General features: G+C 43.0%; 2 protein-coding genes and 1 pseudogene across 2 annotated transcripts; 1 reads left to right on the forward strand and 2 right to left on the reverse strand.

The window, feature by feature from the left end:
• The first annotated feature begins 17,012 nt into the window (after positions 1 to 17,012).
• Positions 17,013 to 56,822, forward strand: SMYD1 (SET and MYND domain containing 1). Its single transcript, XM_075571905.1, has 10 exons — positions 17,013 to 17,285; positions 37,532 to 37,708; positions 39,056 to 39,269; positions 39,813 to 39,943; positions 43,109 to 43,147; positions 45,832 to 46,024; positions 46,969 to 47,061; positions 50,728 to 50,891; positions 52,446 to 52,614; positions 53,604 to 56,822. Exons 1-10 carry the CDS (start codon positions 17,164 to 17,166, stop codon positions 53,760 to 53,762), a joined length of 1,461 nt encoding a protein of 486 aa, XP_075428020.1. The 5' UTR covers positions 17,013 to 17,163; the 3' UTR covers positions 53,763 to 56,822.
• LOC142472688 (5S ribosomal RNA) lies at positions 33,748 to 33,866 on the reverse strand (annotated as a pseudogene).
• An 11,148-nt stretch (positions 56,823 to 67,970) lies between the features above and the next one.
• FABP1 (fatty acid binding protein 1) lies at positions 67,971 to 70,211 on the reverse strand. Its single transcript, XM_075571914.1, has 4 exons — positions 70,056 to 70,211; positions 69,129 to 69,301; positions 68,487 to 68,576; positions 67,971 to 68,091 (listed from the first exon to the last, which is right to left on the reverse strand). Exons 1-4 carry the CDS (start codon positions 70,120 to 70,122, stop codon positions 68,041 to 68,043), a joined length of 381 nt encoding a protein of 126 aa, XP_075428029.1. The 5' UTR covers positions 70,123 to 70,211; the 3' UTR covers positions 67,971 to 68,040.
• Positions 70,212 to 72,089: the final 1,878 nt, after the last annotated feature.

Below are 72,089 nucleotides of genomic sequence, written 5' to 3' on the forward strand. Positions count from 1 at the left end.
TAAAATATCAATTGTTAGTCCATACAGTATAAAAAAAAGGTAGCGTCTGATGCTGAAGTACTAATTTCTTCTGCACTATCCCAACTGGACTAACACGGCTATTTCTATTTAATTTCTCACAAAAACTTCAGCAGGTGAATGGTGGTACAGTGTTAGTTCATAGAACAAAAAAAACATTTCTTACAAATAATTAAATATATAGGATAAATGTTTAGGGCAGTGATTTTGAACCTTTTTGGTTAAGGAACCCTAGAATTAGAAATTCTGTGGAACCCCAACCCTCTGCCACCCACCTTCATCCATCTCTCTTTCTCTTCCCCCGTTTCTCTTCCCCTCTTACACTCCCTCGCCTCCTCTGTTCTCCCTTACACTCCCTCTCTCTTCCTCCCTTACACTCCTCTTTTTCCCCCTTACCCTCCCTCTCACTCTTCTCCCCTTACCCTCCCTCTTTCCCTCTGTTCCCCGCACACTCCCTCCCTCTCTCTGTCCCACCTCACACTTCCGCCCCCTCTATTCCACTCACCCCTTACAATCTAACCCCTCTCTCTCTTTCCCTCTCACACTCTCCCCCTCTCCCTTACTCCCTTACAGTCTCCCCCTGTGGCTTCCCGCTTTTCACTTCTCCTCCTACACACACATATGGAAGTTGGACGTGACTTCTGGTGCCGGCAGGTGGACGGAGAGAAAGGATCGAAGTGACCGGGCTGCTGCTGAGCTGGGGAGTCACCGGGTCACTGCTGTGGGAGGTGCTGCGGCGCCCCTGGGACAGTTGAGACACTTGTTCCAGCTCACCCATCCATTGGCAGCCACAGAACCCCTGAGGTTCCCCCCTGCAGCATTTTTTTTTATATACTGCCATTTTCTGGAAATTACTTTAAAAGTTATGCAACTTTACAGTAAGGCAAAAAGTAAACAGGGGTACTAAGAAAAGTAAATCCCTAGTTGGTCCCTTACCACAGACAGGACATGATGAATGATTTCAAACTTATAATTTTATTGAGCATACTATTAAAATAAGGCATTTAGTATGGTAATGCATAACACATGCTTAGAACTAAAAAAGAACATCAAAGTGTTCTGTGATGGTGTATATTGTCCAGATAATATAGCAGGACACTCCTGTGAGAACAAAAGAACTCCTTGTGACCCCGTTAGAAACAAATATACCGGTAGTATGTAGTTATGTCACAAAACGTTTATGTGTTCTTGTACACTGGAATTATGTGATAGTCTATTGAGGAGAATGGTGGAGATATCATACTGTTTAATGTCTCACTCCTGGCTGGTTGTGAGACATGTGCTCAGCCCCTCAAGGGCTGAGGCACTAATCAAATCCAGCCAGGCCTCATCATTACCCGCAGGCCAGTACCATCCAGAAGCCAGGGATCCACCCTATCCAATTGAAGCATACGCTGCAATATCACCAGCAGTGGCTGCTGAAATAAAGAACATCCTCATTTGTACTTCTGGCTCCGCTGCAGTCTGTATGGAGGGAGGTAAATGAGAGTAAGGACTGTCATTGATGGACCCGCTTCAGCCATGCTGAAGCCCCCTATGTCTGGAGGCGCTGACACAAGAAGAACTTAACCAGAGGGATCCCTAAAGGTCTGCCCTATACCCCCACACCATCGCGGGAAACTCATCTCTCCTGTACCACACAGGTAATCAGCACTAGACAGAGCAGTCACATAGACATAATCTCCCAGGGGGGGGGGGACGGGAAGGGACATGTGCTACATAGCCATAAGGGCGGGACCAGTACTGATGGTCCAGTGCCCCATCAAATTGCTAGAATGTTATTATTCAGTTCTCTTACATGAAGGCGGTGTACACAAACCCTTCATTGATGACATTCGAAGATAGAGTGTGCAGGGTGTAGATTCATCTTGCTTCTCTTTGTAGGAGAAGTTATCCCAATTCCCCTTGCGATTACTTTGGGGTATATGGTCAATGCCATGAAAGTAGATGCATTTAGGATCACTCCCATGTTTTTCCCTTACATGGCATGAGAGAGGGGTGTCTACACTGTTGCGTATAGAACCCAGGTTTTCTAAGATTCTTCTCCTGAACTCTCTGCAAGTTTTACCAACGTACGTTTGTCCGCAAATGCAGGGGGCAAGGTAAATAACCCCTACAGTTTTGCAGTTTATCAAGTGTTTTCGGTGGTGGGTTATTGTATTATTCCAGTTGGTGAAGGTTTTGCTTGGAAATACAAAATTGCAGGCTTTGCATGTATGGCATTTGTGGCACCCTGAAGTTTGTTTGCCTAGCTACGTGCTTATTGTGTTATTTCTAGAAAAATGGCTTCTTACCAGAAGATCTTTCAAGTTCTTAGATCTTCTCCAGACTATGCTTGGCCATGTTTTGAGAACTGTATGTAGATCATCATCATTTGTCAAAATGTGCCAGTGTTTGTTGACAATTGTATTAATATCTCCACCGGTTGTTAAACTGATGCAGCCACGAGTATCCGAACACTTGCCTGGGAAAATCTGGGGCAATACCCCAGTAATGCTGCAACATTTCTGTGACATTTCTGCAGACAGACTAATGACCCATGTACACTGGCGACACACTTTATTGAAGTGTGGCCAGTTCCGCAAGCCGGGAGATTTCCCGGCTTGCAAGTGGCATCCCCTCGGCGTGCCGCGCGTCACCGATGCGCGGTCACGCGTCATCGGGTGCCTGCGCCCCCTGCACGCGCGTCCAGGGCTCCCCGAGGGAGCCCTGGTGTCCCGCGATGTAGGGGACGGCGGCAGGGGGTTCCGGGGGACCCGGCGGACCCGGAGAGGAGAGGGGGAAGCCGCGATCGGCGGGCCTCTCCTCCGCTGCTTCGGCGCGCGCCCGGCACCCTCCGGCGCGCGCCAGGTAACTGCTGCGGCCGAGAACGGGCAAATGCTCGAATAAACTCGGCCGCAGCAGTATGTGGCTGTACACCTGATCTCCTTGTTACATTGTTCTGTCGTTTGTTTTCAAGTAGCATGGCACTTGGAGTTTTTAAAACTCTGTGGTAAGCTGTTTTAATGCTGGTGTTGCTATAGCCTCTCTCAGAGAAAATCTTCATTTTAGCAGCTTGTACCTTGAAATCCTCTGTGTTTGAGCAGTTCCTCCTAATAAGTAGAAACTGCCCAATGGGGATACCTTGTTTCAAGGATTTAGGGTGATCACTACTATCTTGTAGGTAGATATTGGTTGAATAGCCATAGGTTTTTTTGTATGCTGAGGTGGTTAGGTGTCCATCTGGTGGCTTGCTTATCATCAGGTCGAGGAGGTTGATACTGATATCACTGATTTCTGATGTTAGGCGTAGATTGTGGTAATTGGCATTAATGAGTGCCAAGAATTCAATCAGATCCTTGAGAGTACCTTTCCAGAGGAAGAGGATATCATCTATATAACGAAGCCATACATCGATATGTTGGTTGTATCGATTCATGGCTTTGGAAAAGATGCTCATCTCCTCCCACCAGGCCAGATATAAATTTGCTTACGTGGGTGCACATGTGGTGCCCATCGCTGTTCCTTGTGTTTGCAAATAACTACTTTCTTTTTGATAGAAAGTTTTATGTCTTAGTGTAAAGTCTAGGAGTTTGCATACAAATTGATTGTGTGTACTATAGTGCAAGCTTCTAGGTGATAAGAAATGCTTTACAGCTATTAGTCCCACATCGTGTATAAAGTGCTCTACATCAAAGCTGACCAGAAGAGTGTCTAGATCAATACAGATGTCACCAAGATGCGTAAGGACATCCTTAGTGTCTCTGACATAGGAAGGGAGAGAGGTCACAAAGTTTCTTAGAATTTTGTCGATAAAGAGACTGGTTTTCTCTGTATGGGACCCTATTCCAGATACTATGGGTTTCCCCTGGGGTCTTTCTGCGTTCTTATGTATCTTGGGAATACTATAGAAGGTTGCAATCGTCGGATTGCGAACCATCATATAGTCCTGTTCTTGTTTAAATATCACCTTATTCTCTAGACCCACTTTAGGATTGTAGTTCCTTCGAGAAAACATCTGTGGAATCTTTATCCAAAAGTCTATAGCAGCTGCGGTCACTAAGCAGTCTCAAGTTTTCTTTTTGGTATCATTCTGTTTTTTGGAGAATGATATTTCCACCTTTGTCAGCTGGTTTTATTGTGACCTGGTCCATAGCTATCAGTACTTTTAAGGCTATTCTTTCCTCTGGGCTCATATTGTTCTCTCTTCTGATGGTATGAAGAGATTCCAGGTCTTTTGTGACCAGATTGAGAAAAGTGGAAATATTTGCGCTTGAGTCTAGATAGGGTGTGAAATGACTCTGGGTTTTTAAGGATGTATGTGGTCCTTCACCTGGATTACGTTCACTCTCTGCTTGGAGAGCTACCAGGTTGTTGAGATCTTCCTGATCTCTAGCGTCCAGTTCTGCAATCCCTAGGTTTGTTGTTATAAATCTGTCCCTGCATGTAAAATATTTGTATAGCAGCATTTTCCGCGCAAAGAGATTGATGTCCTTTATAGTCTCGAAAAGATCGAAGTTTGCCACGGGAACGAAAGTCAGACCTTCGGTTAGAAAACGAGTGTGGTGTTTGTAGTAATCTGATAAAAATGTTGCACCAGAGAATATTGTTTGCAAATTTCCTAGCAATGTGAACGTGGAGTTCAGGAAACATGTGGAGAACCAAATGTGAAGACATTCACACAAGTTTACTGTTAACAAACCCTGTACCACAATGTGTGAAGGATTCAAGTTCTTCCAGCTTAATATCTCTAGCTGTATTCAGGGGTCCAAACACTAGAGATGCAAGTCACCAAGTATAGTTTCACTGCAGATTTCCACTGGGAAAAAATGAGTGCAGGGTTTATAAGTGGGAACTTTTCCTTTATAAATCTGATGCTGTATATGCCTTTGGACAACACTGATGTCAACTTTTGATATATGCTTACTCTATAATATTTTAGATTCCTTAGGATGGTGTAACTTACAAGTTTGTGACACTGCAGCTTTAAATCAGACACATTTTTATGCCCGGTCAAAACTAGAATATAAACAGAAGGTATTTGCTGTTGGTGAAATGTACTGTTTTACATTCTGCTAGCATTTCTTCCCAAGTTTATTTGGTAGCAGTGATGTTTAGTGATATAGAGATTAAACAGACAATGGAAGTGAAGGACAAAGAAACAGACTCCACTAATATATTTTATGTATAGCGTCAGATGTTTATATAACAGATTTTGTAAGATGGTGTCGATTTGTGCCTTTTTCTTTGCCAAATGAAAGTGTACAATTACAATGTGCAGTACTTCAAGGACCAGTAAATATACTGCAATAATGCACTCAGGTTATACCAGGGGTGCTTAACTTCAGTCCTCAAGACCCCCCAAGAGGTCAGGTTTTAAGGATATCCCTGCTTCTGCACAGGTGGCTCAGTCGAAGAGTCGAAGACTAAGCCACCTGTGATGAAGCATGGGCTGATTTAGCCACCTGTGTTGAAGCAGGGCTATCCTGAAACCCTGACCTGTTGGGGGGTCTTGAGGACTGGAGTAGAGCACCCCTGCGTTATACATCGGTGGTAGATAATACAATTTTTTGTTGTTGTAACTTGGCTGGTATTTTCCAAAAGAATATACACTCTTCACCATGGAGAGAATGAGGGTTTGTTTATTTAAGTGTAATACCCTTTCCCTCCTCCTCTGGGAGATATGTGTGTTATGGGTGTTATGGTGCTACCTGTTAGGGGTTACAAGAGGCCTAAGCCTCTGTGCTTGGGGAGCCTGGAGTGGCTGGTGCAGCGCCTGCACCCGTGAGGATTCCTGCTTTGGCTGGATAGCTCCTCACCTCTAACCGGTATACATATTTGGTATACCTCCAATAACCACAATCACAACAAAGTATGTACAACCTATCTACTATGGTCCTATAGTCTCAGCAATATAGTATACACACAATCACAGTAAACGTTCCCCAAAGTTACTCCCCCCCAAACCCTGAAATAAGGCTTTAACAGGGCTTGGACGGGTGTAACACCCCAATTAGGTAGCATCTACTAACACAGCATTATATACTGGCGCTGTTACCCTGTCCCTCAGCTTGAGCTAAAGGCCTATTTCCGCTACAACGTGGATCCAGTTATGACGCAGTCTCATTATGTGGACCCCGAGCACCGCGTTATAATGGGGTTCAGCTATATCTATATATATTTTTTTATTACAGGGTTGAAGCAGGGGTCTTTGGAGTTGAACTGTGTTAATTTCAGCTCTGGGGATCCCCTGCTTCACGAGATACTTACCTCCTTAGCGGTGCCGGAATCTATGCAGCGAGGAAAATATGTGCCTAACATAATGGCGGCTTTAAATGGCCCTTGTCATGCGGCCAGTAGGAAGCCATGACATCATCCATTTGGGCTTCCTATTGGCCAGCGTGACTGGGACATTTAAACTGCACAGAGATACCGGCACCGCTACTGAGGTAAGTATCTTTGGAAACAGGGGGTCCGCGGAGTTGAAATGAACACAATTCAGCTCCGGAGACCCCCTGCTTCAATCCTGTAATAAATAAAAAGAAGTAAAACGCAATGCAGCCGGTTCTGCGGCCATAACGTCACATGATTGGAAGAAAAAGCGACAATTTGCTACTATATTGTGTTTCTAAGCCTATGCTAACGAGATATCGTTCGGACAGGGTTTTTCCATATACTTATACTGAGGATACCATGTTAACTCAGATAACGCCCGTCCCTGTTTTAGGTAATGTGCCGTTATGAAAGAAGGAAAGCTGAGGATTGGTGGGACTGCGAAGCCATGAAAAAATGTCGGGACTCACCAGATATGACAAAAAATAAAAAAAAGTTTTATTAATTACATAGTAAAAAACAGAACAAAATACAAAAACAGACAAAAATCTCCTCCCACGCGTTTTGCACTTGGTTGGTGCTTTCTCAGGGAGTACTTCGAGGGAGAGACGGTGTTTCATAGGGAGCAGAAGCGGCTCCACACCAATCACTTCAAGAGACACTGGGGGGTCATACTTCCATTCCCGGCTATCACAGAGGTAATACTGTACATTTGCCTCTTTTGGACTACTCGGGTTGTGTATTACCCCTCTTGTGTTCTCCTCTCTCCCTTTGCTATTTCGGCTAGTTTTGTAGCAGTAGATTCATTCAGTGCTTACAGTATGCCATTGATTCGCCCTTCAATATTATAAGACTATATAGTAAGTACTTTTCCTGGAGCTTGTACTCGGCTTGTTTCATAGAACGTCCCGTTATGAGCCCTGATTTAAAGGAGCTTTGTGGATCTGGCTCAGAGAAGGATAATGGCAGATCAGACCGGCAGTTTATTTGATACAAATAAAGAAAAGCAAAGGAAACAATAATATACAGATATGCAAAACATATCTGATAATTCTTATGTGCGTAAAATAACCACGCAACACACTGCTTGTACAATCCACAAATCTGCTTGATAAGTAGCCAGATTGTGCTAAAACCAGACCATGTGGTTATACATTGGTTTCCAGGCCCACAGGACACATGCTACTGACTGCAGCCAGCGTAAGAAGCTGCACATCTTAACAAGATGTGGTTTTGTCATTCGGAGAAATCTAAAGTAGTTCTTAAGTGGTTTACATATACATTTATATTATCCCATTTAATGTCTGAGGTGTCGGCAATACTTGCATTGAAAGCGTTATTAATGCAGGATATACTGGTAAAGAATACAGGCCCATATTTAGTAAGCAGTGCTTTTCCATAAGACACCTTCTGCCAACAGAAGTCCCCTTTCAGCACAATCCCATAAACAGGCTGTTAAGGTGTTAAGATTTATGGAATTGCACCGTTTAATAAATCAGGCACCATAATATATGCTTTTTTATTATATCCCGGTATGTATGTACATTCATGTAAGTATATCTAAGTTTGTGGACAATCCAAGGGTTGATGCGACGGAGCACACAGCATGCAGAAAAAAGAGAGTGGGGGCTACGATGCCGAATAAGATTAAAATAATTTACAAAGCGCCTTTGCGCGAAACGTGTTAGAGTGGTATCCACCTGCACTATGCTCTGTGTACACTTCTTTAATAAATTATTTTAAGTCTTATTCGGCATCGTAGCCCCCAGTCTCTTTTTTCTGCATGCTGTGCTCCGTTGAATCAACCCTTGGATTTTCTACATGACGCATTCAGTGTGAAGCACTCACTGGAGCCGGAGTAGCATCTCAAGTGTGAGTTATTTTGATTTAATTCAAGTTGTTACATATCTGTACACAGGCTAGTGTACTATGCTCTAGGGTTAATAAATCTACGTAAGTACCAGCACTCACTGTCTAATAGCTAAATGATGAAAACAGTTGTAATGCAGAATAAACATTTAATAATAAAATGAACCAGAAATAAATCAAATGTGTTTGCAGAAACCAGTATCACAAATGGGCATGTCACAAAGTGAGGGGTGGGGGGGGGAAAGGAAAAGGGGAAAAAACATGAAACACAAGGAATATACACAAAAAACGGAGAACGGAAAGTATGCTAGGGGGGCGACGTTTCGAGGGACTACCTCTTCATCTGGCCCATTCCCCCTGGTCCAAAAGGACCGAGAGGTACTTCCCTAAGCCTCCCTTCCCCTATACCTGGTCAAATGAGACACCCCTGAAAATAGATAGCAAACATATAGTGCAGGCTAAATACAGCTAAACAGCTAATAGCAGGGCAGCAAGAATCCACTAATGGTACAGTAAAAGCTGAACACAGCTCGCAAGAAAGCAGCTTGCAAATGAGCACCAGGAGTCCACACAGTCAGTGAAAGGTTAATGAAAAAAGTAAATGAAGTGGTCAAACCCTCAGTGGCTCTGCTCCTTCAGCTGCTCGTGTGGAGTGCTGAATAGATAAAATCAATGTAATATAAAAATCTGAATAAACCTTAATTGATAAACCATAGGAAAAAATACTTTTTTATTTAGATTTTTATATTACATTTATACACAGTTAAAATGTGGAATTCATTACCCATGGAGACTGTGATGGCAGATACAATAGATTTGTTCAAAAAAAGGTTTTACATCTTTTTAGATGGGAAAGGTATACAGGGATATACCAAATAAGTATACATGGGAAGGATGTTGATCCAGGGATTAATCCGATTGCCAATTCTTGGAGTCAGGAAGGAATTAATTTTTCCCCTTAATGGTTTTTTTTGTTTGCCTGCTTCTGAATCAATAAGTAAGTATAGATATAGGATAAAGTATCTGTTGTCTAAATTTAGCATAGGTTGAACTTGATGGACCTATGTCTTTTTTCAACCTCATCTACTATGTAACTATATGTAACTATGTAACCTTGTGCATACACTGGCCTCTGGGGAGAGCTCCATTTTAACCTCCCGGAGAATATTTAAAATGCTTACACCTCCTGAACGCAGCAACAGACTTTAAAAATATAAAAACATTGGAAAGGACGAGAAGAGATCTTAAAGTAAGTTAAAAAAAAAAGTGAAAACAAAAATGGCCATTAGCACAGACTGCTGCTTTAAAGCTGCAGTTCAAGTAATATCCTACATGTGTGTTTTTTTTTAAAATAAATCAGTTCTGTACTAGGAGAAAATACTTGTAGCATTAAAAAAAAAATGTAACAAGCACTTTTGTTTCTATAGCAGCCATTTACAAAGCCACACCTCCTTCCTCTTCTGAAACTGTCTCTGGCTCTTGAGCCCTGCCCTCTCTCTATCAGTGCACCAATTGTACCTAGTGCCTGCCTGGTCACATGCTCTTCCACGCAGAACTTTCCAACCTGGGTACTCTTCTGCAACACTGACAGTGATTTAGTGAACCCCCGAGCCAAATCTTCAGCGATCGATTACAGAAGAACGCTACGACCGGCAGCTTAGTTTAGCTAATCACTTGCAAGTGGGCAGATTGTATTGATAAACATATTGAAGGGAATTTTTTTTTTTTAAACGGCAGCTTGAATTTCAGCTTTAATGTCATGCACTATTAACTTTGGCTTTGTTTATATAAACATATGTAGAGGTGTGGAAGGGGAGTTGAAATAAGCGCAAATGAATTATTGGACGTGCAATATTGAATCAATATAAGAATTAGATGTGATGCCGCTCCCAGAAGACAACGTTTTCGTTTGTCTTAAGAAATGAGAACACAAAAACTGAGGCGCAAGCACAAACTAGTAATAGTGAAAAAAAGGGGGGAGTGTCCAAAAACGTGAAGTGACTAAGGCCTCGGCCATGTTTACTGCTTGCTGGCGGAAGCATGCTGACGCACGCTCCCACTCAGCACTGAGCCCCTACAGCCGCAATTAGAGCGGCTTTAGTAGGGGCTCACCTGCGCTTCCGCGCGCTTGCGAAGCGCAGGTCTTAGGGGAATTTAAAATTCCCCCGCTTGCCGGCGCGACAGGCCGGCCACGTGAGCGGTTCGCCCAATGAGGGCGAACCAGCACCTTGACGTCACAGGCCCGCCCCCGGCCAGTGACGCGCCCGCCCCCGGCCCGCCCCCTGATGGCCTGCTGACGGCGCGTGCGGTAAGCAACCGCAAGGCCAGGGAAAGCACCCGCTTTCCCTGAGCCTCAGCGCGCCTCAGCGAGCAAGCAGGGAGCATGGACTCAGCCTTAGAAATATAAATGAAAGCTTACACGAGGTGGTAAGAGACAGGCTAAACTCGGGATATACTCCTAATCTGCAAAAACCTAAGAAAAACTTCCACTTAAGGAAGAGAAGGGTAAAAGAAAGAAACACAATAGTGTAATAGAGTCAAAAAACTCAAATGTATTGGTAGTGAAAAAATGCGAACTCACATACAAATAGTTTAAAAGAGTCTGTAACGCGTAGCTCACCACAAACGAAGTGCGACCATGGTGCTGAGGTAGGCAATTGAGTAACGCCAACCCACAGCCACGCGGGCGCGCCTAGGATGTAGAGTAGTCGTTCAAGCCAAGTCAGGATTGGAGATGTGAGAGAAGTGGGGTACTGGCCAGATTCAGGAGAGTAGCGGATCGTCGGGGTGCGTAGCCAGGTTCAGGATAGGAGATTATCGGATAGTCAGAGTATATAGCCAAGGTCAGGACTGGAGACTGGAGAATGGTCATGCAAGCCGGATCAGGAGGGGAGAGAAGCGGAGTCCAAGGTACTAGCAGGGTTCAGGCAACAAGAGGTTAACAGGCAGGCAAGGTCTCAGGAACTAGAATGCAGCAAGGCACAGCGTCACAAGACTATGCTCAGCAAAGACAGAATGCAAGTGATGGGTATAAATAGAAGGACCCTCCAATAGCAAGCGAGGGCGGAACCAGGAAGTAAGAATCCAATAGGCTGCTGATGTGTGCCCTATGATTCAGCCTGATCAGGTAGGAGGGTGAGACCGATCTCGCGTCACGGAGGTCAGAGGGCGGAGCTTAGAGCGCGTGTCACTCCAACGCCGGTTCCGTCCATCATTAGAGTGGGGGTGGAGCTTGGAACGCGCGTCACTCCCACGCTGGTTCTGTCGATCATTAGAGCGGGGGCGGAGCTTGAGCCACGCGTCAGCGGGGAGGCTGGGCGAACGCCCCCGTCGTGCGTCAGAGCCAGGGGTGGGGCCAGGGTCCGTGGATGCCAGAACAGACCGCGCAAGGTCCGCGCGCGTCACTGGACCAGACGAATGCGCATCTTGAGTGTCCGTCGCAGAAGGACCAGTAAGTTGAGGAGACTGTCCGAGGGCCGCCAGGATGGTGATTCCTCACAGAGCCTGAAGGTATGATAACCTAAGAAGGATCTCACGGTTATGTCCCTTCTAGTTCCAACTGTGGTCATCGGTAGGTCCCAAAATCAATTTTGGCTGTAGACCATAGCAGGGTTTTCAGCTGTGTCGCAGTATAGCCGGTCTCTCCTGCTTGTCGGTGCGGCGAGACCCTAGATGCTCTGCTACGATCTGGAGGCAGAGAGCAGCCGTAAACACCAGGGGATGCCGTGGAACAACACAATGTACAACCATCCAAACGCGCTTCACTCTGCAAAGAGCTTCCCCAGGCATTATGGAATAATAGGGGACTCTTGATCATTTATACTATGAATGATGTCATGATTGTATAACCTTAATATTCATATTCAATTATAATTAATGTACTTAATATATAAAGTATAAAAGACAAAAAAAATGATTTATTCAATTTATACAGATGAATTAAAAAACATAACATATATTAAAAAAAACTATATATAAAGCGAATATATTGAGAATATAATCACATGTGTAGTTTGGCAAAATACCACAATATGGTGATAGAGAGCAGGGATGCCATATAACATATATAGAGCATTAGATAGAACCATTATAAATAAAATGCATGTACAGTATGTATGTATGTGTGTGTGTATATAAAATGCCCAGTTTTGTATACACTTCCAAAAATTCATAAAGATCTAAATCTCCCACCAGGTCGGCCCATCATAGCAGCTATCAATTCATTGAATCAACCGCTCGCAATGTTTGTAGACACATATCTACAGCCCATAGCACAGAAAGCGAAGTCGTATGTGAAAGACAAATTTGACTTCTTGACTAAACTTAAAAGTAAACTACGTAATGGGATAGATCATACACTGGTTAGTTTAGATGTGTCTAGTCTTTACGCCATTATTCCCCATGAGGAAGGATTAGACATAGTAAGGTCTGCACGTATTGCCCTCTATAAATGTCCTTGAATGTCATGCTTCTCCTACATCTTATCCTTTATAAAAATTATTTTACATTTGAAAAGGATTTTTTCTTACAAGTAAAGGGGACAGCAATGGGCAGTAATAGGGCACCTGCCTATGCTAACATTTATATGACGCATTATGAGGAAGAATATATCTATAAATCTGACCATTTTAAACATGTGTTTAATCACCGCTATATATATGACCTGTTTTTTGTGTGGACGGGTACTGAGGATCAACTGATAACATTTCTTGACTATTTATATGGTCTTCCTTCACCATTGCGCCTCACTAATGTTTGGAACACTAGACAACTTTCGTTCTTAGATGTTCTGATTACGCAGGAACATGGTGAGTTACATACAGATCTCCTTAGAAAATCTACAGACAGAAATGCCACTCTTATGGCGGACAGTCATCACCCACCATCCCTAATAAATGCCTTACCATTCTCCCAAAAAGTCAAGGTCTCTAGGATTACTAGCAGAAAGGAAAAATTACACCCAGCTATTAATGATCTGCATAGATTTTTTAGCAAGGGGATATCATTCTGCTATTCTGCATAAATCCCTAACTAAGGAAGTGGACACCAGAAAGGTGAAGAAAAATGAGAATAGGATGATATTCACCACCACATACAATCAGGCCAGTGGTTTTGTAAGAGCAACCATTATGAAACACTGGCATTTATTACAAAATGACGATGTATTATCTGATGTATGCCGTGCACCACCTATCTTAGCCTTTAGGATAGGGAAAAATCTGGCTGACACACTTATCAATACTGATAATGTATGTAATTATAAAATCCCCATTTTTTGGAGGGTAGACGACCTGGTAATTTTAGATGTCTGAATTGGTCTGTTTGCAATAGCCTGTCATTGGGGACACACTCACTAAACCTCATAGTGGAAAAGGTATCAAAATTAAGAGTAGAATCACCTGGAGGTCTACATATGTGGTGTACATTATTAAATGCCCTTGTGGCTTATTGTATGTAGGGAAAACCACAAGAATGCTGAAAATAAGATTTATTGAGCATAAGAGTGTAATACGCAAAGGTACGGACCAGACTGTCCTTGTTCAACACTGTATGGAACATAGGCATAATGTCACATCCCTGAGAATTATGGAGGTAGAGTATGTGGCACCAAGACGAGGAACTCCTGACAGAGAGACATCCCTACTGAGGTGGGACGCATATTGGATCCCGTGACTGAACACAAGTAATGGTGGTGGCCTTAATGAGCAACAGAACTAAAGGTGCTTCCTTGACAGGAGATCATTTTTTTCTCCCAGTAGACTGATAGTGGCGTCTACCTGGATCTCATCCGGCACCTTCTGGATTCCATACCTCTCCGGTCCCTGGACTTCTCATTTGTACATATTACTATAATTTATTACCATGTTATTGGGATTCATGTATGCAAGCTCTTTGATTACATTTCCTCATTAGCCAGTTTGGAGTTTTGGAGTTCTCTCTATATGATTTGTTTATTCACCCAGGTGTTGGTGTTAGTGTGGTTTGCACTTGTAATATTGTCAATTTTTGCACCTTAGGTTAGAAGTGCATTAACTTTATTAGCATTTCTGTGAGTGTTATGCTTGTCTCGCTCTTTAGGATTTTGTAGAGGATCTCGCTCCTCCCCGCTCAGACTGTGGGGTTACTATGGCGACCGGCAAGCACAGTGTGTTTTGTCCGGTGATCCCATGTCTGCCTGGAGCCTGACCCTTCCAACATCTGACGTCAGCGTGATGCAACGCGTCGACGCGCCTACGTCATCAGGGAGCATCGACGTCATGGGGGGCGGATGGTTGGAGCGAGGTGGGGTGAGTACCAGGGTATATAAATGTTTTATATGTTTAGTTTTGTAGCCCTCACCTTGTTAAAGGCAGTATTGTACTGCCGAAACGTCGGAGCATATGGCACATTAAATATTCTTGATTAAGTCCGTGTGTCTGCCTCCTGTTTGCTTACTGGCTACTTCTGGGACCCTTTGATTTCCCTGGACACAGTGCACCGGCAGCTAAGTACCCCCCTCTAACACCTTCATTCTGAGTGCATGCATTACCCCTCCTCACGCTAAGATGTAAAGTACCTTCTGGCAGTCTCACTAACAACCTTTAGTAAATTTGGGCCTGCATTTTTTTCCCAACAAGAGGGTCTCTTTATTGCCCTTCGCCTTCCTGTTACATGTGTAGCCAGGTCCCCGGTTTCCCCCCTCTGCGTATTCCCTTGACCCCGGTTCCGCTTACCTCCGGCATCGCGATGGGACCTTGCTGGCAGGCAGGGGAAGTGTAGATGCGGGAGCTTGTGGCGCATCCGGGTAGCGGGTGCCGCCATTTTGGGTTGTGCGCGTCCGCTGGAGGTTGCTCGGTGGCCATTACAGGGCAGACCAGTGCGGCAGCCATTTTGAGGAACTTTGCGCATGCGCAGGGCGGCTGGATGACGCGGCACGGCTTAGCCAATAGGGCGGCTGCTATTGGGAGATAGGAGAAAGGCAGGTAGCGCGAGGGGGGGGGCTCGAGCTGGCAGTTGAGGGAGAGTTAAGGCAGTTGGTGACAGTTGGTGCTGAGAGAGAAAGGAAAGAGGAGGTGCGTAGTGCAGGGGGTCAGTGACCCACTGCATAGGCCAGGATATTTCCCCTAGGCTCCAGTACAGGCCCTGAGTCACCACCATCTTGTGGTACTGCAGGGAACAGCCCCAGATAGGGACTTTACTGATTTACTGATAGTCGCAGACAGGGACACAGCAGCTTCCTGAGCTACATGGTGATCTGTAGTTTGGGATCAGACTGCATTGCGGAGTCAAGACTCATGAGAGATCTCCCTGACAGTGAATAACTACTCGTGAGAGACGACGCGGGATCTGTGGATCCTTTTCGAAGATGTCAGCTCCGGGTGCTGGGGCGCCCAGCAGGTATTCTTATAAGTGCACCAACACTGGTACCTACAGGTGCTGATCCCGCCTTGGGGGTGGGTTGCTTGGGGACACTAGGGATTAAGTGACCAAGGACTTTGGTTCTTTACGGTGGACACGATGTGGGGATATACACGGTGGTGGAAGAGGGACACTTGTACCGTGTGTGTTGCATGACTTGCTGATATACTGTTATATTGCCGTATATGTGTATATGCTAATTATCGTTATATCCGCCATATATGCCTGTATGCTCTTCAAAATTAGATTCGTATATGTGTTGTTATGCATAATATATATCTATAGTAAAAGGTTACCTATATCTGTGGATTGTTATAGTTATTCTTGTCCAGGGAAATCTTACATATCGGGGATCCTGGGCAAGTGGAGGCGCTGCCAATTTACTTATTGTTGCCCCAGGCTCCCAGTGGCGGAGGCTCAGATCTTTGTGCGCCAACAGGTATATATAGCATTAGTAGATCCGTCTAGTGAGAGAAAAAAGGCTACACATGTTTCAGGAAAGAGGGTACAGCAAATAATAATACCACTTGTGAGCCAAGTCACATGTCTCAGACAGGTTTGCAACCCTGCCTTCCCCATTATCTCTTAGCATACAGTCCTTCCACTGCAGCCAGGGATTCTGGGAAATGACATGCAAAGTAGTATCGAGGCACTCCAGTGGTCTTGATAAAGAAAAGAATTGTTTATTAGGACAGGAATAACGTTTCAGTCCAACCTTGGACCTTTGTTAAAGGTCCAAGGTTGGACTGAAACGACTATTAACATTTTTCACCAAAGTTTTAAAAGTTTGCAAGCAGTTTTACCGGTTAAAGACAAACTCTATTCCATAGCCTGAAATATGTTGTTTTTTTTTGCGATAGAGAAAGCCGTATTTCAGGGTCTGGGTATTGTTTGAATACAGATTCATTGGGGAAATGCCCTAATTTTAAGTTTTCAGAACTTTTCACGAATTTTCAAACTTTTTGAAAAGTTTCAGCAAATCTCGGCAACTCCGCATATCTTTATTGTAGAGCTGCTGGTTTGGGGCCTCTTTTTGGGTTGCTACAATGCACATCTTCCAGAAGAGGAATCTTTCCTATTTTGTCTTGAATTAAGAGATCAGAACACGTGCTAAGAACAAGTGCCAGCTTTAGTAGCTCCCAATCAGTGGCTCAGCTGTTGTCACTTGACAGGACGGAGCAACTGGTTTCTAAAAATATAACATAAAGAAAAAAAAAAGAACCTTTATAGCGAGTTTGTATTAATGGAATATAGTACTATATCATGGTGCATTTATGTGATTTGCACATTCGCAATGACATCGGTCTTTCAATATTGTTCACACGGTGTAATTAAATGAATACAAGTTCTATAAACATTATAATGTCTGCCTGTTAGTCTGAACGCAGACCCCCTCTGGGAGGTGGGACAGGCTGGAGAGGGGGGGAGTCCTTTTATAGGTCCGCTCTTTAGGAATCTGAAGGTGCTGAAATAGCAGACGTGACAAGAGATTGGGGCGGTGGTTAACAGCCGGCTTGGCTACAGTAGTTTGCTTTTGTCCAGAGAAGGGGCAAGACATTAGCAGGGATGGAGAATGTAGAGGTTGTTAACTCTGAAGGGAAGGGACGAGGTCTAAATGCAGTTAGGGAATTCTGGGCCGGGGATGTGATCTTTGCAGAACCTGCTTATGCTGCTGTTGTATTTGACAGGTAAGTTTGATTTTTAAAAAAAAATGTATTTATGGGTGTCAATGTTTCTTTAAATACTTTCCAGGCGAAAAATATTAGCAGGAGAGTCGAGGGCGGATAAAGAACAGAAATAAAACTGTAACACTGTGTTATGCAAAGGCCACTGCAAATTTGTAGCTACCACATTTTTGGAGAGCACGATCAGAGAGATTTATACAGTAAAAGTCAGGAGGTTACTCTTAAAATCGAATCTTTGGTTCTTCTTTTTATCTTTTTTATTAGAGATAGTTGTAGCGATTTAAACAAACCTTTTTATGTAACTGCAGTTCTCAATACCCTCTAACAGGGCAGGTTTCCGTAGTATCCCTGCTTCAGCACACGTGGCTCCGTCTTTGACCGAGCCACTGATTGAGCCACCTGGGCTGAAGCTGGTATATTCTTTAAACACCTGATCTGTTGGGGGTTCTTGAGGACTGGAGTTGAGAACCCCGACTACAGTACATGCAGTTATTCTTGGCCTGTCCGTGGTTCTCTGCACATCTGTGTCAATATGTAGTGTCCTGGGTAAGCTGGGTCATATTTAAAGTTTGGACTTCATTGTTATTTTTTAAAATGTTATTATTTATAACAATAATAATTTTTTTTAATAGTTTTACCGATGCAAAACTTCAGTAATACTTTTGCCTACAGAATATGAACTAACATTATGAGCAACCTCAGCTGTAGCTATTATTGTATTTCTTAAATGACAAGAGTCCCCATGAAGGTCAAGCAGCTTATCTGACCCCCAGCAAGGGACACACTTAAGGTTGTTAAAAGGTCCGGGAATAGTGTTAAGCAGGGACCCCGAGTCTCCTGGTTTGAATCTTTGTATGAGTATTTTGTGACCTTAGGCAAGTACCTTAACAGTATTTCTCTGTATACGATAAAATTATACTAAATGCTCTTTCAAACATGAACTTATTGTGCTTGCAACAATCTCTACTAAATGCGAAGCACAAAACAGGCCACCATATACAATATTATTATTATTATTGAATAGAAACATTTAATCATTTTACCAATTGTATGCAATAGTAACAATCGTGTGAAGGATACTTCATTAATAAAATGAATCATGAAGTCTGTGCCATGACAGTGATTTGTTGCTGTGTCTGAGGTTGAGATGCTAGCAGACATTATTGCACCGCCGGCCGTGCACCAGTTGGTACAATAGCATGGTAAACGCCCCGTTTTCATGCGCCACTAACCCTTTTAAATGGCGTCTACTCCGGCTGACATTTTGTGTCCCCCCTGCTGTAATGCACCAGCCGGAGCAATAACGCCTGCTGTATGTGTACATTGTCAAAGAACCATAAATGACCAGCATGTTAGCCATAAAAAAATGAAGAATTGACTGTCTTTTAAAAATATGTAATGTAACTCCAGTATAGATGCTCACTATTGCGCTCACTATTGCGCTCACTATTGCGCTCTCTAGAAGGCTCCTGTCTTTTAAGGGAGGTCCCTCTTGGGGGTGGAAATGTTGCACATCGCCACTCGGCCTGTTGAATGTGTCATTCTCCTGTATTTGGTCTGCAGTGTGTAGCACTTTGTACTGATTCGCAAAGTTGGGTGAAACCTTCGCCCTCATTTGTAAACCTTGGCAAATTTTGAACTTGGTGTCCTGAACATAGTCAAAGACTGAGCCACTGATTGAGCCACCTGTGCTGAAGCAGGGATATCCTCAAAACTTGACCTGTTGGGGGGGTCTTGAGAACTGGAGTTGAGCACCCCTGCCTTAGAGGTTTAGATAATTGCCTATTGCCATTTTGAAGCATTTGTGTGTTTATACTGTGGGTATCACTTTATTTTGGGCATCTGATTTATTAAGGTTAGTTTACAGTAGTTATTTATTTCCCTAGTTATTCACAAGTCCGCTATCATCTCTATTATGTCAACCTATGCCTTTCTGGAATAAAAGGCAAGACCCCTTCTATGTGTTGCAAACAACAGAATATACCCATAGTACAAAAAACTATGAATGGAAATATCTTCTGTTATCATTTCTCAGTGGCTACAGTACACCATTCTCTTATGTGTCACGCCTGAGAAACATCAGGGGAAACTTAGTAAGGGTAAGATATGTAACCCCTCCAGTTCTGGGGAGGCTTGCATCACTTTATTATACTGTATCTCTGTTACATATGCTGAGGTTGATCACTATTTAGCACCAGCACTATCAACCAGGACATTCCCCATTAAACAGAAGCTATTTAAAGCACCTGTTTCCCCACCCCAGGTTTACCCAATAGAAAGCAGTGATTTCCGATTCCAATGACATCATAGCTTTCTATTGGTTTGCCGGGAACGAGGCTGACCAATCGATGCTATTGATTTCCTAATTGGGATAGAAAAACGGTCAGAGACTGGGTCACACGCACACAGCCGGCCAAAGAATACATCTTTTTTTCCTACAAAATCTATCAGAGTATAAAATCGTCACATCTTTGCTTCCTGTGGGAAATGAATACATTCCTATCTTCCCCATGTCTGATCGAATCGTTTTGTTCTTCCCTTTTATCTCTTTGGCTAACGATGGCAGCACCATTTGTTTAAACTAATCAACAGACGGAAAAATCTGTGGATTATCAATCCGTGTGCAACGGGGTTATATATTAAAAAAAAAAGATCACATATATACACTCTAAAACATTTAGTTACCATGGAGACATGTCCATGTAAAACTTTTTGTTTTTTAAATATGCCAATCAGCTACAGTATATTGAACCTAATAAACAGGCCACTGTGATTAGTTCACCACAGTTCCAGAAGGGACTGCACGTCAGAGATCTCACAGGATTCTGGGACATAGGAATACAGCAGTTCTGTTCTACGGAATACAAGAAGGGGGCTGATGATAAATATATTTCTACATGAGCTCTTAAAAGCAAGAACGTCTTCATTGTTATTGTTATTAGTTATGGTTGGAGAATAAGGCTGCGTTATAATTTTAATATAGCTCTACAGTAAATGCTAGGAAATGTTGCCTTAAGATGTGACATAGCTCATAAACCAAAGGAGTAAAACCAGTAATGGTATCAGTCCTACACAACATGTCTTTTATAGCTGCTTCTTTATCTACTGGCTAATATAGTTACCTGATATCCGTGTCGGTTCTGTGACTCTCCATTGCCTTATATGGAATTTACTTCTAGAGAACCTTTCTGCCCTTTTGACCTGACATATGATACATCAACTCTGAGTAGTGTTAAATCTCCACTGGATGAATGTCTGATAAGTGAATGTGTATGGAAATGCAGCAGCAGTAAATCATACTAAAGCTAAAGATGTGTATCCAGACACTTCCTGATTTTTATTTACAACACTTTTTGCCTCATCAATGTCAGATGGGCCCACAGCATAATGTTAAGCAGATAAATAAATACATTTAATAAACAGCTCAATGTATCAATTATAATCACAGTGGCCAACATGAAAACATTTTGTTTCGGGGAGCAACTGGTTGGAAATGTCAGAAAATCCTCCTCTATTGACATGCATTGTGTCGAGGAAACATTTTTCACGGAGAAATGTAACACAAAATATGCATTTTTCAGTAAAATAATAGGGAGTCTCCCATATAAATGAAGAGAGTTAGCCACTGATAGTGAGCAGCGTACAGCTTTTAATTTGCTAAACATAGGTCTGGATTTAGTAAATTGTCTCAAATAAATATGTTTATGTTTTAATATGTTCTATATTGTACCAAAGGTTAGCAAATGTGAATGTGCTGTAACTGATATCTGAGTATAGACAGATGTCCAGATGAAGGTGAAGCAGACCTCTTTGCAAGTGAGGGTGTTAAGGCAAAGATGGTAGACTATTTTCCAGGTAAAATGAAAAAAATACCCAAATCACATTAAAAAAAATGCCTATTCTGAAAGGCTGTCAATTTTATAGATTGCGCAGCAAGCAGTTAAATTCAGGGAATTTGTCTTTAGGATTCCACTGCAAACTATTTGTACATTTCTTTGGTCAAATAAACCAAAAACAAAATTATCTATACAGGCGGTCCTCGGTTATCCAACGGAATCCGTTCTGGAAGTAGCGTTGTAAAGTGAGTCCCATGTTAATCAGAGGCGGTGAGAGTTGGAAAAGGCGTTCTGGCGTCGGAAAATGGCCCCATAGGATTGCATTGTGACACGTCGGATATGCCGCACGTCGTATAGTGAAACGACGGATAGCGAGGACCGACTGTACATGTGGTTTCATAAGCTTTTGCAGCCTCAATGGATCTTCACTGGATATGGACACAGCAGTTCCACACACTGTATGATCTAAGTACCCAATCCTATTAGATCACAGGAGCTTCTCATGTATCCAGAGAAGCCCCAGTAGCTCATGTATAGCAACATCTACTGTATGTATGATTTTCATGCGGGACCAACTATGTTTATGTGCTATTAAATTCGGTTTTTATGCACAAGCTATCTCCCTGAATAATGGTCTGTCTCTGAGTAAGTGACAGTAAGCTCTGTTTAGCTCCATCCAAACAATGAAGTCCAGGACACACTTTATTTGCTCTAAGTTTTAACGATACCATCATATATACCAGTGCTTTAGTCCAGGGGTGCGCAAAGTGGGGGGGCGTGAGACTTTCAGGGTGGGCGCAGCTGTTACAGAGGCCACGCACTTCCCCAAAAGCATTTAAAATAAATGCCGGGGATCGCGTGAGGCCTCTGTAACTTTTACTTCCCTTCCCTTCCAGTGACACGTCTCCATGGCAACTCGGCGTCAAATGACGCCGTGGGCTCACGTGGCGGGATTTGACGCCAGAGCTGTGCAGGGGGGGGGGGGGGGGTGAGAGCCAGAGGGGAGAGGAGACAGGGGGGCGCATGTAAGAAGCTTTGCGCTCCCCTGCTTCAGTCTAATGCTGCATCTCTTGGATGTTTGCTGTAAGTTCATTAGAAATTCAAACTATTGTTCCAACGTTGGACCTCTATGATATACTTGTAACCCATGGACCAGAAATCGCAGATCAGGTCCCCTAAGGTGTTCTGTGGTCTGGCTACATGTCTCGGTGTGGTGCATACCTGCTGGCGACATGAGGGCCTGAGTCTCCCGCGATGACATGGGGGACAACAGGACATGTTTCTGGGGTGAATGCTTTCGTTCTTCTTCTTCTGGTGCAGCGCCTACATCTGTAGTAGGCCCCAGGGATAAGGGGTGGAATCCCTACCGAAGAATCCCCTCCCAGGGATGAGAGATTCCAATCTCACACAATAGGGGGGTTATGCACTAAGCAGTGATAAGTGGGTTTTCTGGGTGCTATGCACAAAGCAGTGATAAGTGCTTTTAAGTGAGATACATGCCTTTATAGAGTGATACTGACTGCTGTGAGATTCACAAAGCAGTGATAACAGTGCAATATCCTGCTATAATGGCTTTTTTCCCCACTTAAAAGCACTTATCACTGCTTTGTGAATCGCACAGCAGGCAATATCACACTATAATGGCTTTTTATCTCACTTTAAAGCTGTTATCACTGCTTAGTGCATAACCCCCTAGGTCTTTTATAATTAGCAGCAGCTCTTTATTTCTCTCTCTTTGCAGCATACAATCAGGTATCACATAGGAAACAGCAGCCAGCTGTACTCCTGTAGGATGTCCCTGCCTCCACTCTGGGCCTTAGGAGCACCCAGAGTGGGGCTAGCTCTTCCCTTACCCCCTAGGTAGGGTAAGAGTTATATGGTCCACCTATAACTCACTATCAGCTCTACTCATCTCCTAGCTAACTAACGCTCTTGAGCTCTATACTTAGACTCTCTCTAATCAATGGACTTCACTAACTCTAAATAGGAAGTGCACTGGTCTTTATGATTTCAGCAGGCACCGCCCCTGTGTCTCTTGATTGGACACAGGGTCAGGAAACCTACCTTCACCAATCAGGGCAAGTGCTTGAAGTGGGGGAATCCCATGATAACTCCTGGCAACCTGCCCTTACCAGGGATTACTGCACAGGAGGATAGAAATATAGCCCCTAATCTTACCAGGGCTACACTCTCAGGTGGAATCCAATGGTCCCCACTTGGACCTAATTTGCTGGGCCATCCTGCAGGTGAACAACCTGTGAAAACACAAACATTTTGCAGTTAATACATTGTGTACACAGAGCTGTAACACCCAAGATGGTGACATAACAGCGGGAAACTCCCAACATGGAGAACCCATGACTCAATAATAATGACGGGGATCAGGCTTCCTCATGTCCCGTCCATTATGATCCACAACTTTAACAAAGAAGGGTTGAACAGGCCCATTCTCCGGCCTGTACATTACCTTGTGCATGAATATGTTCCTGCCTGTACCCCAAACCCTCATTAAGGAACATATTTTGTCCTCCTTCAAATAAGCATAGTGACCAAACTTAATACGTAGGTACTCAATGACAGCATCTCTGAGCCAGGTGTCTCTTTGATCCTCAATCTCCTGCATGATTGGCTCTGGTACGTACGGGAGCTCATACCCATGAGACTGTCTGCATCTCGCCACTATGGCTCTATCTGCTCGGTTTAACTTAGTAAGTTTCCGGCTTCCAGCCTTTCCTGGTAGTACCCAGTACTAAGGCTCCTCAGGTGCAATGTCATCATATAAAATGGGTGAACCTTTGGATGTTATTACCTTCTGCATAATCTCTCTCCATCTATTGTCTAGATAGTCAGCAACCTCCTGTGGAGAATATGTGCCTACATCCCACCAGTGGTCTACTGTGTCTTTCTTTATTAGCACAAACCTGGTACGTCCATACCTTCATCATACCCTGTGAATAACGGTGCCCACCATTTATCTCGGTGTTCATATGAGGATGACACACTCATACATTCCTCGGACTCAGCTCTCGAGGACACACCAGAAGTCTCTGCCTCAGTAGAGTGCGAGCCTTTACGCCTCCCTCTAATGACATTCCTGTATATTGTGGGGTTCATCTTGGGTGCCTTAGGACTTACAGGACCCGCTCTTGCAGAAGACTGGGACCCTAGGATCCTACCTCTAGGTACAGGGTTAAACACAGTGGGGTTAGGTACAGGTATAACACATGACAGTGGTATCTCCCCCATCAGAACCCTCATCACTTGAAACCCAATCCCGCCAATCAGTTGAAAATGTGGGCGTCTTACTCGGCTTACTCCCACTAGGACCCGGTGGCATAGAACGTGATGGGGCAGGGGCAGTGGCCAGGGCAATGGCGCTGGAGGCGGTGACCATAGGATCGCCATAGTCCATCATTGTGTCTCTGAGTCGGGCGATGCCACGACCGGTAGGTACTCTCTTACTGTCTCTTGCTGGAGCGTGCCTGGCTCCTCACTTAGCCACTTGGGCCTTAAATTTCTCGAACTCCTCTTCTAGCCCGGCTCTCTTCAGCGAGGCAATCAAGGCTTCCGGGCCTCGGCTCCATGTTGACCCGGAAGTGACGTCATCGTTGGTCATCGCAGTGTCTCCATCCGCCTCTTGATCCCGCACCGGAAGTACGTCGATCACCGGAAGAGGCGGCGGTGGACCATCAGTGTCGCGGACGGGCAGGTAGGCCTCAAGCCTCTCTCTCTCCACAGGTTCCTCCTTCACCTGGCGGGAATAAGGGGGTGGTGGAGTCCTCTTACCGCTCCGCTGCCTTGCGATGCTCTGCGGTTTCGCCGGAGCCATCTCGGGTCCCATCTCCGCTGCACTGGGAGTCGCCACGGCCGTGGGATTTCTACACGGTTCAGGCCGCACCAGCGTTCGCCGTCGGGGGGTCTCCGGACTCGTCTGCTCCATCTTGGGGGGAAGTGGAATCTGTTCTTTACAGCTGGGGTGGTCCGCCGGCTGGCGCATCACCACCGATGACAGGCTGTCTCTCTCATCATCCGACGAGGACGGCAATGGCACCTCCACTGGGGAGCCACATCTGGTCCTTCCTGCACCGCCAGTGGGTATAGGTACGAAACGGGCCCGCTCCGGTACCTCCACTGCGGTCGCGCTCTCCTCCGTCGGAGCACATCTTAGTAGCTGGGCCTGGATCCCTACCGCAGGGGTGATATATGGGACCAGGGCAGCCTTTGCATCCGCCTCCTCCACTTCGATCAGCGTTGCTGGAGAAGCATCTCGCGGGGTCACTATCGCAGGGTATGGCTCGATATGCCAGAGGTAAAAAATGCCACACTGTTGGCACCGCGCTGTAGTACTTGGGGCTGGTTCCAGTAACCTGCATTGGACGCACAGGCACCGCAGATACTCACGGCCATCAACCTCCACAACCAGGAAGCCTCCTTGAAGCTGATAAGTGTTCATGCTTAGGTCAGCCATCTTTTGCGCAGGGGTTGATTTAATCAGCTTGCTGGTTTGACAAATAGCTCCTTCTCCGTCACCAGTCAAGCAAAACTGAGGTTCCTCAGTCTCACTTCCTGTCCCTCCTTCCGCTGGGGAGGACCGTTGTGATCTGTTCTCGGCGTGCCCCCTCCCTCTGGTGGATGGTAGAGGCGGGGCACTCTTTCTCTTTGGGTGATGTGGGCTCGTCCTTTGGCCAGTCACTGCACAGGTGGGCACGGCTTCAGCTTTCGCGCCGGTCCCTTCTTTTAGCTGGGTTTCTGGTTTTGGCGCCAAACCCTTGCACATCTCTCGCCACATTTCTCGCGCTGCCTGCTTGCACGCAGCACGTACGCGATCTAGGCTTGGCGGGAGTCGCCATTTTGGATCGGCTGCAACACGCGTTGCAGTGAATGGCATCACAGTCGCCATTTTAACCTCCTCCATGCCCCGCAGAGCACATATACATCTTGCCACCATCTTTAGTGAGCCCTCTAAGCCCATGGTAGCGCTACTTTCAGTGCCTATAGTGCCACTCGTGCCTAGGTACTTACTGCTCTCAATGGTGCTCTAACCAGTGAATATAACGCATGGCATACCCCAGGCTAGGCAGAACTCTCTCCTTGTACACCGCACTCGCTGATGGTTCATTACAAGCACTCTGTGGTGTGTTTTCTGGATACTGGATAGTGTACTTGAACTTTCCTATAGTACTTTGGCGTCAACCTACTTTTGGCCACTCATGGTGCAGCCCCTATGCTGAAGTCCCTGTACCATGTTAACCATCCTACCCCCACAGGAATCCTACACTATCTGCCTCAAGGCGACTAGAACAGCTATAGCCAAGTGTACCCAAATTTACATCACCCTCTTAGGGCACCTAGGGTGTACTGTGCGATAGGACAGTCTCTCCCGACTACCCCTAGTCTCCAAAAATGCCCATCCTTCTGGAGCACTTGCTCTGAAAGTGTACATACTACTTTCAGCTCTGCTTCGCTGAAAACCTGTCCTGATTATCTCAGCAGCGCCTCCAACTGTAACCCATGGACCCCCACCCAATCGCAGATCAGGTCCCCTAAGGTGTTCTGTGGTCTGGCTACATGTCTCGGTGTGGTGCATACCTGCTGGCAACAGGAGGGCCTGAGTCTCCAGCGATGACACGGGGGACAACAGGACAGGTTTCTGGGGTGAATGCCTTTGTTCTTTTTCTACTGGTGCAGTGCCTCCATCTGTAGTAGGCCCCAGGGATAAGGGGTGGAATCGATACCGCAGAATCCCCTCCCAGGGATGAGAGATTCCAATCTCACACAATACAGTAGGTATTTTATAATTAGCAGCAGCTCTTAATTTCTCTCTCTCTCTTTGCAGCATACAATCAGGTATCACATTGGAAACAGCAGCCAGCTGTACTCCTGTAGGATGTCCCTGCTCTGGGCCTTAGGAGCACCCAGAGTGGGGCTAGCTCTTCCCTTACCCCCTAGGCAGAGTAAGAGGTATTTGGTCCACCTATACTGTAACTCACTATCAGCTCTACTCATCTCCTGGCTAACTAACTCTCTTGAGCTCTATACTTAGACTCTCTCTAATCACTTTACTTCCCTAACTCTAAATAGGAAGTGCACTGCTCTTTATGATTTCAGCAGGCACCGCCCCTGTGTCTCTTGATTGGACACAGGGTCAGGTGACCTACCTTCACCAATCAGAGCAAGTGCTTGAAGTGGGGGAAACCCATGATAACTCCTGACAACCTGCCCTTACTAGGGATTACTGCACAGGAGGAGGATAGAAATATAGCCCCTAATCTTACCAGGGCTACATACTCTTAATAAAAGTTTACCATTGCGCTGAAATGCTAGGGTCCAGGAAGATATTTTGGTAAAGTAGTTTGCAGGGAATTAGTTTCTCTAGATGGTTTACATTGTATTGTATGTCTTTATTTATATAGCGCCAAAAATGTACTCAGCGCTTCACAAAGAATACAGTACAGGGAATTATAATAATACAATAAGCGCAGCAAAATCAGACAATAGGAAAGGAAATCCCTGCCCCGAAGAGCTTACAATCTAAGTGGTATGTTGGGAGACTTTCAGAGACAGCAGGTGGGGGGATACGTGCTGTAGATGGCTGCGCTTGGCTACAATGGGTGGTAGGAGTGACTGTGGGTTTGGGACAATAGCCATGAGTGCAGGCTATAGGGATGCTTGATTTGTGCAGCGAGTTTTAAGGCTGGTCAGTATTAAATGACCATTTGCAGGGAATTAGGTGGCAGGGAGGTGTGGGTGAGATCAGGTGTGTATGTCTGGGTCCAGGTTTAGGAGAGATCCCCGGCATTTAAAATAAATGCTGGGGATCGCATGAGGCCTCTGTAACTTTTATTTACCTTCCCTTCCAGTGATGCGTCTCCATGGCAACCTGGCGTCAAATGACGCCGTGGGGTTACGTGACGTCGCGTTGCCATGAATTATCAAGAGAAACCCTCTTCTTATAAATTACTACACTATTCTGCCCCTCCTTAAATCTCAGCCCTAATTACTCGCTACTTACCTGCCCGACTCTTGCGTTCTGCTCAAGGATGTCTTCTGTCTACTCCTTTTGTATCTAAAGCCCTTTCTCACTCACTGCCCCACACCTCTGGAATACGCTTCCCTTCAATATCCGACTGGCACACTCTCTCTACACTTTAACGACCTATTTAAAAACACACCTCTTTAATGAAGCATATAGGTAGCTCCACTGGCTTATACTATACATCTCATATGCACTGAACTTAACCCCTTGCAGAGGCACTTAGCAGAACACCTCCTTTCTGTCTCTGTAAATTGTCCCCCCTTCCCACTTAGATTGTAAGCTCTTCGGGGCAGGGACACCTTTTCCTCTTGTTTTACAGTATGTCTGAAGTGCTTATTCCAATTGTGTTATAATATTATGCCATGTGTATTACTGCTGTAACCTGGATGGTGATATATAAATAAAGATATACATACTAGATATTCATGAGAATATCAGCATTGAAGTATTGTACTAATATATTTTTTGTCACATTGGATGTAGCATTGGGCATTTCTGTCTTTTGTTGTATACATTTGGCCGCGCTCAGTAGCGCTCCTTTTGACACTAATATATAACATGATGTGGTGGGTTTTGGGGTTTCTTGAGCTTGCTGGGGTTGTGTGCTTATTAATGTAATTTGCAGCTGGTATCAGTGGTTTGGATGTTAGTGGACCCTCCTCCCAGGGTTTAAGCTCGCCCCTCCCCACTTTCTAAGTTAGCAGGTCTTTTTCATGTTCCTGTGCAGGACAGACCCACTGTGGTCATTCTCCCTCCCACAGAGGTAAATGGGAATTTTACCAGGGAGTGTTGGGACCTGCAAATGTGGTTGTGCCTTGGCGTGGCTTGCAGGCTTATAAAGCTTTGGCCAAAGGGTTTCATTAAATAACCCTTACTCATGAGAATATCAGCATTGAAGTATTGCACTAATATATTTTTAGTCACATTGGATGTGTGCACACCCCCAGGAAGAAGATCCCTCTGGGGATCGAAACGTCAGATTTTTGTGTCTGTTTCAATACATTATTTTGCTGATTTACCTCTGAGTGCTGCTGTCTCTCTTTGCTGTTCTGCTGCCCTGCTGGATGGTAACGTACTCTTTACATTATTTATGGGTCTAGCACCAGGCCTTTCTGGTAATCTACATTGGAGTGTTTGCTGCTTTTTTACCTATCTATATGTAACCAGGTCCCCCGCTGTGGTGATGGGCCCCCCCCCTCGCGACACTCACCGAGGTAGTAGCCGCTTGTGGGGAGATGCGGGGGTGTATGCGCGGATAGCGCGACTCCTTGCAGGAACCGGTTGGCAAGGACCCCGTCGGACGCGTTGCTAGGGCCCTGTCGGGTCCCGGTGCAGGGCGCCGCCATAGGCGATTGCGCACGCATGCGCAGAGGACATTCCGGAGGGTGGGGGCCGAGGAGGGAGCAGCGCCTCTTCTCTGCGAGCGGGCCGGTTGCCGGGGACGCGATCGGGCCGTCGCTAAGGCCGCGGTCGCGTCTCTAAGGTCCCGGCAGCCGGCGAAGAGGGCGCCGCCATTACCCAGCCAGTCGCGCATGCGCAAGGGAGCCTTGGGAGTGTAGGAACAGGCCAGGGAGATCGCGCATGCGCGAGAGGGGGGACGACAAAGCCCGCGAAGCCCTAGCCTACCAGGGAAGGCTCTTGAAGAGGACTACAAGTCCCATGAGCCCCAGCAGCGCCCGTGACGCCAGGGAGCCAATAGGGCTGAAGAATCTCCCTGGAGAGAAGATTGATACATTTCGCGGGCAGAGAGCACATTGGCAGTTGGTGACCGGAGCAGCTAGGGGAAGGAGGTAGGGTGCAGGAGTCAGTGACTCTCTGCACTAGGCCAGCAATTCCCCTAGGCCCCAGATAGCCCTGAGTCACCCTAGTTGAGTGTGGTAGGGACAGGCCCTAGGTTAGGGACCCTGCCCCATTAGCTATTCGCTAGTTAGGGATCCAGCGGATGCTGTGCTTCCCGTCACGAGGCTTGGGCTTAAGCCATGGCCGTTAAGAGAGCTGGACTATCTTCAAGAAGGCCAAGCAAGCCGGGACTCGGCCTGCTGGCAGCAGTCAGATCCTCGCCAAGGTATAGACGGTGCGGAGCTGTGGTGCTATTATCCACGCCGGAATTCACCCCACGCGTAGGAGGATATCCCGGCGACCCAATCCCCGTGGTATAGCAGCACCCGTGGCTGGAGCCCGGGCAGGTAACCCACAACCTCACATGCACCAACAAGGCCTATCATCAGACATAGTGACTGCGCAGTCATACACACACTGGTATAGGAATTGGGAGTGCGAGACATTGGGCTGGGTTTACTGGACACGGGGTGGGATCCCTCTGTGATGGTGTTAGCGTCCGCCGTGACGCATATGGGGTTAGCGTCCGCCGTGGCGCTTAAGGTGTTAGCGTCCGCCGTGATGCATAAAGTGTGTGCACCCGCCGTGGTGCAAGTTAGCGTTAGCGTCCTGCGAGACGCCGTAGTCAGGTTACCCTTAGCGAGGGATACTTGTTGCTATGTGTTGATGTTACCCGTTTTCTGTGCATGTTAGTAAAGGCATTAGTTATTATCCAATCTGTAGTACGTGGTTATTGTGTATTGTCCTGCGAGGAACCACTTCCCCTATAGTGGGATCCATCGCAGGTGGAGGCGCTGTACCGAGTAAGTTGTTGTCCATAGCATTGTGATTGCCCCAGGTTCCCTTAGCGGAAGCTCAGCCCTCCTGTGAACCAACAGGTACCGCACCACACACATATGGTAACGTTGCATGTTTCTCCGCTCCCACAGTATAATCTGCGATCGGGGGGGAAACCCGTTACATATCTATATATATATAGATATATATGTAACGGGTATTCCCCCACCCAATCGCATATAGAGTGTATGTGAGGGGGAACCTATATGTTACCAGGTGTGGTGCGTTATACCTGTCAGGCCCACAGGAGGTCTGAGCCTCCGCTAGTGAGAGCCTGGGGTGAATCTCTGGAACGTTTCTTGTCAGCGCCTCCACCTATGTGAGATTCTAGGAGTGTAGAATGGCCCTCACATAGGAACATCCATAATGTAACCAGCCCACACCAAAGGTTATGGCTAAAAGGGTTTACTATATGGCAAATAACACAACATAACATACTTCAACAATATGACATTGACAGTGTCCCTCTATAACACTAATAGGCACAACTACCCGGTCACCACGCAGGGCTTTGTACCCCACATGTTAGATCAATAGTCCCAAATGTCCCACAATACCCCAAATGAGTGACTGTTGGTAAAGTTGGTGCACTTATAGATACCTGCCCGGGCACACGTCCGTTCCCGGGTGTAAAGCTCTTCAAAAAGGGTCTGACGCAGGAACAGGAATCCGCCTCCGCGTGAGGTGTCTCCCTCGTGGAGCGTCGCACCCACAGAATGTCTCTTGTAGTAGAGCCTGTCTGAGCCCAGACGCAGGCCGCGATCACTGAGTGCAACTGGCACCGGTGATATCACACAGAACTGGGTACTATAGAAATCAAACCCCCCCTTGCACTGAAAGGGGCCTTTCCTGAAACTGCCAACTAATTGCTGTGGCTGCACTGCAAGCCACACTGTCTTTTCTTGTCAGAGCACACAGCACTGCAGCTGTGTCAGTGACAAGACTCAGATTCAGATTAGGGCAGGTTCCCTACCTAAGGGGCCTTCCCTATGAACTTACCCACTAACCTAGTGGGGAGTGGGGCCTACCTGGGCCTGGGGTTTCTCTGGCCTAGTACAGCAGAGCCCTGCTCTGTTTACACTACCTTCCCCAATCTCTTCCTGGATCCAACTGACAAAACCCTGTCTGCACACAACATTGTTATAACTTTGCAGCATGAGAAGCTGCCAGCTCTATTGGCTTCAATGCTGCCTGTGACCAGGGTGAAAGTGCAGTCCCCAGAGACTGCTGGGAATTGTAGTTCTTGGTACAGCTCTTTCCTATGGGGACCGCGTGCGCAATCTTTACTGCGCATGTCTGAAGCTGTAATGGCCGCCGCTACTCTTAACTGAGCATGCGCAACTTCAAAGAGCTCTTGCACACATGTAATGGCAACCTCTATGCTTGCCAAACTCTGTGCATTGCACGGCACAGGCGCGAACACCCGCGCCAACCTCAACATGGCCACCGCGATTGCGCTGCTTACGCGCAAGCCTCCGCACATGTGCGAACACATTAAACAGGGCGGCGTCCTGCCGCAGCTGCCACCGGGAGCCCCCGGGAACGCGCTCGCCCCCGCAGCAGCACACACGCAAGGGGGAAAGAAACCTGCAGAAAGGGGGACCGGAGGGACCCTGGCTACATATATATACAGATAGAGCACAGCTGCCACTCCAAGCAAAAGAGTCAAATCATTAGGTGCATGTTCCATAAGACAAGTATATGCAACAGATTGCGTTCCCAGCAGGGAAATCAAAGAAGCAGCACTCAGTAGTATGTAGCAAAAAGATTGTATTCAAACAACATGACAGCACATGTGTAAACCAACGTTTCGGTCCACTAAGGACCTTCTTCAGGGAATCCTTAGTGGACCGAAACGTTTGTTTACACATGTGCTGTCATGTTGTTTGAATACAATCTTTTTGCTACATATTACTGAGTGCTGTTTCTTTGCTTTCCCTGCTGGGAAGGCAATCTGTTGCATATAGATATGTATAGATAGATATATATGATGTGGTGGGTTTTGGAGGTTTCTTGAGCTTGCTGGGATTGTGTGCTTATTTTAAACTGCTATCTCAATGCATTATGGTTGAGACTAGTCTGACAATAACATACAGTCAGGTTGGCATTACTGGATAATGCTACATCAGTCGACAATTTTAGGCCCAGTTCGACAAAGCTCCGTTAGCTCTGACTTAGTGAGGCGTTACTTGTTAAGTGCTAACGGGTATCTTTAAAGCTCACTAACGCAGTATTAAGTGCTGTTTTCAGATGCAAAATTACCCTTTCATTGGCTACTGTATAATGGACTTTAGTGCTATTGATATGTAAAAGAGGTGTTCTTTCTAAGGCTGAGCTCAGACAGAAGGTGATGCGACATGCGCACGTCCGTCGCAAATTTGGGTTGTTTGAAAACTCCACCAGCGGCAAAGTGCAGCGTTGTTGCTACGACATTTTGCCGGCACAGCCCAAATTGAAATTTGGGGTTACAGTCGCGTGACGCGAGCTGGTTCTGCCAATAAAGGAGAACCAGCTCTGTGACGCGTTCATTACACGCCCCCGCCACGCCCCCAAACGCCGCGATCTACCTCCTGCAGTTTGAGCACAGATCGCTGTGCTGCAGGAGCGAGTGGCGGGGGCGCGAACACTAGCAAGTTGCCGTAGCAGCCTGTCTGAGCGAGCCCTTACAATGCCTACCCACTGAGCTCTGTTAAAGCTAACGCATGGATATAATGATGCGTTACTTGAGAGAGCGCGAGAGAGTCCCAAGTGCTAATATTTCTCCCCCCACCCCCCTCCCGCCCCACAGACCTTCAAACAACACATGGAAAGATACCTATACACAAAGAGGAGTGCACCTGAGTTGCCAGGGATATATGCTAATAGGAGTAATTTAAATATATATAAAAAGCTAACAATGTCTGAAAAAATCTATATAGGAAAACAAAAAATACTGTTCCCAAGCAGTCACCCATTCAAGTACTAACCACGCTCGATGTTGCTTAACTTTGGTGATCGAATGAGAACCTGTGTGTTCAACATGGTATGGATGTTGCCAACAAAATTATTAATATTTTGTAATATAACGCAAAGCGTTAGGTAATGATTATAAGACCGCAATGTGGTTGTATAAAAAAAACCTGACAAATTGGGTAGATACTTATAATACTTATATAATATTATCTTCCTACAGATTGCTTCAGCAAAGCGTCGATACTATTGCGAGTGATGGTACCGCTGATTAACTTGCATTCCCGAAATAATTCTTAAACAGTCTTACTCCAACCAGAATGCTTCCTCATGAACTGAAACTTAAAGTAGGAGCTGTTATCATGCTCCTTAGGCCTCGTCCATGGTTGATGCTTGCTGGCGGAGGCGTGCTGAGGCGCGCTCCCGCTCAGCACTGAGCCCCTACAGCCGCAATTAGAGCGGCTTTAGTAGGGGCTCGCCTACGCTTCCGCAAGCGCTTGCGGAAGTGTAGGTCGTACCAGAATTTTAGATTTCCCCGCTTGCCGGCGCGCAGGCCCGGTCACGTGAGCAGTTCGCCCAATGAGGGCGAACCAGCTCCGTGACGTCACTGGCCCGCCCCCGACACGCCAGCAGGTAACATGGCCGAGGCCTTAGAAACCTAATGCCATTCATAAGAGTATGTAATGGTACACGACTTAATGTTACTCAAAAACAAACACACATAATCGATGCAAAAGTGATCGGTGCAGCAATCTCAGACACATTACTTCTTCCAAGAATCCTACTCATTCCATCAGACACAAATGTAACATTCAGTTTCAAACTAAAGCAATTTCCCATACGATTGGCTTTTTCAATTCCAATCAATGTCACAAGGAGTGCTTGTAGACATCAGGCTTAGCAATAGTGCCCAAAGTCATGCAGTAGCTGCAAAGGCAAAAAAGATCTTATCTTGCATCAAACGGGCAATGGATGGAAGGGAAGTAAACATAATGATGCCCATTTATAAAGCATTTGTTAGACCACACCTTGAATATGGAGTACAATTTGGGCACCAATCCTAAGAAAAGACATTATGGAACTAGAGAGAGTGCAGTGATGAGCCACCAAATTAATAAAGGAGATGGACAATCTAATTTATGAAGAGAGGCTAGCTATATTAGATTTATTTACATTAGAAAAGAGGCGCCTTAGAGGGGATATGATAACTATATACAAATATATTCAGGGACAGTACAAGGAGCTTTCAAAAGAACTATTCATCCCAAAGGCAGTACAAAGGACTCCGGGACCATCCCTTACGGTTGGAGGAAAGGAGATTTCACCAGCAACAAAGGAAAGGGTTCTTTACAGTAAGGGTAGTTAAAATGTGGAATTTATTACCCCATGGAGAATGTGATGGCAGATACAATAGATTTGTCCAAAAAAAGGTTAGACATATTTTTAGAAAGGAAAGGTATACAGGGATATACCAAATAAGTATACATGGGAAGGATGTTGATCAAGGGAGTAATCAGATTGCCAATTCTTGGAGTCAGGAAGGAATTTATTTTTCCCCTTATGAGATATCTTTGGATGATATGTCACTGGGGTTTTTTGTTTGCCTTCCTCTGGACAAATATGTAAGTATAGATATAAGATAAAGTATCTGTTGTCTAAATTTAGCACAGGTTGAACTTGATGGGCGCATGTCTTTTTTCAACCTCATCTACTAAGTAACTATTTAACTATGTAACAAGGCCAAACTTTTGCTAAAATATTCCTTTACCTACCTAAGCCTGTTTTTAGTCATGGACAATTATATGTTACTCCATCAAGAGTTAGTTCGTTTGATTCACTTAGTGTAGTGTCGGAAAAGAACACAGAAATTGACAACTGCGTGTTTAGAGAAATCTTTGATTAAAAAGTATGAATTAAAAACAGGGTTTAAACAGGGTTTGTGTTACGCAGCTAGTTTAAATATACTTTGCATATCCTGTTAGCATATATCCCAGATATCTCAGGTGTGTGATACATTTTGTGCACGTGTCTCTCTCCCTCTCCAGCAAAACCCATATCTCAGGGTCTGGAGGGAGCTAACGATACCTTTAGATTAGATAAGACAGGTGTGACACGAGGCAGGGCTAATTTAACATGGCGCTAAACCTATACTAAAAGAATCAATAACGGACGCTATTTTCACATATGGTCCTGGAACAGGATTGTGTTTTCTCTGTCTTCAGGCTGCCAGCACTCCTCAGCCAGCTGTTGTAACAATGTTGCGACCCCTTGTGGGTTTCTTGGCTTCAGCCAGTTGCCTTGGCAACCCCTCTGCCTTTTTACCAGGATAGACTGCTCCCCCTCCCCTTGCCAGGTGGTATTGTCCCAGTTAATTTCCCATCAGCCCAGACCAGCATGCTGTATTTTAGTACCAGCAGCCATCCTGAGCAGTCATCTCTCCTATCCTGGTAAAGTGACTGATTTTGACCTCTCCCTATATCCTGCATTTATCCCACTTCCCTCATAGCTCTCCTTCCCCTCCCATGTCCCAGTGTTCCCTCAGTACTTTCCCCCCTTTTTATTTGTATGTTGTTGCCCCAAATAAACACTTCAGCAAGTAAGAAGGTTCCCTTGCTTGATATATGGGATTAAATTAACCTACCTGTCCCTACGCATCTATCAGGGTGTGCTTGGGCCAGAACACATACAGTATAATGAGCTTTGTTGGCTAGTGTTAACTACATAACGGCCGTTAGGGATCTTCATACAGTAACATGACGTTATGAGCCTCGACTTGCTTTGTGGATCAGGCCCATAGTGTTAAATCAGCAATCCATGCCGCGCAATTATTTTTATAATATATTTTAGATACTGTATAATAGCTTTCTACTGTGTTACTCGGCTGCCATCTTGTTTTCTTTACAAGTAAATCTGAAGCTTAATCTCTGATCTGAGAGTAGCGTAGTTCAGCTTTTGAGGACCCCTGGTTCCGTTTTTTTTTAAGGGGATTGCTGCTTAATCCTTTCACTGTTCATGCGTTGTGTTGCTCTGCACTGTGTTGTGTTACAGGCCTATCTGGCAGCGATGGGATTCCATTACTATTGGGGTGATTAAAGACCCAATATCTTCTAAACTGTAAATGGATAGAGAACGTGGACTGGATTGTGGGGGAGACCACATATCTCCTCCCCGCTTTTTCCTTTTCTACTAAATTTCCCAGCTTCCTGGCCTATATCCACCACCTTTTGCTCCTTCTTCTAATTTAGTTGCCTATCTCAGGGGTGAAACCCTTTGTAGCCTGTTGTCTCCCCTGCGATCCAGGTCACCAGCCCTTAAGTTGTTGACGGTTCCCACAATCAGACTGACCTTCCCACTAATAAATAATGTAAACCTTACCCCTTCCTGTCCATGATTTAATCTGTACACGCACACAACTACTATTTTACTTTTTTATTTTATTTGAATGATTATGCTATATATATATATATATATATATATATATATATATATATATATATATATATATATATATATATTAGGATTGTAGTCACTCTGGAACTGAGCAATCCAAAGCAGCTGGTGAAGGGAAAAATAGAAATTCTATTCACGCCATGTAAAAATCTGTCATCCATCTAATGTGTGTTATGTACTTTGCTTGTCTTTGTAAGATTAGCTCTTGCTGTGTGTGCCCACAAAAAGCATTGACAAAGCCAAACAGCAAGGTGTCTGATGGAACAGCCCTCCTTACTAAATGGCACATTATCTCTTTTCAGCTTCACCCACTGCGTGTGTCATACATGCTTTAAGAGGCAAGAAAAACTCCAGCGTTGTGGACAGTGCAAATTTGCCCACTACTGTGATCGAACCTGTCAGAAGGACTCCTGGGTTAATCACAAAACTGAGTGTGCAGCCATCAAGAAGTATGCGAAAGTCCCAAATGAAAACATCAGGTAAGGGATCTCCATCGACTCATTTTCATTCCATCCGGCCAGAACACAAAACAAAACTTAGGTACTAAAAAACAAGCAACAAAAAAATACAATAAAATAATAATAATAATAATACTACATATAAATAATATTATAAAGATGCTATCGCATGCCGATTAAAAGGCAAATATGTAATGAATAGGGAGGAAAAATAGGCCCCCTCAGAAACACTCAGATACCTCAGAGTTGTATACTATAAATATAATAATAATAGTGTATGATAAACGTACTTAGAGCAACCACGCAATGGAAAAAAAAATGATTTATATCTAAAATACAATAAATAATGCAGATGTAAATAATGAAATGTAGCAGCATAAACATTTATCCCCTCCCAGTCATTCCTCCGGCCTCATTCCTGATCATTTCATCATCACTATGTGAAGTTTCGTTTGGTCGCTAAAAAAATTGTGCCGGAACTTAGTTTCTCCACAAAAATATAGGTGACATAATTACAATTATTTTTTTTTTTTACCTTGATAAAATGGACTTTGGACTCTTTAGCAACAAGTCGTGTGCAAGATACCGTGGCATAGCTAGTGTAGGGCCTGATACAAAAAAAGAAAACTGTTTCTCCCTGCCATGGCCACTCTGGTGCCTAAATTCATGTTAAGGCTCAACTCCCCCGGGCTTCTGTCTGGCTATCGCCCCCAAGCGCGGAATGTTGCTTCTTAAAATCACAACTATATTACTTTAGACCAGGGGCGCTCAACTCCAGCCCTCAAGCTCCCCCAACAGGTCAGGTTTTCAGGATACCCCAGCTTCAGCACAGGTGGTTCAATCAGAGGCTCAGTCAAAGCTGAAGCAGGAACTGATTGAACCCCATGTGCTGAAGCAGGGATATCCTAAAAACCTGACCTGTTGGGGGGCTTGAGGGCTGGAGTTGAGCACCCCTGCTGTAGACCATGACTAGTGTAACTGATGGACTCCTTCCTCGTTGCCCCGTTAATCGATCCCTAGTGGTTTCAGGTGCAAGAGAGAGAGACTTGCCCAGTGGATGTGCTCCTACCTGGCTCCATCAGCTTCACTAGGTCGCCCAACCCCGTTCCTGACTGTGCCCCGGAATTAATTTGCATGTAACTTTACACAGTGTGCTTAATGCTTATTGACTTTCCCGCTTACTTGATGGTACTTAAGAGACTGTTCTCTGACTAGCTCCATCAGATTGTAACACAATAGTAACATAGTATGTTAGTACGTACCCTTTTCAATGTCACAGCACATTATGCGTTAAATGTGCAGTTGAGTAGTATATGAGATGGCATGCCTTCTCTGTGTAAATATTTTTCTCTGTTGTGCTGTAACCAGGCTCGCTGCTAGAATTTTATGGAGGATTCAAAGAGAAGGAGGTGGCCTGCCCGAGGGATGTTTAGTCTCCATTGATGATTTGCAGAACCATGTAGACAACTTTGAAGAAGAGGGAAAGAAGGGACTCATGGAAGATGTTCAGAACTTTCTTGACTACTGGCCAACTCAGAGTCAACAGTTTGGCATGCATTACATCTCTCATATCTTCGGAGTGGTATGTATTTGATGGGCCCTTGGGAGGGAAGTCCATGTAGGTTATTTCTGACACACAATCTCTTACACTAATCTGCTATAAGTGACAATAGAAACACTCATTGTAATGGACAGGGGTAGAGATGTGCAAAACAATCACTGACAAGAAATAATTTCCCCTTGCAACTTAACCCACGGTACTCTCTTACAGAACCTCTTATTGTGCCACTGAACCCTCTTACTCTCTTACTCTACCCCTTGCTCTAGAGTTATGAGGTAAGCTTGTAAGAGTTCCTCTGTCCCAAAATTTTAGTTATGTTTCTTTGATACATAAAACTTTTTTTTTTTTTAATGTAACCAACATAATCATTTTGCTTGGGTAATGAAAGCATCAATATCTTCACTAACAGATTAATAACAACATATGCCGGGAGGAGGGGCCTTTGTGGTCAAGAAACCGTGCTGTTTTCTTATAGCATCTGTAACTTTCTAAAAGGTATCACATTTACCTGCATTTTGTTTTTTATTGTTCATAAGAAACCATTCTTCTTCTATGGACTCACAGATAAGCTGCAATGGTTTTACTTTGAGTGACCAACGAGGTCTCCAGGCTGTTGGCGTAGGAATTTTCCCAAACCTCTGTCTTATTAACCATGACTGCTGGCCGAACTGCACTGTTATATTCAACAATGGCAAGTAAGTGCATTATTGTCTAATCTTGCATTACTGGAACAACATGTGACATGTTTTGTTTGCATATACCTGTAGTAAATTTGGTGCCAACTTTATACATTTAATTGTTACGCATCAATCATCAATATCAACCAGCTTTCCTGCTCCCATTTGTGCTTTCTGGTCTTCGTTGGTCTTCCTCGTCATTCCCCTACATGTTTTCGGTAGTTCCGGGTTGTAGGTCTGGGATGGCCCCCCCCCCCTAAGTTCCTACATATGCTCTAGTACTGAGTTTCGTGGTGGGTAACGCTTTAGAAAAAATGTCGAAATAAATAAACATAAGTACAGGTATAATTCAAAATGTCAGTCATTTCTCTTCTTCATGACAAGCCACCTTATGTACTGTATGCAGATATACACATACAAACGATTTTTATTTCTCAATTATACATACATTATAACCATGTTAGTGGTTATAACATGGTTAGTGGGAACACTTTAAAAAGATTTACTAGAGGTCGAGGCCACTGTTCAGGTTAAGTCATATTGGACCCAGTAACTGGTTCTGTTCTTAGCCCTATCCTTGTAAATGCATAGTACTGTGTGGCAGCAACAAAGCCTGTAGTGAGTGGGCTTACGCACCCCTGGCACAACCAATGGACAGAATAACTTCCATGTTCTCAGAACCTTGTCATTGTAGAAGAGGTGTGTGCTCATTAACATGTCCCGTCAGGTGCTATGTACAGTAGAGATTCTAGAGATTCTGGAGTATAAACTCTTGCAAAATGTAGTATCATTTTTCAACTGCAGAGGGTTATTAATTCAACTGTGATAGTACCGATCAGGGCTTCAATAGGAGTTCTCTGATCAGAAAAACAAGCCTTTTACAAAATAAATTAATTAGTATTTGATGGCCCACAATTCAGTTTAGAAATGTTTAAGTCAAACCTTTAACTCGGTGCTACATCACAAGATATATTTACTAAGCGGTGTTAATCCATAAGACGCCTTCTGTGCTGCAAGAGACCCATAAAGGGCCATATTTACTAAGCCGTGTAAGAAGGTGCCTTATGGACTAGCACTTCTTAGTAATGACCTTAAATATGGAAAATATGTTATTTTGTTCAATGTAGTAGAAATATAAGATAATTGTTGTAAAGATCAGTCAGTGGGTGGGGGAGGAAGTCTCTCAATATAAAAACTCCTGCCATAGGGTCACCACTACTAGCTAAAGTCAACAGACCCGTGGGCCACACTTCCAGTACGCGTATTAGTCAATTCCGAGCAAACTTTTGGCCGCATTTTGATGCTGACATCTGTGATGTATAAATATCCTACTATATCCATTAGTGAGTTAGTTCAGCAAATGGTGACAAAGTGAGTTTATAAGCAGTCTTCTTTGGGCACTTATCCCTTGACATTTACATGACATTTCATGCATTGATTTGTCCTCTGATCGGCACGTCCCTGCTAAATGAATAGCTGACAGCTGGTCTTAGCTTGGTTACTGGTGGCTGACAGCATGCAGCAGGTGTTTAGCTTTCTGCCTATGGGAATTCACACGCATTGAAAAGAATGGACTATTTTTACTGATGCATCTCCCAATATAACGCAGGTGTACAGCTGGTGTACAACATTGCAACTTAGGACATTACCCATGTAGTATTGTATTACATCAGAACCAGTGGCCCACTCAATCACAGCGTACAGTGTTTACATGTGATCAACCGTATATTAAAACGCTATATTACAACTCCACCATAATAGTACTTCATTTCCATTTCCTTAAGAAAACTATAGAATAATTCATGAACTAGTAAGCTCACGATATAATGTATTTTAGGATTAATTTATTAAAGGATGAGCCTCTTACCAGCCACTATCAACAGCAATATGTATGGTATATTTCAGAGTATTGTGCTTTTTGCAGTTAAGCTTTTGCGCCCATGCTTGCAAGTATCTTAAGTCTGAAATAATCATTAAAGATTGTACAGTCAGTAATGCGTGGCTCAGGGTTTCACTACTCCACTATTTAGTGAATTTCACTTTTAACATACAGGGGAACTGAAAGGTCAAGACAAACTCACAATGATATATAACAAGCACCCATCCCTTTCTCCATTGATTTGAAACTATTTGCGCTTTGATCAATCTAAAAATGGTTTGCATGGGCAACTGTACCAATATGTTATGAATAAAAGGTATATATCTAGAATGTAAATCAGCTGCTCGTGATGTGTAAGGTTCAGGGCTGACTTTATAAGCATTCAGTGTCAGATATTTAATATCCTACCCGTAACATCAGCATACAGTACATTGTTAGAAACTTAGCGGCAGCAAAAATACATTGGGATGTAAACATTTTTCAAGTGTATCCCAGAAAGGCACGGAGAGATAGACGATTTGTTTTACATGGAGCGTAAGTGCCAGCAATTGGAAGCTGAACTAAAATATATGCGTATTGATGACCAACACATAAACCACAACACCAAGTGTTCTATCTTGTTTATCTGGTGTTATACATTCGAAACCACTTTCTTTCTTGTATTGACACAATAAAATGTGCAGAAATGAATATATTCTAATGTGTGTATATCTTTATTTATATAGCGCCATCCATGTACATAGGGCTTTGCAATACACGTGACATAATATTCCAACACATAATGCGCTTGAGTCTTAAAACAATAGGCATTGGAGTCCCTGCCCCGAAGAGCTTACAATCTAACGATTCTATTAGCATGTTTTAGGCACTCTGGTGCAGGGCTTCCTTATTGCTTGGTGTTAAAGTGTTGCATATTGTAAATTGCTGACAATGCATCACCCTAATTCTGAAAGCCCCAGTTTGGGCGCTTGAGAAGAAGAAGAAGACCAAAGTCCAAAGTGATTTATTTCTCCTCCGGTTTTGGCGTGATTCTGGAGAGGTGAAATAAATCACGTTGACCTGGAACAGACGGCACGCTACTCTTCTTCTTCTTGCTCCCGATACAGATCTTGCTCACCAGAGAGTATATAAGTACTATTCTTATTGTAGAATAGCGCAGGGACATCGTTACTATCATTGCATTCCCACTTGTACTTGTATTCCCATACTGGACCCAGACAAATGACGTTCTTTGTAGGTTGTGACACGTTACAATGGACCTACTTGTACACGTGTGCATTGCAGACTCTTGTTTTGTTTTTCAGTCATGAGGCTGTTAGATCATTGTTTCACACACAGATGAGGTGGGTGGATATCGCAAGCATTGTTTGACCTTGCAGCCCCTCACACTCCCTCCCATGTTGAATCAGTAACTTACATTGGGCTCGGTGCCTGTGACTGCTCTCCATCCTACCCTACATACTTTGGATTCACCTGAGATTGCACATTGTGTGAAATAGATATTAATATTCCTCCTACCAAACCTCACCATCCCATTCTAATCCTCTTTCCCTTCTCTAAGTATTGCACCTCCTGTCTCAATATGTAGTGAGCACTCAAACGGTTATCATGTGTTCTTCATCATCTGAAAGCATGGACTCCCACGTATAATATAGATAATGTTTGCGCACCAAAAGAAATTTGGATAAACCTTGTTCGGTAAACTGTTCCTGATCTACTAATGCACCTTATTAACAGTGAATAGAATACTAAACTTATTAGATAAATATATATGTCTACCATATGATTGTATAAGCTGAATGCTTTAGATCAGGGATGGCCAACTCCAGTCCTCACAGGTCAGGTTTTAAGGATATGCAGTCTTTGACTGCACCACCTGTGCTGAAGCAGGGATATCCTTAAAACCTGACCTGTTGGTGGCCAGTGAGGACAGGAGTTCGCCGCCCCTGTGTTAGATGAATGAGATTTTGCACTTTAATGATGCCAGAGTTAACCAGGAGGATGGTTTGAATCTATGTTTATTTGAAATGCTGACTCACAGCCATGCAAACTTCTATTTGTTTTTTTACTTTTCCCTGCAGAAAGTGTTTAAAAATGTGTTCGTCAAATCTTCCTGTCAAAATGCATTAGTGATTCTTCCTCAAAGTCTCCTGCCTGCAAGGGGTGCAGGAAATGTCCCCAGATTCATTAAAGAAAGAGATTTGATTGCTCTCAGTGGTACTTTTCAATGATGCATCTGGTGCTAGTTTTTGTCCCATTTGCCCCGCAATCTTGCAGCCAGAAAATGTAATTCATGACCCCCATATATTTTCTTTGCTGAATACTCTGCATTGTGTGTGTCCGTTCTGTTTCACTGGCTAGCCCTACCGGCATCATAAAAGAAGATCGTTTGAATGGCATTTGATTGAATGCATGGTTCTGTCTAAGGCCTTGCATAAAACTAAACATGCCTTTTGTGAAGAATATGTTTTGTATTTTTGTTATATCCTTCTAAAGTTGACATTATCAGGGTTGCCAAGTATCTTCTCATGTGTAACCAACAGCTGCCCCGTGTAACAATTGCTGGCCTATGCATCGTACTGTAGCAGGCTGGCCATAGAGACTAAACCAGCTATTTGGACTGTGTAGTTATTCATAGCTAACAGATGGTAGGGTTCAGACTTATAGTATAGGGTTGATTGATCTCCTTTCAATCATAGTGGCTGTGGACGATTAATGTGTAGCAGCAAACCTCATCTATGTCTTCACCTGTCTATTAAAAGTATATTTCCATTGAAAGCAACTTTTGTTTAAGGTGCTTAAAATGAGATTTCAGACAGAATCCTTTCATTAAATATACTGGCAGTCTTAATATGTCATACAGAGGGAGCCAAGCACACCAAAAAATGGGAAAGATAGAATTAATGCAAAAAAAAAGTCATTTAATGATTATACAAGTCTGATGAAGGTGCACCGCACCGAAACGTTGGATACTTTGACTTGTATAGTCGGTGAATTACTTTTTTGCATTAATTCTATCTTTACCATTTGTTGGTGCGCTTGGCTCCCTCTGTATGTTATGCTGTTCCTTGACTAGGATATTTTGCCTGTAACACCCACTTTTTGCTGTTCTTTTTCTCCCAGTCCCCACTACCTAGGGGCATCCCAAGTTGCTTTTTGCTGGTTCCAGTTTTCTTTTTTTAGTCTTAATAAGTCCCAATCATTTAGGATGAATCTCACTCATTGGAAGGAAGGCATAGGACTTCCTGTTGGTAATCTTTTCATCATGTATTTCACGTCGAATCCATATAATTATTCCACTGAAATAGTATACAAAGCCCAAACCTCACTCTGGTGGTCTTTGGTCTTTTTTTGTGACAATGGTTCATTCCACCTCTATAATGTAGTAGAACCATAAACATTGTACCCAAGTAGGTTTAGCTAATCACTCACATAGTCACCTTTCTCTTCTATTCTGGTAAAGTCTAATCTCAAATATAATAGCCACGTTATACTTGTGTGGCAGCAAACCATCTGTAAACCAGGCTACTGAGTGTGAGAAGTATGAATATCAAAGCATCGTAGAAATAAACAATATTTAATATATATGGGGATTTGATCTCATTAGTGCATTATGCTTCTTATATATATATATATATATATATATTGGCAATAGTATTCCTATATATTCTTATATATATTGGCAATAGTATTTCAACGTTTACTGTTTAAACGAATACTTCAAAACGATAAAAGGTACAAAACAAAATACGCATCCTGGACAATTACTGTACTATTAACACCAACTTTGCCTTTGCTCAGAAACGTTCTAACCTAATTACTGATTTGGAGGGCTGGGAATTTTTTGTAACTATGAATGTTTGGAGAAATGATCAGTCCATCGTGTTTATGAGGCATGTATATCCAATTCACAACTAACATTTATAAAATATTTATATCATGTCAATACGTGAAGAACCGTTTCAGGCTCCTTCAGGTCTCCAGCAGGGATGGTTTTGACTCTTGTTTCCTGCTTATTTGATAACAGAATTGAGCTGCGTTCACTTGGTAAAATCAACAAAGGAGAGGAGCTAAGTGTCTCCTATGTAGATTTCCTCAATCTGAGTGAAGATAGAAGGAAGCAGCTGAAGAAACAGTATTACTTTGACTGTACATGTGAGCACTGCACCAAGCGCAGCAAAGATGACTTGTTTTTGGCTATGAAAGAAGGCGAAAGTAAGGTACATTAATATGTGATCGCTGTCCAATGTATGTTTGTGAATGGAGTGATGCTATTTTGTCACTAATTAGAAAGTTCTTACGTGCATAATAAAGTCCCCAGAGCTCATTCATACACTAGATATGGACTTGTGAGCCATGTCATGCTCTTCAATAAGAACGAATATGATGTTTGGCACGGATATTTGTTTCTAAATTTAATGTCTGACAATAAACAGCTTACAAAAGGAACTTTACATATTAGTTATGTCTGGTTAGACTGGAGACAGTATTAATTGGTACTGTGACAATAGAGAGCTGTGGTGCAGGCCAATTTGTTTTTTTGCTAGCGAAGATAGAAAACTCGTTAATGGGGATTTATAATCTTAACATACTTGAATCCATTATGCAGAGCATTATAAAAACCTGCATTATGAACCATACCACTGTAATCTCATTATACCTGCATTACACTAAACCCTAACGCATCATGACTACAAACTGCATTGTAAATAAACATATTTAACATAGCATTCTTACATAGTGTACAAATAGCTTTATGTATTGTACAAGCAAACTTTAATAGTGTTATTATGGGCCTGCTCCTCTTTGTTTCCCTCTATTATCATGGAAAAGTAGGTTCCCGCTGAAAGTATTATTGGGATCAGCTTAAGAAAAGCATATTGGCCTCTTTTGCTAATTACTGACTCATGAATCATGCCCTATTCTCTCCTGCTCCCTCTCTACACAACATATCAAGACTTTCATACGGAACCTGCGTATTGCACTGCCAGACTATTTCACTGAACCAAACTAGGGTATGAAGTAGCATCTACATTGTGCAATCTACCTCCATATGGATAAGTGGATGTAATTGGCTGCAAAAAGTTGACCGGTTTGGAAATTGGCAAGTGTGAAGTCCTTTGTCAAAGGAAATTATATACTGTATTTTCTCTTCTTCTCACAGCCAACGGACAATGAGGTAAAGGAAGTTATACAGTTTTCAAAAGATACCATGGAAAAAATAGACAATGCCCGTTCTGAAGGCGGGTACCATCAGGTGAGTAGAATTACTTTCAGTCTAAGGAAGATGCCACGTGCTTCGCAAAGCAGCGGCAATAACAAACGAAATGCTAACATGACATAGCTTTATTTTAGCAATAATAATGGTGCTATATAAATAAATTGTTTATATCTCTAGCGCCCAACACATATAAATATATGCAAAAGTAAAGGATATATACAACCAGAATCCAAAGATGTGCTCCAATCGGTGAGGAAATCGTTAAATGAAATAAAAACAAACAGAATACATAGCGTATTGTATTCTGTTTGTTTTTATTTCATGTAACGATTTCCTCACCGATTTGAGCACATCTTTGGATTCGCACTACCTGCCAGTCCTGGTTGTATACATCCTTTACTTTTGCATATATTTATATGTGTTGGGTGCCAGAGATATAAACACTTCCTTCACATACTTGTTCCTCTGACCTGGGGGTCAGAGTTATATCACAGGCAGCCGCCTATATTCTTGTATTCCAGAGAATATTAGGCTATTTACATAACACTCGCTTTAGTGATTAGCACTCATATTTTTTAGATCTAGCGCTACCTTACTCCGTTTTCTTACTATATAAATAAAGATATACATACATACAATACTCGTAAGCTATCAATTCACTTGATTTATTTTTGTGTAGAAGGTGAAACAATTGAATTCTATAAAATACAAGGGATGTGTGTATGAGTGAGATGAACATGAGTGTGAATTTAAGGTATATGGTAGGATGGGGTGTTGTGTTGTGACTATGAACTGTGTTGCTTTTCATTCAATCATCATTTTTACACATAATGCATATAAATATTATAGTCTTTAAAGCCCTTTTAACCAAAATTTCCTTCACCGAAGTAGGAAATAATTAATCTTATTAGCCCATTTATAATTGACAAGTAGCACTTATTTTGAGTTAGTATTCATGTTTAAAGAAAGGATTTACAGGTATTGTATTCTTGTATTGTAAATTGTCATAGCGCCATCTACTGTTCACATCTATAATTGAGAGTATGGATGTCACCTTTTTAGCTCATGCTTAGACATGTGCAAACTTGCCCAAGTTCGTATTTTTCCCCCGGAGTTGTTTAAGCCCCAAAATGTTGTTGCTTATGAGTGCCATAAAGTATTTTTGAAAATTCATCCAGAGCCTGAATCATGGGTATCTCTTTACGTGTGGTATAGATCAGTGTTTTGTGAAGTATATACGCTACTGGATACTTTAAATACCTGTACCTCTGGCCAGACCCAACTCCAGGGATGGCCAGCAGGCCTCCGACAGCCAGCGGGCCCGGGACGCTTGTCCCGGCTCTCCCCCCTGTCGGCGGCCCTGTCTACTAGAACAGGAGGCTGAAATACAGTCCCCATGCATGCTCAAGAATAACATGTCTCTCTTTTCCCAACCTTATAAAAAATATGTCTGCATTAAATATCTATCAAGTAGGCACAGATAATGTACACAGATAATTTAGATAAAGTGAAGGGAAACACAAATTTGTCCCTGAAGAAGCTCCTTTGCTGGAGGGAAACGCGCGTTGGACGCGCAATGTTGTCAGTCTCCTACTTGGAGCTGTTTTAATGTAGTGTTTGCAGTCTCCTGGTTCTAACTGTGTAGACCTTGGCTGTTATTCATTTATTTATTTAATTTTATAGGGAGTGTGCCTGCTTTCCTTGCACTTTATGTGAGGCGTTTTCACAGTTTATCACTGTGAATTCACCCCAGCACTGCTGTGTCTGGCAGTTCCATGATGCAGTGTTTGTACCATCATCATCACTGTATGTACCAGCTTTATCACTCAAGCACTCTTACTCTAACACACTAAAGTCTCTATTGTAGTGCGCAGTGCTTGCTAATTTAGCAAGGAAGCTGGATATTTAACCCGTTGGCCACTCACTTGAGAACATCTATATACTCCTACTATTGGTCTCACTGTTGTTCCAGAGGGGCTAACACCCTGACTTTTAGCATCCTCTGTCCTGTATATCCCACCAACATCAAGTGGTTATCTGGGATAGTATGACTTTATAATTGACGACACGGATGCTTGATAGCGTTAATTTAATATATTTTTAATTCACATTACACATTACTTTGGTAATATATGTTTTATGTAAATTTATTAAAAGTTAATTTTTACACTAGTTTGGTGTGCATTTAAGTGAATTCTTTTAGGGGGCACATCCATTTTGTGTTTCCCTTCACTTTTTCTGATTCACTTTTCAGTTCACAGTTTGCACCCATCTCTTGATTACCTTATTTATGTATTTAATTACTTCACTCAATTAGTATGGTCCTGTGATCACCCCCTACTCTGCTGTTTCTCACACAGATAATTTAGCCTGAAACTAATATAATCTGAAGGCTACACACAGTTATAGCACATCTCAGTGACAGAAGTAATAACGGGCACTTGGTGACACTCTCCGCTGAAAATCTATTTTCACTAATTTCCCCCTCTGATATAGGGCTGACAGTGTTCGCAGTGCTGTACATAGAAGTTTGCAGGCACAGTGGTCCCAGACCTGCAGAGCTTACAATCTAATTTTAGTGGCTGAGGCCAGTAGCGGACTTACATTTTTGAAGCTTGTAGGCTCAGGGGCAGCCCTCCTCCCTAACGTAGATACGTCATGATGGCTTGTGACTCGGCGTTGTCATGGCAACACATTGTCCTGTGGCGTTGCATTGTCATGGCAACGCGTAATCGCTGCATCATTTTATGACGCTACAGCAGGGGGCTCACTCTGGAAAAGGTAAGATTCTCTCACACGCACACACATTTCCTCCCCCCAAAATTGCCGCTCTGTGCTATAATGTACTCGACCTTATGGGAAATCCGCCCCTAGCTGAGGCGCAGAGATGGAGTGACTTGCCCAAGGTCATAAAAGGGAGCTTATGACACCTGGCTGATCCAATCACAATATTATAACTCCATTCAGTACACAGTGGGTCTTAGTGTTCCAGTCTTCACTGCAGAGGTCCCCAACTCCAGTCCTCAAGGACCACTACCAGTGCAGGTTTTACGGATACCCCTGCTAGAGCAGAGGTGGATCAGTCAAAATAATTGGGCCGCCTGTGCTAATGAGAGGCTATCCTTAAATCCTGCACTGTTAGCGGTCCTTGAGGATGGAGTTGGGGACCTCTGACTTAGAGGATTATGACCAGGGTCCTAACTTTAATGTCAGTGGGTTAGAAACAGGCTTTTTTCTGTAGGACGGGGCTACTGGTATTGGTCCTTGAAAACACTAGGGGTCATAATTACTTTACTAAGCTGTCTTGCGCAATAAGGCACCTTCTAGCTCTGGAAGAGATTCAAGTTAGTGCGCTGTAAGTTGTCTTCGAGAGTCACAGTGTGCTTTCTGGCAGAATACTGCTTAGTAAGCATGGCCAGAGATATCTAGACTTGCAGCTTTATAAAATGAATAATGATTTTATGAGGTCAGTTGTTCATAGATGTTATTGCATTAGAGTTTGTGATCTTAAAAGTATCTTCTGGTCTTGAAGAAGAGACTTTAATGGGCTCACAAACTCCAATTTGGTTCTCGTGCTTGTCATGAGGAAGTAGACTGCCAGGAGGATATTCTAATCTTGTTGATTAGAAAACTGCATTCTTCAACATCATTTCTTCCAATGATATTCTTTTGAATCGTGCTGTCCCCTCAATTAATACACAGGTGGTAAAACTTTGCCGTGAATGTCTGAAGAGGCAGGAGCCTATCTTGGCAGATACCAACATTTACATGCTAAGGATCTTGAGCATAGCTTCGGAAGTGCTGTCCTACCTGCAGATGTTTGAAGAGGCTGCAGACAACGCAAAGAAGATGGTGGACGGATACCTGTGAGTAAGAAAGGAGAAGTGGAACAGTGACAACTTTTAGGTCTTTATGTGCAGCAGATTGGAAAATGTTATCCTTTTCGCTTCCAGATGCTTCGCCGTCCCCTACGGCAATAAAGAGGTTAAATAGAGAGTATGGCCCGGATACATTGAAGTCCGAATTAATACCGTCCAAAAATATATAAATATGGGCGTCATTACTGTCATTTAAGATAATCATTGCAGTACCCCGAGGATGAGGAGCCACTAAGGTAGCCAACGAGTTTAGGTAGTGTAGTTTTTTTTTATTTTTTTTATTAACCCCTTTGGTGCCTTTGGCATTCCTTGGTAACCACAGGCATCAAACGGGTTAATGATATTTCTATCATAGGCTTCTGTAATAATAGTTATAACAGAAGCTTACGACAGAAACATTATCGCGATGCGGTAATTAACGCATTATTAACGGTCGCGTTAATACCCACATCTCGAGTTTGGCCCAAATATCGCCCGACCTTCATCGGCAGGGGTAAGTAATACCTTTATTTATTTAGGGTCTACATTGATTGCCAATGTGGCTGTCTAGGCCCCCATTGAGGCCTCGAGAGCCACAGTGACAATGGATTTAATTACTACGTTTTTATTATGTTATTATTTATTGTAATGTATATTTTATTTCATGTACTATTAGGACTATTGCCCATTACTTTGGGGGTGGGGGGGGGGGGTATTTTTGTTGGAGGTAGGGGGTGGATGATTCATTAATCCTTTAGGTTTAAACTTTATCAAAGGAAAAATGTTAAATGATAATCATAAAATATGAGCAGGTAGATTCACAATAAAAAGTATAACAAAAAAGTAACAAACGGGTAATATAATACCATAATTAACATTTAGATCATAATTTACATTGTTATATATGTGTATATATATATATATATCATACGAACCAGCCCAAAGACCAGTAAAGAGACAGCAACCAACGAGGGATAATCCAAAATAATCTGTATTGAATGAACAGATACACGAAAGCCAACGTTTCGGTCTCCCTGTGAGACCGAAACGTTGGCTTTCGTGTATCTGTTCATTCAATACAGATTATTTTGGATTATCCCTCGTTGGTTGCTGTCTCTTTACTGGTCTTTGGGCTGGTTCGTATGATATGTGGATCCCTATGGGACTAGCAACTGCCTTTTGCCTTACATTAGAGTGCTGACTGCTTGCTTTATATATATATATATACAGTGTTCGACAAACCTATACATTTGCTCGCCCCGGGCGAGTGGATTTAACCCCCGGGCGAGTAAATATTGGCCCAAGCAGCACACGTTTGGTACTAGGTGGCGAGTAGATTTTTTTGTGTGGCGAGTAGATTTTTTGGTGATTTGTCAACCACTGTATATATATATATATATATATATATATATATATATATATATATATATATATATACACACCTACATTTGGTCCTGTTTAAATAAGCAGTGTTAAACCATGGCCCATGCTGAGGACCATTTGCTAAAAATTGGGTTTTAAACTTTTAATGCCTTATTTTCTTTACCTCATATTGTTTCCCAGGAAAATCTATCACTCCAACAATGCCCAGCTTGGCATGGCCGTGATGAGAGCTGGCGTCACTCAGTGGCATGCTGGGAACATTGAAGTTGGCCATGGGATGATCTGCAAAGCCTATGCTATCCTTCTAGTTACTCATGGACCTACCCATCCCATCACCAAAGACCTGGAGGTCAGTATCTTCATCAGTTAGCTTAGGTCAGGGCAAACATCCTGTTTGGGTGATCCCAGGAAGAAGGACTTTGCTAAGTGAAGTAAGGCAAAGCTGGGGGCAAACCTGGAGCTGAAAAACTGCACTGGATTTATCACAGAAAAAGGTCTTGGAGAAAGCAACAGGAGTTTTTCCTTTGTTCAGTACCGATATGTTGCTTTTTTGCCCTGGTTGTGCACCTGCGAGACTTTCATACATAACCCCTACGGCTGGGTTTCAATAAGCGCCAATATGGGGTATCACACACACATCTGCCTTGAATAGCAGTTGACACCACATCGGGATGCTGTACCCTGCATCAGCACTTAGGGAATCTCCAACCGTGTATCAAGGAGCAAAACAGGTGCTTTTTGTTTTGTGTCCATGTACCAAGGGACTTTGCCCTGTGTACATCAGTCTGTATTTTGAGTATTATCCGTAGTAGGAGATAGGGAGAAAAGGATGCACATAACTAAATAGGATATATCAAATTCTGCATCTCAGTGCATCATTCCGTCTCCATTCTTTCTGCTGCAAATATATACCCGTTCGGACATGGCATAAACCTCTGGCAGACTATCAGCACTAGATATAATAAACTGTTTCTCATATTTTTTGGCATCTCTGAGCACAATATAGTCCAATGCCTGAAAACATAGTTTGGGTTCGGCTTCTAACAGGGGACACTAAACATTGCACCAGATTTAAGGAAAATATCCTATTGCCTTTGCGAGGATGTCATTGTGCAGTCAGGAGACTTGGATAAATACAATAGGACCCTTTGTGTTTTGCTCAAACCGCGACATGTTTTCTGAACCGGATGGTATGCCAGCGTAGGGCCGCTGCAGTCCTGGTCATCGGGAGACTTGGTTTTCAGATATGTAAGGGAAAAAAAGGAGGGTCTGTGAGACAAGTTCAGCTGCTTTCAATATTCCCACCTAACTTGTGCACTTACCTACTTATCTCAACAGGTGATGCGCTCACAGACAGAAATGGAGCTGCGAATGTTCAGACAGAACGAGTATGTTTACTACCAGATGAGAGAAGCAGCTCTGTCAAACAAGCCCATTCAAATTATGTCGGAACCCAACAGTGAAGCTCAAGCTACCATGTTCCACAAGAAGCCCTAGGAAGCCACCCGCTAGTGATTCTACTTGTATTCCAGCAGATGCTGTCAGTCTAAACCACGGCCTTTCCTATTCTTTTCCCCATCTCCTAATACAAACCCTCTACGTCTCTTACCTCTGCACCCTTTCCTATTGCAACCTTCAGCTCACCTTATCTCTGCTGAGCTTCTAATAACTTTTCTTCATCCCTTAACTCTGCTTACTTGCACATCATAAAACACCACTTTCTTTACTTAGTCTGGAGCACTGATTATATAAGCCTTGGTTTAGCTTGCTCCCTATTTCAACATAAGCCAATTTCATAATAACTTTATTTCATACTGTATAGCACTTTTCTCCCAATGTGAGGCAAAGTGCTTCACAATTATAATATAGTGCATGTTAAGCAGTATTGTGCATAGGATTGTTACAGACACAGTCACTGCCCAGAGGAGCTTACAATCTATGTTTTTGGTGCCTGAGACACAGGGAGATAAAATCACTTGCTCAAGGTCACAAGGAGCTGATACCGGGAATGCCTTTACTCAGTCAGCCACTCCTGTTCTACAGTTTTTTTTTTACAGAAACTACTGCTTCCTACACTTCCATTTACTCCACCGCGCACACTACAGAAACTGCAGCACCCTCTACTTCTCCTATACATACTGCAGCACCCTCTACTTCTCCTATACATACTGCAGCACCTCTACTTCTCCTATACATACTGCAGCACCCTTTACTTCTCCTATACATACTGCAGCACCCTCTACTTCTCCTATACATACTGCAGCACCCTCTACTTCTCCTATACATACTGCAGCACCCTCTACTTCTCCTATACATACTGCAGCTCCCTCTACTTCTCCTATACATACTGCAGCACCTCTACTTCTCCTATACATACTGCAGCACCCTCTACTTCTCCTATACATACTGCAGCTCCCTCTACTTCTCCTATACATACTGCAGCACCCTCTACTTCTCCTATACATACTGCAGCACCCTCTACTTCTCCTATACATACTGCAGCACCCTCTACTTCTCCTATACATACTGCAACACCCTCTGCTTCTCCTATACATACTGCAGCACCCTCTACTTCTCCTATACATACTGCAGCACTTTCTACTTCTCCTATACATACTGCAGCACCCTCTACTTCTCCTATACATACTGCAGCACCCTCTACTTCTCCTATACATACTGCAGCACCCTCTACTTCTCCTATACATACTGCAGCACCCTCTACTTCTCCTATACATACTGCAGCACCCTCTACTTCTCCTATACATACTGCAGCACCCTCTACTTCTCCTATACATACTGCAACACCCTCTACTTCTCCTATACATACTGCAGCACCCTCTACTTCTCCTATACATACTGCAGCACTCTCTACTTCTCCTATACATACTGCAGCACCCTCTACTTCTCCTATACATACTGCAGCACCCTCTACTTCTCCTATACATACTGCAGCTCCCTCTACTTCTCCTATACATACTGCAGCACCCTCTACTTCTCCTATACATACTGCAGCACCCTCTACTTCTCCTATACATACGGCAGCTTGGCTTGATCTCCTTACATTGGCTTTACCTTTCCCTGCTCTGCCTTCTATCGTATACTGCAGTTGCCCTTGCTCTATAACATGTTGCTACATCATTTTCAGCTTCCTTTGCTCTTGCACATATATATATATATATATATATATATATATATCATAACTTCCTTTGTGTTGCAGCCTCACCCATGTCTGCCAATTACCTCCAGGGCAATAGTATGGTCATGATACAACCCTGGCTCTGTACTCCCCTTTGCCGGACTGTTTGTATGATAGAGTAAGTGCTGAAGTACGTCCAACCATGATCACAATTGTGGACTAGAAGTTAGTTGGCAGATAGGAAACTTTACATAGCTCTCTAACTACTTATGTGTCTGTGCTCTCTCCCAATATAGATCTCAGTGATTTGTCTTTTTGCTTGTATGGTATAAATGTGTATTGTATAAATACAATCTGTATGGTATAAGTATAGTATGTATAGTACAAATACCGTATGTATGGTATAAGTATAGTACAAGTACAGTATGTATAGTATAAGTACAGTATGTATGGAATAAGTGTGTATGGTATAAGTACTGTATGTATGGTATAAGTACTGTATGTATAGTATGAGTACAGTATGCATGGCATAAGTGTGTATGGTATAAGTACAGTATGTATGGTATCACTATGTATGGTATACCATACATTCATAACTAAGTATGTATGGTATAAGTATGTATGGTATAAGTATGTATGGTATAAGTATGTATGGTATAAGTATGTATGGTATAAGTATGTATGGTATAAGTATGTCTGGTATAAGTCAGTGGTGCTCAACTCCAGTCTTCAAGACTCCCCCCCCCCAACAGGTCAGGTTTTAAGGATATCACAGGTGGCTCAATCAGTGGCTCAGTCTTGCGGACTGGAGTTGAGTACCCCTGGCACGTGACAAATGCCACAGTATTTGTAACCTGTTGGATCCTCCTATTTATTTATCCAGCCATGGATATACATAATACTGTATATATATTATTGTTATCTCCTGCTCACTTTCTTTCCAACAGATGTTGGTTGTGCCTGCATTTAAATGTAGTCACCAGCACCTGTAATCTTGCATGTCAAACCCTTCCCTTTCTCACTACCCTCCGCAGGTCTGGCAGTCTGGCTCAATAACAATATGTTCAAATAAAACACAACATGTTCAAATAAAACACAACATGTTCAAATAAAACACAACATGGCGTGTAATGGTTTGCTTGTAATTTCATTAAACACATAGATTGTTTAGAGCAGTAGTGGGCAGCCTGCATCCCAAGGCCTTTACGTCCAAGTAGCTACCAAGTGGTTAACTTTTGACCCTTTAGGTTGTGGAGACAGTTATGCTGTGAACTGTGTCTCTTTTGTGTTGCTACTGTAATGTACAATGTGTTATGATTCTGTGATATATAATTAAATCTGATTATATAAAATGACCTGCCAAGTAGCATTGGATTTAATGCAATATATTAACAAATATAAATATCTTAATAGTGTTCAAATTTGTTGTTGTTATTTAGAAATCCGTTTTTTTTATTGGGGGGGGGGGGGGTGGCACCAATAGAATTCAGTAGCGAATTTGGGCTTTGATAAAAGATCACTTTAGGTACAAGGGGGTGAAGGTTGCCCGTCATAGCATTAGAGCAAGGGGAGCTCAAATCTAGTCCTCAAGCCCCCCCCCCCCCCTCCCCTCCCCCAACAGGTCAGGTTTTCAACATATCCCAGCTTTAGCACAGGCGGCTCAATCGAAGACTGAGCCTCTGATTGAGCCACCCGTGCTGAATCAGGGACAGATTGAGTCACCTGTGCTGAAGCAGGGATGTCCTGAAAACCTGACCTATTAGTGTGGCTTGAGGTTGTGGAGTTGAGCACCCCTGTACTAGCGTATAAATGAGAATCAATACCTCTGACTTGAGCGCTCTGGAAAAACTTGTACAGTATTGCATGGTGTGGGTGGAATTTCCTTGAAGCAGATGTATTGACACGTAGGGTGACCCATGACTTTGCTACTATATCTGGAAGGCTGGCATGTCGAGGGCCCCACGATGTAGTAGCAAAGTCATGCCCGTTTGCTCTTCTATTTTTGGAGAGACACAGGAGGGCCCGGAGGAGTACTCTCCTCTTCTGTTCACCTCACAGCGGTGAGATTGCAATCACGCGAGTGCTAAGAAGTAATCCCATGATTGCCACTTGCCGGAGCGGCCATGGCACTCTGGTGCTGCGGCCCCTCGGGACCTCAAAGGGTTAAACGAGGGGTACTCAAACCATATCATGGACCACTCCAAACCATATCCTGGACCACCATATCATTACCACCATCAGTGGTTATAATTGTTTGGAGATCCACCAAATGTATACTTAGTTTTGTTCATCAATATACTTTTAGTTACATATAGCGGATACTTCAGACATCCTGGACCTGTATCTAAAAATCAGCTCTTTGTATCAATACAAAATTCACAGAGCACTGTACTAAATCTAAAGATACGCAAACTCGATGGATTTCCATGACTCAGTCTCAAAAAGGGCGATCCTCCCTTTTCTGATTTTCTACCACTGACAACCCACATGACGGATTATTCATTTGCGCTTGGAGGGGGGAGAGAGGACGGATTCTTAAAAATCCACCCAAATTGTATTCAATGGCAGATTCCGATTAATCTGCTTGGATTTTATAGTACCCAATCCACAGACAGATTTTGGTAGGGAGGACAGATTTGGTCTAAGAAATCCGGGAAATTCTGGGAAACGGATTCGCTTATCTCTACCTTTTATGAACTGTATGGCCAGCCCTCCGACTTGGAAAATGCTGAGGTAACAATTTTACTTCAAGGAGGGGTCCTTAATGTTCTGTAGTCTTGTGTTCTTTACCACGCGTTGAGCAATAATATACAAAAAAATGTGCTGCAGAATGGAAGTAAAAATGAATTGCAATGTCTTCCCCCCCCAGAGGGATGAAACAAATAAAAGGTTGGATTACAAATGATGTTTAATTAGAAAATTATTTGTGAGAAACTGAAATAAAAAAATTAAATTACAAATTAAACTAGAAAACAATGAATGTTTCATAGATTCTATTCAGAGCAACAACAAAAAAGGGTGAATGACAAAGTTCAAAATAATTATGTAGAAACGATGGATTTAATTTATTTACAGTTTGTATGACGGGGAAAAGTGCAACTAACAATATGAATATGGATAGATGTGGGCTGGAGACGAAGAAGAGTCCTTTACTAGCCTGGGCTACTCTTTGACAAAGTGCCTGTCGGCACAAAACGCGTCAGAGCTCTCTCCTCGAGGTACCTGCAATTGTCTGAATGGTTTACAGACGTCAATAAATACTTTTAAGTGACCCGGCAGCATCAGCTTCTCTTTGGCACGCTTATGCATGCAGTGCACGGCTACACTCTCCTTGATGGGAGAAATCCTTCCTTGGGCTAGTCGTCAACAATGTGTAAAGAATATATAGACTTTGCGGGGCCCAAGGCGGCATGTTGAAAGGTGGCCCACCCCACCCCTGTAAAAAAAATAAACAGGACTTACCTAGACCAGCAGCCTTCCTCCGTCAGTGTCATGGCATCATGACGTCACAATGTCATTTGACGTCACATTGCCATGGCAACCGGTCGGGTAAAAGCTGGATCCTGGCGCCGAGAGGAGGGAGTGCGGGGATCCCGAAGGCCCAGGGCAGCCGCCTTTCTCGACTTTCCCCCAGGCCGGCCCTGGGACCCCCCCCTTGTGGCTATACAGGGCCATCATACCATACGTAGGTTCATAATATCTTCATATGACATCATCTCAAAATCTGAAGCTCAAGTGGCGTGACATGTAGCAGTACTGTGTCCGATTACAAGAAATTGTAAAAACAGAAAGGAGAAGAATCTTTTTAAATAAACCATGTTTCCTTTAAGAAGAAAGTGAAACTGTGAATCTGTAAAGAAATAAAATGTGATACCCTGGGTTTTAAATAAAAAAATAATGGGTATGCCATACCTCCAAGTACAATCATATCAATCACTGTCATGTCATGTCACACACCTGCTTAGATCACCCGTAGGTGGGTGTGAGGAGTGCTTGAACCAATTAGAGGCTCTGCAATCCTTTACAACATTTCCCAGAATCCACTGTTTGGCGAGTTTGACATATTGTCACATTTCGGCAGAAATCCTATAGAAATTCTGAATGGCTATGTGTAGTAATTATAATAATACTGATAATAATCAGAGTAATCTTCATAAAACTCGATTCCTAATCATATTAATTAAAAAGAAATATGAGCACACACAAATCCGTTTAGGTATTACCATGGGTGCACATCCTTCCGCTACAAAAGAGGAACATAGGTAGAAAAAATTATGAACGGCACTCCTGTGGTCCTGTTGAAAATAGAGAATGACATTTTGGTCCTAGTGTGGGACCCTTCAAGAGAGAAAAAGGTCCATAGTATGATCGAAACATCTATGTATGTATGTACGTATAGCTTTAATTACATGGTGCCAGCAATGTACTCAGCGCTTTACAAAGACAATACAGTACAGGGAGTTATAATACAAAGCGCAGGAAAGTCAGACAATAGGAAAGGAAATCCCTGCCCTGAAGCGCTTACAATCTAAGTGGTATGTTGGGAGACTTACAGAGACATCAGGTGAGGGGATAAGTGCAGTAGATGGCAGTGCTTGGCCACAATGGTTGATAGAAGTGACTGTGGGTGTGGGACAGTAGCCATAAGTCTAGGCTATTGGGTTGCTTCTTTTGAGAGGTATGTTTTAATGTTGGTCAGTATTAAATTAGGTGGGTTAACAACATTAGCAAGGAAAGAGGTGGCATGGAGGCATGGGCGGGGCAGGTGTGTCTATGGCTGGGTCCAGGATTAGGAGAGATATCCCCAGCAGCAAGAAGTAGTATTAGAGAGGAGGTGAATAGATGATTAGTGGGGGTACTTTTTATTGAGGGGTGTAGAAGTTGTTGGGAAAGAGGTGTGTAAATAGTGCTGAAGTGTATGGGCACATGCATAGGTGAAAGGGAGGAGAGAGGAAAAGATGTGGAGAGGAGAGGGGCGGGGTAGGTGGAGAGAACAGAAACGTTTACAAAGGAGCGAGGAAACAGCCAACTGAAAAAGCAATAGGGAGGTCATAATGAGCTGCAGGGAGAGAGGTCGGAGGAGAGAGGTCCCAGGTATTGGAGGATAGGAAGAGTAGGGGTTGAAAGAGGGGAATAAATGAGGCCTGGCAGGGCAGTGTCGCACTGAAGATTCAACAGCAGCTTAGAAAGTGAGTCTACAGATGTGTACAAGTTGTCAGAGCATTTAGAAAGTCAGGTTCTCACAGTTGCAGGGTTGTTGATGAGAGAGCAGAGTCCAGTTCTTCTTGTATTCCCCAACTGCAATTTTAACTCTGTAATAAATAATTTCTCCGTTTTCCAAGACCACCGGAGCGCCATTCATTATTTATTCTTCCTAATCATATTCACACTTTCAGTAATCAAATAACCCCATAACCACCTAGAACTAGTGGTCAGACTTGCCGACATACAGGACAATACCAATTGGTGCTTCTTCTTTGGTCACTTGTTACTGATAAATTAGATGAGGTTGATAAATTAAATGTATCAACCTCAACCTAAGCAGCAAAGCATAATGGATAAGGACCTATTAATCTTGAATATAAAACAATCAATGGGACAATTAAAGAAAGCACAATATATATATAGGGTTGCTCATGTAATGTGAGCATGAGATAAAAAGTGGCACTGTGTGCTCATTTGCATGTCATTTCCCAGAATCCCTTGCTGCAGTGGAAGTGCTGTTTGCTGGGTGATAATGGTGAAAAACAGGGTTGCAGACCTGCCTAAGACATGCAAATGAATATACAGGAATATTTACAGTTGATATATATATATATATATATATATATATATATATATATGTATATATCAGCTGTGTAATAGGTATAATACAATAAGTTAAAGTAAGCTACACTAAGTATACATAAGCTAAGACTGAGAATGTATAACTAATAGTGTAATTTGTAATGCCTTAGTGGCATTGTACCACATTGAGTAAGTGAGATTCAAGTTCCTGGCATTCAGAAGCATGAAAGATCGTCTTTTTACAGTGAACACAACAAATGGATGTTGTCTGTTTTAGATGTGAAACAAAGAGGGATACCGGCGCCTAATGAGTCCAATTAGGTGGAGTCCTGGATTTCCAGTAGAGATAATTCAAGTCCCAGGGTGATCAGCAATCTCTAAATCTTGAGATGGCCAGATGGGACTTCATTCATGGGGTATTGAACATGAAACGAAAGAAAGAAATATTTAGTGCAACACAGCTATGATGATTCATACAGACATGAAATCACAGGACATACTGACAACACTAACAAAACTAACAAACACAGAAGCAAAGCTGAAAATAAAAGGTAAGTTTAATATAACTAGATTATATAAAATGTTGGACAATGTCTGGAACACCAATCCGGTTGGGTAAAACCTGAGTGACACTCACAGGACGGCAGAAGGTAAATAACAATGAGACTGTTGAGATCTTATTTCCATGTGGTGAGAATTCACAGGGAGCCAGGAACACCGTATAATCCTCTGTGCATCCTTATCGAGAGCCGGAAGTGACGTCTCTGGATGGCTTGTAGACCCTGAGGAAGTGTGCTTACGCACACGAAACGCGTAGGGCTATCTTTTTACTCTGTTGGACTTTGAGGGACAGGCAGGTTGTATACTGAGCGCTGTGGTTTGGTGTAGAGATACGGAGGAGAGGAGATCGCCGTTTTTTTTAGCTCCGTTGGAAGTGCTGTCAGGCTGCGATGCATTGTCCGGTGACGTCACTACCGGTCCCGGTCTACAAGACATCCAGAGACGTCACTTCCGGCTCTCGATAAGGACGCACAGAGGATTATACGGTGTTCCTGGCTCCCTGTGATAACTTCATCAACAGCCAGGCTTGCTTCCATGCTTATGGTGTTGGTTCCCAGCTGTAGGTATTGATATAAACTATAGGATTATTAATATAATTTATTATATTATTGACTGTAATACCAGAGCTCTAAATACCCAATAGTGGTGTTTGGTCGTTGTGTACATATGTATATGCGTATAACTAACTTGGTTCAGAAAATAACTTCACGCATATATACATTTATTTGTTTCTTAAAATTTGTTTTATTTTCATTCTTATCACTACATTACATTATGACACACTGTGGAGGAAATAACATTGGGGGACCATATATATATATAGAAAATATAAAAAAAGAACTATACACTTGTAATCACTTCTGAAAATACAGTGGACTAAGGTCCTGCTGGTCCTTTTCTATCCCTGTTAAATACAGTACCTATATTCTTGTGGCATGATACAAATATCATGTCACTCAAATCAGTATATCAAAGCTGCCTTCTCCTCCTGTCTGCGCATGCGCGATGCAAATGCGATCTGACATGATCAACTGCCTCAGCACACACCCGCTAGCAGTGTAGGACATTTAAGTACATTTCAAAGTCCTCACTCATGCGCTGTGCGAGATTGGACGTTTATGATGAGAAATTTTCAGAGTCCCGGCGCATGCTCAGTGAGTTCAAGCGGGTCCATTGGTAAGTTGCCCAGTTCCAGCGCGTGCGCGGGGCGCTGTGTCAAGGTGGGAGAATCAGAATTACATTACTATGTCCCCAGGCATGCGCAGTTGAAGGGCTGTTGATCAGCAGCTTCTAAGTCCCTGCGCATGCCTCCATTACGTTTCTAGGACCTTGGCAAATATTTTCAAAGTGCCCACGCATGCGCAGTAGGACTAGGAGGCATCTGCTTTGTTTATTAACACCCTGCACATGCGCAGTGCAGCTCTACACACCGATCATATAGGTGAGTTATAAGAACTAAAAACAAGTGTACTAACATAATAAAAAGATACTTTTTTCATCTGAATGTGTAGTCAATTGTCTTTATTGCTGATTATGGTCATATATGTGTTTAGGAGGTGTACTTAGGTATAGGATGCACTGTGTATGTGTAACAGCTGTTAATCATTAATGACTAATTAAGGTACTGCTGGGGTATAAAAGGTTTCAGTCCCCTCTCCCCCAGTAACAATAATTTGTCCCTGAAGAAGCTCCTTTGCTGGAGGGAAACGCGCGTTGGACGCGCAGATATGTCAGTCTCCTACCTGGAGCTGTTTTAATGTAGTGTCTTAGTCTCCTGGCTTTATTTATGCAGACGGCATTAGCCTGATAAACACAACAACAGATAGTGAGTCTGCCTGCTATATACAACACATGATATATATACAATCTGAGCCTTATGCTGGTTAACTCTCTGTCAATGGCACTGTGAGTTCCAGCCTAACTATACTGAGGGTATTGTGGATTGATTGTGTCTGTGTTAGCGTCACTTCTCAAGCATATGCACTTAACACAACCATAGGTGTTCGCTGCTATATATATTATTGCAGGATTGCTGAGTCTTTGACCAGTTAAAGGCTCACTGAGTAGGACACGGTTACCTACAGTCTGCATCTATACTCCAGAGGGGTTAACACCCTGACTTTCAGCATCCACTGTCCTGTCAAACCCAGGAATATTGCATCTGGGTTTCTACAATCATACATCTATTTGACAGGGTTGCACGTTATTGAATATTTAATTCATTTTTTAAAGACATATAGTACATTACGTTTGGTAATACATGTTTTAAGTAAATTTATTAAAAGTTAGATTTTATTATATGTAGGTGTGCAGTTAGTGAATTCTTTAGGGGACTCATTCATTTTGTGTTCCCCTTCCCCCTCTTTTTGCCTGTTCTGATTGTACCATCAGATTACCTCCAGGCTGCCTAGCTTACCACTAGGGTTCACCCTCATATTAGGGTTTATTGTTTTACTTCCATTAGCGCTATTCTACATCACCTTTTTTGTTTATCTGTTTTAGATGTGACCATTTCGCTTGACATATTCTGATACTTTATAATTAATGCTGACAATGACATTTTGCAAAGTATACCGTACTGAGATATTTATAGGTTTATATTCAGCAATGTCATACTTTTTAGACAAGTTTTATTTAGCCATTCTTTTAGATCACTGTATGATCAAAATAGACATTGTAACAATCTGACATTGCCAATCTGAAACTCCCCAGCCCTTTTATCCCCTGCACCCAATTTCCCAACTATCTGTCCATGAAATTTCTGTGAATTGACTGTATAACCTTTGTTCATTTAATGTACAGTAACAATGTATTGTTTTCATAACTCTGTGCCCAGGACATACTTGAAAACGAGAGGTAACTCTCAATGTATTACTTCCTGGTAAAGCATTTTTATAAATAAATACATACATTTTCCAAAGTGACTTTTTGTGGTTTTTAAAACATGCAGCAAACCATCCAAGAACCAGAACCTATTTATGCTGAATCAATTATAGTTTGCTTAATGTATTCTTTACCAGGTTGGTTTGGAATTGACTTGCTCTTGTTAGGAAAACTTGGAAGCTCCTTCACACTTGCGAATGAAAACTATATTATAACATCTTTACTACACTATAATGATCCAGGTAACAGGCAGGGCCGGCGCACGAGTTTCATGCACCCTGGGGGAAACTTAACATTTACGCCCCCCCTCTCACGTACCAGGCTTGGCGGTGGCACAGCGGGAGCGGAGCGGCACAGGAGTGGGGGAGTGGAGGTAAAAGACGATGTCAGCGGAGGGAAGACATGGAGACAGCGGGTGACGGTGGCTTGGCTTGGCTGTGGCTAATTTCCCCAGAATAAAAAAGGGGCAGATGTGGAAGACCAGAAGAGACAAGCAGACTTGTGACTTGGGCTGGGACCCTTTTCATAGGAAATAGGTGGAACCCCCCTTGTTGCCATCCTTGTCCCTTCAGGTTTTAAATATTCCACCCCGGGGTAATGATTAGCATTCGTTGAACCTCTGTTTTTATGCAGTCAAAAGCCAATTGGTCTTTAACAAATCTCTTCCATTTTGCTTACACAGCATTTTCCGGTACACAATTATATTTTGCGCTTATGCTTTTCCCCTTCTAATATACATGGCTGCAGGTTCTCCCAGGGGTACGAAAGATTCACAAAACTACAACATAACCCATCCTGCCATAATAAGATTTAGAGGCAGCCCAGATCCCGGTAGCAATTGTTCTGAAGACACGGAGGTTTTAGCAGCACGCTCAGTACTGGCTTTGGAAGGTGTTATTTTGGAAGTAACACACCACTGTGTCCTGCAGCATAATCCAGCTATCAGTGTATGGCAGTCAGCAAGGAGTCCCCTACAGGAGTTAGGTGTGCAGGGTACCAGCTGTATGATGGATCCATCATTACAGATGTGTTATTTTGTTTCTGATATGGGGGTGTTTTGCAAACAGCGGGGATGGCGAGCCTGCTGTTTCCTGTTGTACAGATCAAGTGCTGAAAGCTGGAGTGTAACGTGCTGCAGGGTACACAAAGTGTACTTATTCTATTCTCCTGCATGAAATGAATATCTGACACAGTTGTGACACAGATCCCATTTGCCAAGACGAACCACACAAACAGTAAGCAGCTGTTCCGTGCACCTCAACTTTGTACTTTTGGCCTTAAGCTGATAAAGATGATACATTCTATTTGACCCACGCATGATGGAGTTGAACAAAAACAAAAAAAACAAACACTGGTTGTATTTACCTGTATAATATCCACCGGTGTCAGGATGTGGAGCCTGTGAGCACTGAATGCTTTTACACTAAATCTTTGGTGCAAGTACATTTTACTACAGTACAACTTCTCTCCCTTTGCAGCAGGATCTTCTCAGCCGTCCTACCTTTAGCAAATAACCCCCACTGACTTTCCAGACATTGCAGCGTGAAGGCAGATTGATACACTAAACCTTACTGTATATATGTTCTGACTTGCGTTGCATCCCACCATGTGACTAATAATATGCGTGCCAATGTAAAAGGAATTATGACTCCAGAAGCACATACTTGGGTGACAGGCTAGTAGAAATGTCATACTTGTAGCCCCCTTTCCCTATGACTAAGGGAACTATGTGTGCTGAATATACAGTACCTGTTGCTCACAGGAGACCTAAGCCTCCAGCGCTGGGAGCCTGGGGTGAGCTCTCTTCTCGGTACAGCGCCTCCACCAATGAGTGATCCCAGCGTTGGCAGGATAACCCCTCACAGGAACCAATTCAGTAAAGAATACACAAGTATAGAATTTTTATTTACTGTAATACACTAACAAATCACACCAATGCGATGTCCCCCCTCAGTACGGAGGGTGCCCCGGGCACATACAACCCAGTGTCCACCCCAAAGTTTGTATGAAGCTAGCGCTACCCTCCCTGTGATGTGGTGGTGCACGGTGGGTACCTTCCTGGCTACGACCAGGGTATAACAGAGATCTGGAGTTAGCAGGGCCGCATCTGTGGTCCAACGATGCAGGGTCTGCAAAATCCCTGCTCACCTTACAGGTGTAATCTGCCTCATGGGGGAGCTCCAGCAGGAGTGTCTCCTGTAAACTCTAGGGCCCTGGGCCTAGTCCCAGAGCGCAGGGCACCGCTTGGCCGTCCGGTGAAATAGTACTGTGGTAGTAGTAAGGGGAGCATCCCTACAATACTGTTTCTGCTGTGGCTCTGTACCCAACTGTGGCCTGCGGGAGAAGTCTGGCCTAGTCAAGTGGCTACTTGCACCCAGACCCTACCTGCTTTCTCACTGTCCCCATCACGACTGTCCTCACAGGTCTTTGCACGCCAAATACACTGTCTTCCGTCCTAGAGGATTCTTTTAGTCCCACAATGCTGTGTATACGGAGCTGTCTAAGATAGCTGCCGCAACTTGCATGCGTGCCTGGACTTCACATGTGCAAGCCCCAAGATGGCGGCCCCAACACTCCGGGTCTACCGCTCTGATCACCCTGCAGCCACCCTCCCCGCAGGTAAGAGGGGAGCTCGGCTACATACTGTAGGAACTTAATCAGCTCAACCACCAAGACTCACTATCCTCGAGCTGCAAGAGGGGAGGGGGGGGGGGTTGTTAAACTTCCATTGCTGTAGCTGCCACAGTTGTGTGACACCAGTAACAAGTCTTACTACATCTGTAATATGTAAAAATTGTGCAATTTTTTTTTTTTTTTTTTTAAATCAGCCAATGACTGGAGTTTGACAGAAAATTTTCCTGCATCAAAGTACAACCATCCAGGACCAGCATTGAAACTAAGGGATTGGTAGGATTACCCATTGATTTTGGGCCGCTATGTTTTACGTATCAGTGGCTAAGCGGTGGTACGAATATGGATTTTGGACATAGTGGCACACAATACAAGGCAATCCGGGGACCAGGAGTATCCCAGACTAAAGTTATTATTCAATATGTGATTGTATTTTCCTGTGCTGGAGAAGAGTTAAACTTCAAATGTACATTATGCTAATGCAATTATATTTAGAGTCGGTGCATGTGTGTACATATACAATGTAGTTCAGAACTGTCATACCAATTGCGTGTGCATACACATAATTGGTATGGCAGTTCTGAACTACAATGTATATGCATATTGTTCTACTTTCTCTTTACGAATTACAAAGGTCCCTGTTGTCGAAAGTGTGTGTTTGGAGTTGATCACAATTTAAAAAAAAAAAAAAAAAAAAAATTAGATGATTTTTGTTTACATAAACTGTTTTATTTCACCATTTTTACACAGTAAAAGTAAAGGAATAGGGAGCTCCCCTCACATCCTCTTGGCGATCCTATTATAGATGATGTTTCCCACAGTCATTGTCTAGAAAAGAGGATACTTGGATTAGATAAAATTGTCAATACGGCGTTGTGCATCACAACGTACATATCACAAGGGCACCATGTCTTCAAGTATAGCCATCTTTTTGTAGTTATTACTTTATAATATGAAAATTTATGGTTTGTATTTATGCAAGTATTAGGTTAAGCACTTCAGGTCGGTAACCCATGATCTCACATATTATATTGAAGGCGTTATAGTTATTGGTTCCAATGATTGAATAACACTATATTCTCTATAGTTGTGGAGAAGGATATCAAACCACAAATTGGCACAAAGTAGTCCATCATCAGAAAAGCACCAGCACATGCCCTGCATTTATGTAATCAATAATGTAATTACAATTGCTCCAGAAATACTAAAGTAAGCCCACTTACATTGGTGAGGATGTCTCCAGAGAGCTCCGTGACGGATTTGATTCCTTTAAGTTGAACAACCAGCTTACCACCCTCCAGGTTAACCACAGACTGCAAGATAGAAATGGAGAAAAAGATTCAGCATCTTCTTCACTTTCCATATATAATGAAATGCTCTTTAGCAGAAGTGAATACTATGAATAGGTCCATATAGAAAAATAAATAAACATATCAGTGCGTACATATTACACTTTTCTTTCTACACAAATGCAGCAACGGTGCACAATGTTTAAAGGGTAAATGGGGCATAAAAGGAGATGTTTGAATAATTTGCATCTCACATGGATGTACCTTTCAGTTACATAGCAACATTTACTGACAAAGGCTCAGAGCAGCAAAACAATTGAATGGTATAACTAAAATCTTACATTGCCAGAAGCGACCCTTCAACCTTCACCAAGTCTGATAGAGGAGTGTTGACACACTATTCTATAGTGTACACATGCATGCAAAATAAATATTAGGCAATTCTAAGGAATACAAAGTTTAAAGATATGTATGAGTGAATACACTTAAAATATATATTGAATGACGATTCAAACCATGCCCTACTCTGAAAGGTTTATTCCCCCATCCAGGTAAATGAGAAAATGATTCTCCTACCTTGACCTTCTCTCCTGTTGGTGTCTCTAGCTCTGCCTCCTCACCAATGGTAAACTCGTTGACCAGGACCTTGGATCCCGTGGTGACAATGACTTTGAAGTGGTTGCCAGTCTGCACTATCTCAGATGTACTCTTGGCATCCTTTCCCTTCTGGATCAATTCATCAGAGAGACCTTGGAGAACAAAAAACCACAGCACATCTAACCCACTTGGTCTGCATTGCGTTCTAACCTCAAGTTAACAGCCATAAATGAATGGTCATTATAACTTAGTGAATAGACATTAAATATACCATTCAACAATGGAATGTCAGGCACACACTGAAGGGACCCAACATATCAAAACAGCTGTTAGAGTACTGTTGGTTTGCTGGCCATGCACTTTGACCCATGCTTCACTGTAAGATCGTTAAAAAAAATAAATAAAAAAACACCCAACAGCAAGCATAAGGATTCATGATACAGTGGATAACAAGGCAAGCGATGCACTGCGAGTGCTCATTACCATTTTATAGCCAGAATTCCCCAGCTGCAGTGGGAGAACTGTTTGCTGTGTGATTTTGGGATGATGGTTTGGGGACCATCAGACACATGAATGTGCTCATAAATTTACATCAGTAAATGTAAAGGCATACAATGCAATGTTTGTTAAAATGGTTTGATGTGCCAAAGTGATATAAATAAATGGAAGGATAATATCTGGTGATGTATTTAAATGGATATTTTCTGGTGATTCTAAAAAATATCAGTGCAAAAGGCAAGGAAAACTTTTTACATCAGTTTTTCACCAATTTAAAATATAAAAACCTCGATGTTGTCTTTTAGTATTACTGTAGCAACAACGTTATAGCCCCAATGCATTACAAAGAACGGGGATAATATAAAAACAGGATAAGGTAATAACCTAGCAATTATTAGCATTACTTACCAATGGCTTTCATGAAAGCCTCAAAGTTGTCATGGGACTGAAGCTCATATTTTCCATTGAAGGCCATTTTCAAGAGGTACTCTGCAGCTAGAGAGGAAGAGAGAGAAGGTACTTACACAGCAGCCACTGCCGACTTTTAACAGGTTTCCCTTATCTCCACATCGGCTCAGAGGTGAGATGATGTCAGTTTATTACAGCTGTGCTCAAACATTACCTTTTGACTTGAGCAACGATTACTGGAGTTTAATAGTATGGATTAAGCAGTCATTTGGACAATCTCCAGACTAGATTTGGCAGGATTACGAATATAGCCCCATTTGTATTAAGGCAAAACTAGTTCAGGTCTGGTGCAAAAAGCTGCACTACTGTATGTATCAAATAAATCCAATATGATTTTATGATACATCTGGCCAATGTTTTTACCCAGGAATTGCACCCTCTTGCCTTGGTACAGCACATATGTTGTATACAATGCCTTCACTGCAGCCAGGGATTCTGGGAAATGACTTGCAAATGAACACCGTCACCTTTTGCTTCTTCTCCATGTTAACATGGACACCTAGAAGCTTATGCTGTATTACACAGCCCGAGTTAAAGAAGTGCATAGCCAGTAAAACCTAGTAGGCTGTGCTGCAAATCTGTGTAATGTGGCAGGCATAAGTTTATAGGGGTCCATGTTAACATACAGCAAGAAGTAAAAAAGGTGGCACTGTGCTCATTTGCATGCCCGAATACCTGGCTGCAGGGGAAGCACTGTATGCTAGGAGGAGATAATGGGGAAGGGCGGGGTTGCAGATGTGTGAATGTGCTCACAAGTGGTATTTATTTGCTGCACACCGCCTAATTAAGCATATTTTGCCTAGTCTAATTTTTGCATAAACAATTAAAAACACTTGTTGTACTACTAAGCTTTCACAAATAGTTGAACTTTAACACCATTTTCACAGTGCAGAAAGTTAACCCATCTTTAGTAAATACAGCTTTTGGATGTACCAATTTTTGCAAACATTGTATCATTTTAAGTAATGCAAGTGAAAACCTTGACTATTGAGGAAAAAAAATAAATTAAGTTTGAATTCCACAGGCTTGATTAAAGGTTTGAGAGATCTAGAGGGATATTTGTCCAAGCTTTATTGGGGCTAAAATTGGTGACAGTATTTGCTCTGCTGGAATCTGAGATGTCTAAGATCCAGACCCTGAAATCAGGAGATAAAGTATTTAGCACAGTACCCATTTACTTTTAATTATCTCTGAACACCTGACAAATAAGCCAGTTGACTATGCATGCAAGCAGCAAAAAAAATAGCAGGTAGCCCTTTCCCCCACTTTGTTCCTCCTAAGAAAAGCCTTCTGTTTGAGTCTGGAGCAATGTTGCAAAAAAAAAAACCTTGACACTTTTTCTATGGAAACTGGTAACTGTTGCAAAAATGTATATGGTGCAGTTTTTTTGAGGTATTATGACTGAGGCGCTATTTAAAAAAAAAATATATAAAAATAATTGACTATTAAAGCAGCAGTTCAAGCAATATCCTACATGTGTTATTTTTAATAAATCAGTTCTGAACTATGAGAAAATACTTGTAGCATTTAAAAAACATTTTTAAAGACTTTAATGTATTATAATGTAACAAGCATTTTTGTTTCTATACTAATCATTTACAAAGCCACATCTCCTTCCTCTTCTGAAACAGGCTCTGGCACTTACCAGGTCTGTTAACATTGTCAGGGATGTCATACAAACCAACCAATCTCCCTAGTCTGCATGTTTTTTTTGTTTTTTTTACACAATACACTTTGCTCTACATTCAATAAAGTAAAGCAAACAACTTGTCATTCACTGTAGAAGGACCGGATTGCACTCTGCCATGTATAACATCATGCAGTACTTCCAGCTCTACAAAAATGTATTTACAAAGCAGCGCTGAAGGGATAAAAGGCTAAAAGGACTGACTGCCACACCCCCCCCCCTTTTTTTTTCTGATTCCAAACCAGTCTTGTGTTACCCTAAGCTGCAGAAACGCTCCAGTTTAAGAG

This window comes from Ascaphus truei, chromosome 1 (assembly GCF_040206685.1).
Source record: "Ascaphus truei isolate aAscTru1 chromosome 1, aAscTru1.hap1, whole genome shotgun sequence".
NCBI classification, from domain to species: Eukaryota; Metazoa; Chordata; class Amphibia; order Anura; family Ascaphidae; genus Ascaphus; species Ascaphus truei.

Bases quoted from the DNA above. Each gene is read 5' to 3' on its own strand.
- SMYD1 (XM_075571905.1), top strand. From the start codon at position 17,164: ATGGAGAATGTAGAGGTTGTTAACTCTGAAGGGAAGGGACGAGGTCTA. The intron at 39,944-43,108 runs GTAAGTGCATTA...TTTGTTTTTCAG, and splicing joins GTTATATTCAACAATGGCAA to TCATGAGGCTGTTAGATCAT. The intron at 47,062-50,727 runs GTGAGTAGAATT...ATTAATACACAG, and splicing joins CTGAAGGCGGGTACCATCAG to GTGGTAAAACTTTGCCGTGA.
- FABP1 (XM_075571914.1), bottom strand. From the start codon at position 70,122: ATGGCCTTCAATGGAAAATATGAGCTTCAGTCCCATGACAACTTTGAG. The intron at 69,302-70,055 runs GTAAGTAATGCT...TTGTTCTCCAAG, and splicing joins GGCTTTCATGAAAGCCATTG to GTCTCTCTGATGAATTGATC. The intron at 68,092-68,486 runs GTAAGTGGGCTT...CCTCTTTTCTAG, and splicing joins CTGGAGACATCCTCACCAAT to ACAATGACTGTGGGAAACAT.